Source organism: Diceros bicornis, chromosome 16 (genome assembly GCF_020826845.1).
Source record: "Diceros bicornis minor isolate mBicDic1 chromosome 16, mDicBic1.mat.cur, whole genome shotgun sequence".
Taxonomy (NCBI): Eukaryota; Metazoa; Chordata; class Mammalia; order Perissodactyla; family Rhinocerotidae; genus Diceros; species Diceros bicornis.
The window spans coordinates 26,607,967-26,680,055 of record NC_080755.1 but is presented as its reverse complement, the minus strand read 5'-3'; the positions used below and the strand labels follow the sequence as shown (position 1 = coordinate 26,680,055).

At 38.8% G+C, this 72,089-nt stretch overlaps 1 protein-coding gene across 4 annotated transcripts; it reads right to left on the bottom strand.

The window, feature by feature from the left end:
- Positions 1–46,369: 46,369 nt before the first annotated feature.
- Positions 46,370–71,756, bottom strand: RNF138 (ring finger protein 138). Of its 4 annotated transcripts, XM_058556951.1 has the most exons (8): positions 71,669–71,756; positions 70,969–71,159; positions 66,265–66,430; positions 64,691–64,806; positions 53,341–53,397; positions 52,132–52,240; positions 50,248–50,355; positions 46,370–48,613 (listed from the first exon to the last, which is right to left on the bottom strand). In XM_058556951.1, the coding sequence occupies exons 2-8, from the start codon at positions 71,076–71,078 to the stop codon at positions 48,545–48,547; spliced, it is 735 nt and encodes a 244-aa protein (XP_058412934.1). In that variant the 5' UTR covers positions 71,079–71,159; positions 71,669–71,756; the 3' UTR covers positions 46,370–48,544. The 4 variants fall into 4 exon arrangements, with proteins under 4 accessions (XP_058412934.1, XP_058412936.1, XP_058412935.1 ...); XM_058556953.1 differs by lacking the exon at positions 50,248–50,355; XM_058556952.1 differs by lacking the exon at positions 53,341–53,397.
- Between the last annotated feature and the right edge of the window lie 333 nt (positions 71,757–72,089).

Sequence of the window (72,089 nt, the reverse complement as noted above, 5' to 3'; positions counted from 1 at the left end):
GTAAACATTTGTTGAAAGAAATGAGAATGAACTATTGAAAATCAGTATCTGTCTATGAATTGCTTTTATAGCCTACCTCATCTCCATGAGGCTCATAAGTCCAAAAACCATTAAAATCACATATTTTAATGTGATTTTTAAAATGAAAATCCTGCATATTTTTGTCCAGAAAGAACTCATATTTCTCACTGGGAAGTAATGGAAGTCTTTGTTGTGATATATTATTATGGGTTTCCTGTGTACACATCACTGCTTCGTGATTTGGTTGGGCCAAATTAGACTTGTGTACAAAGTGACAAAGGGGGACTTCCAGAGGGTGCGATTATGTGTGCCCAGTACTAACATGGTTTTAAAAACTACTCATCAATAGAATTGTATTCAGTGTAGCCTCATTCCACTCATTTTTGACAAAATTTCTGCCAATTACCTAATAACCATAGTTTTGTCTGTCAGTTGTTCTTTAAGTAAATATGGTGTTCCATGGAAAAAGCAGCTAGCTCCGCTCACATCTCAAATAATCATACAAGTGCTTGTCCTCAAAAGCGTGTAAGTTGAGAGTCTCAGTGGATATTTGGGTCAGCTAAGGTGACAATGTTATAGTGCCCTCATATACAGTCACAGAAGTTCAATTAATCTGATTTAACAACTAGCAGGTGGCACCTTCTATGTGTCCGATACCATGCAGCATCTAGCTTGTTTTCCACTGCATTGGCTTTTTGTTTTGTTTCATTTGTTTTACAGTGTGTGCCAGACGAGAAAAGGCACCCAGACGTGCTAAAATGATAGATATTTTCTAAGGAATGTGTAAATGACTCTACCTGCAGTGCAAAACAGAAAGAGCAAAAGGTAAATAGGGTCACACACATAGCACATGACTAGACTGGGGCCTTGGGGGATGAACTTGACTCTGTTACCTTGTGTTGCTAAAGTGGGCAAGGGTCGATGGCATTGCTGAAGTATTCGCTGTATCTAAGGATCAGGAAGAAAATTTCCTGGAGAGAAGCAAAGAAAACTTGAGGGAAAGATAGTCTTCTTTCTTCCTTCTTTTTTCTGGGCTCCAGCTTCTAACAGTAACATTCAGCCTGTGCCAGTTTAACCACAAAAGTTATTGAGGAAGAAAAGATCGAATGTATGATTCATTCTACTGCAGTCCACTGTGCATAGAAAAGGTCGCCTGAGCATTCCGCTGTATGGGTTTGGCTCCTCGTCCTTCCGGTCACGTGCACATTCCTCCACAGCAGCCCCCAAACTTTTTTGTCTTGAGACCCCTTTTCATTCTGAAAAATGATTGAGGACCTCCCCCAAAGAAATTTTACTATTTTGAGTTCTCTCTCAATATTGACCTTATTAGAAATTAAAACTGAGAAAAATTTAAAATATTTATTAATTCAATAGAAAAGAACAATTTAAACCTATTATATGTTAACATGAATAATATGTTTTAAAGAAAAATAAGTACATATTCAAAAACAAATATTAATGAAAAGAGTTGCATTTTACATTGTGACAAATCTTGTCTGGCTTAAGAGAAGACAGTTGGATTCTTAGATCTGCTCCTGCATTCAATCCATTGCAATATGTTGTCATGATTAAAGAATATGAAGAAAATTCAGCCTCAAACAGAAATGTAGTTGAGAAAAGGAAGAGTGTTTTACTAGCCTGTAAGGACTGTAAGTAGGCTGTTTTATCCATTAGGCACCATAGAAACAGGGCCTAGGGCCAATGAGCTTGAACAATGCTGTCTACAAAAATGCTTGAGACAGACCTAGGGGAAAAAAATTTTCTCTAAACTAAAAATAAAGCTACAGATGTGAAATGAATAAATGTCTAATTAAATGTTGTACCAAATCTCATTTGTCAAACTCATCTGTCACTATACTGAATATTAATAAATATTTTTGCATTTGAAAAAAATTTACAGATTGGATTTTCTCGTTTTGCAAGAAATCTCAAGTAAACATGATTATGAAGAAAGGCAATAAAAGAATCTAAAGTTACAACCAAATATTTTCAAAAGCAGAATCCTAAAAATACACCCAATATTTTATGGGGGAAGAAAACTCTATTTATGTAATGTGGAATGTCAGTACATTTTAGTATGCTTGAAAGGGTGTGGGACGGAGCTCCAAATAAGAGGGCAGACCCAGACCTTCAAAGGTCTCAAAACCTTGCTGGCCTGAAGTTGTCGCTTGTCCTCTTGGCTCCCATGAGGAGCACAGCCTCAGAGTTTAGGCTCTGGGAAGATTCCCAACCTTGGCATCCCTCTCCCCCTCCCTCTCATGTGCTCCTCCATTCTCCCTCAGCCCTCACCCCTCTGTTCTGGGCACTGCACCTTCTAGAAAGGTAAAGGAGTCCCAGTCTTAACGTTCCTTCAGGGTTTTGCAAACTCAGCCATTTCAGGCTGACTGGGATGTTAGAGGGCTTTCTTCTGTCCAGATCTCTGAACCTCTAACAGAGGGCGTCTGATCCTCCACGAGTCAGGATTCTCCCATCCCATTTCTCTTGGCCTGTCCTCTCTCCACCAGAAGTGCTGTGTGTCTGGTTTCCTGAAAAACCTCTGGACAAGCCCACCTTTGTCACTTCTCATACGAGGCAAAAAACTGTCCTAGCTGTTCTTCCTCCATCTGGATCTCACTGAACATTCACCTGGGTATGGTCGGAGGGGATAATCTCTAGAGCTAAAAGGAGAAAGATAAAGGTTTCAGACAGGTCTGCTTGTCTGTGCCCAGCACATATGTAAGAAATACACAAGAAACTGCCATTAAAAGTCAACTCTGGGGGCCGGCCCTGTGGCTTAGCGGTTAAGTGCTCACGCTCCGCTACTGGTGGCCTGGGTTCAGATCCTGGGCGCGCACCGACCCACCGCTTGTCGGGCCATGCTGAGGCCGTGTCCCACATACAGCAACTAGCAGGATGTGCAACTATAACATACAACTATCTACTGGGGCTTTGGGGGAAAAAAGGAGGAGGATTGGCAATAGATGTTGGCTCAGGGCTGGTCTTCCTCAGCAAAAAGAGGAGGATTAGCATGGATGTTAGCTCAGGGCTGATCTTCCTCACACACACAAAAAAGTCAACTCTGAAGAAAGGAATCAAAGCACAGGAGCAAGAAAAGGACTTTTTTGTTTGTTTAATTGTGGACTTTTTGTTAGTTAGACTAAGTATTTGCTTGGAGACCTAAAAGAGAAGAAAAAACATTTGAAAAGTATTGAAATTTGATATATTTATTTGAAAGCACCAAAGAAGTCAAGTAAAACTCAGAACTTCAGTGTTCTTTCTTATACTTACACTAAATTGTAAGATTAGTGTAAACAAAAAATCATCCTGAGGGGGCTGGCCTGTGGCCTAGTGGTTAAGTTCAGTGGGCTCCACTTTGGCTGCCCAGGTTTGGTTCCCTGGTGTGGACCTACACCACTCGTTGGCGGCCATGCTATAGCAGCAACCCACATACAAAATAGAGGAAGATGGGCACAGAAGTTAGCTCAGGGCAAATCTTCATCAATCAATAAGAGGAAGATTGGCAGCAGATGTTATTTCAGGGCCAATCTTTCTCAGCCAAAAGAAAAAAAGGCCTGAACCTGGACTTGGAAAGAACCTCCTCCTGGGAAGACATGAGCATTCCTGATAATATGCATAAGCCATTTTCTGATGACCTTTAGTGGGACTAAGATTTTTTCGGAGAATCTAATTCTCTACCCACCTATTTGAATATCAGTTGCCTTTTTACCAAACTTTTTTAATGTATGTATTTGATCTTACAATTATAAAAAATGTTCTCTTTTTCTATAAAATACTCCTACTGAGAATAAATCTTTAAATTAGCCTCTATAAGGCCTTTTTCCTTGCATGTGAGGATGTCATAAAACTTTGATATCTGCTCATGACCAAATTGTCTGAAAAGTTTTCTTTAACATTCCTATTGTTTTTATGTGAAGGTAAGGGGTTGGCCATCATGATCTTGCCAGGTTTAAGATCTCTAAGCCTGCTGGCGGGCCGGCCCGGTGGCACAGCAGTTAGGTGTGCGTGCTCCGCTGTGGTGGCCTGCGGTTCCCAGGTTTGGATCCTGGGCACGCACCGACGTACCGCTTGTCAAGTCATGCTGTGGCAGCGTCCCATATAAAGTAGAGGAAAATGGGCATGGATGTTAGCCCAGGGCCAATCTTCCTCAGCAAAACAAGGAGGATTGGCACCCGATGTTAGCTCAGTGCTGATCTTCCTCACCAAAAAAATAAATTAAAAAAACAAAAGAAAAAAAATGTAAAAAAAAAAAAAGACCTCTAAGCCTGCTGGCTTCTGAACAGTTGAATTACTTTCTAAGCATATATTACTTATAAGGTTAATTCCTTGAAAGACTGTAGGCAAAGGAATTCTGCTTTAATCACATTTCCCACGTATTCTGTTAAGGCACAGTACTGCTAAAGTATAATTATCAAAGAAGTAAAATTATGACTCTCATGCAAATATAAAATGTACACATGTCAAAGATTTTATTCAGTTAATTAATAAAGAACCAGTAAGACGCAAAAACCAGTTTAAAAAAGAATTGGATGAACAGTCATATATATAGGCAATCAGGAGTGCCAAAATAAATGTGCTAACACTTGCAAAACTGATTAATATTACATTAGAAAAATGAGGTTATCTTTCTATAGGGCAGAAGTCAATTGTGTCTCTACTGCACAATAGCATTTGCATTTCTATTTACAAAAATCATTTGCATGACTACCAGTTTTCTGCAACTTCAGTTTTGCCCTAGTCAACTGGAGACAACCAAAGGTTTACATCCCTATAAAGTGAGATAGTGTTCTTTTGACCGTGCTCAGCACTCCATCGAAAGATAACCCAATAATCTCTTCAGCCAATTTCCAAGTCTTGGACAATTTTTCCTGACAACAAACCATTTTATCAACAACGGTACCATATCAAAAACCAAAGAATAGAACAAATTAGTGGTGAGTGGGGACTATGAAAATTATAGTTGAACAATTGCTGGCTCACTGCTTTCTTCTTTTCGACTTAATAATAACACTAAAATAATACTTTCTAAAATTATTTATAATTATAGCACATTTTCAATCTAAATCTCATTTTTTTGAAAAAGGAGAAAACTTGAAAAAGTGATTCCAGAGCTCACCTGGAAAAATAAACATCTGAAAAATAGTCAAGAAATTTTTTGAAAAGAATTAGGAGAAGGAGATGAGTGTCAGTAGCTTTGTAGAAAGAAAGTGGAGAGACTTGCCTTCCCTAGTATTAGATATTAAAAGTCACTTGAAATCTATAATAATAAAAACAGGAATAGATAGATTAATAAAACAATATAAAGACCCAAACCAGATCCAAGTATAAGAATCTGCTATATGCTAGAGGTGACGTTTAAAACCAGTAGACAAGTGATGGGTTATCAATAGATGATACTGATACAACTAGATACATAGTTAGTTGTTTAAAAATTTTTAGAAGATATCAGCTGGAATTAGCTGGATGGGAGTCAGGAATGGAGTTCAGATATTTTAGACAGAAGACAAAGGAATTACAGTAAAGAAAGAACATGGTGCAAGCAAGGATAAAACAGTGGGTCCAGATGGAAAGCCTAGTGCCCAAGAGAGAATGGTGAGCTGAGCAGAGAAGACTGGTCAGGAACCAGCCACATCAGGCCTAGGGTGCCATGCCAAACAGGCTTGAACTTGATCCTAAAGAGAATAGGAAGGCTTGAAAGTTTTTAAGCAGGAAATTGTCATGATCACATTTTCATTTTAGATAGATTACTTTGTTGTCTGTTTTGACAGATTCAGAGGATAGATTTGAAAGGTTAAAAGAGACCATTTCAGATACAGTTGCATAAGGAGAGTGTTCCACAAACATTTAGGAATGGGAGCCAGATTATAAAAGTTTAAGGGAGGAATAGATGGAAAAGAGATGGAAATTGTCAGCACAGTCCTCACATTTGAGAATTTGGGTGCTGAGAGAAAGAAAGGTAGGATGGTGGGGCCGGCCTGGTGGTGTAGCCAATAAGTGCGCACGCTCCACTGCAGCCTGGGAATCGCAGGTTTGGATCCCAGGCGCGCACCAACGCACCGCTTGTCAAGCCAGCTGTGGTGGTGTCCCATATAAAGCAGAGGAAGATGGGCACGGATGTTAGCCCAGGGCCAATCTTCCTCAGCAAAAAGAGGAGGATTGGCATCTGATGTTAGCTCAGGGCTAATTTTCCTCACACATACTCACACAGACACACACACAAGCAAAGAAAGGTAGGATGGCAACTTAAGGGAGCAGCAGGTTCTAACAAAGGTTGTACAGAAAGAGAAAGACTGGGGCATGTTGGCAGCAAAGCTGGAGCCAGGGGAGGTGGGGGAGAGGAGAGCTGGGGCGGGCGCCTGGGAAGAGTGGGAAGGGAAGGGTCAGAGGAGCCGTGGAAGTGCCATCTATCCATCTATATAGAAAAGGAGGAGGTGCCATGTACCTCATAGAACAGGTGGATGCTATGTACCACGCAGCCCTAGCATCAGCTTTCCTGTTCTCATCTTTATCAGTTTCTGGAAACTCTTTCTCAAAGGAAAATATGCCTGGTAAAAAGGACAAATCCACTTACCACTCTAAAATGCTCATAACCATACAATGAACAGATTTCCTGTCCTTATTTTATGCTGGTATTGTTCTCAGTGCTGGGGATAAAGCACTGAACTAAGCAGATGAAGTCCTGCCCTCACGGAGCTTACATTCTCATAGGAGAGGAGACAGTTGTCAGATACGTTACCACAGAACACCATGTGAGAAATGATACGCGTCCTGAAGAAATATATATAACTCAAGGCTAGGAGGTCAGGAGTGATGGAGGGGCCACTATTTACATGAGGTAGTCAAGGGAGGACTCTCTCATCAGATGACGTTTTTGAGACCAGAAGGACAGAATTTAGTGAATGGTGGGTACGAAGGCAAAGTGTCAGGATTAGTGATCCTGTAAAATAACACCTTTTAGGAAAATGAACAAATTAGCCTGGTCTAGTTATCAGTTATCAGTTATACAGACAGTGTGTTTCCCAACTAAAAATTTGGGCTGCAAATCAATTTTCTATTACTTCCAAATGTGACTTGACTCATTATAAAATACCACTTAATATTTATTTCTGACCCCAAAAACAAGCCTGAGTTTGGGAGAACTGAAGGATAAAATTAGTACTATAATAATCCAATTTCTGTTAAGTTTCCATGGAAAATGCTAAGAGAAAATGACTAAGAAAAGCCTGAGAAAAATAGATGGGATGTCTATAATTTTTAAAATCTTCTTGTATTTTAATTATTCATCAAATGGGCTGTGCGCCTACAAGTGCTAAGCACTGGTCTGGGAACTAAAGGTCCAGATTTTGAACAATAGCCTTGACTTTTAAAATTCCACTGCCAAAAGGAATGGGTGACTGGAAACAAATTAATTACATGGCATGGCTACAACAGAACATGGCCAAAGTGCTTGGGGAATATAACATCCAAAGAAAGGAGATACCAGGGGTCTTCTCAGAGAAAATCCCCTATAACTTTCCTAATTGCCCTATTCAGATGATACTTTTCAATCACTTTCTTACTAGTCCATTATGCTGCCTTTGGCACTACTGAATATTTCCTCATTTTCTAAACTCTCTATGTTCCTGGATAGCCTGGTACTCATTTCTCTCCTTTCTTTTACAACCTCTCTGAATTCCAGCACATTAGCAACTATGCCTTATTCTTTTGTTTTTGCTGAGGAAGAGTCACCCTGAGCTAACATCTGTGCCAATCTTCCTCTATTTTGTACGTGGGTTGCCGCCACAGCATGGCTGCCAACAAGTGGTGTAGGTGTGCACCAGGGAACTGAACCTGGGCTGCTGTGGCAGAGTGGGCTGAACTGAACCACTAGGCCATGGGGCTGGCCCCCAAGTTATTCTTTTTTTTTTTTTTTTTTTTTATTTATTTTTCCCCCAAAGCCCCAGTAGATAGTTGTATGTCATAGCTGCACATCCTTCTAGTTGCTGTATGTGGGACGCGGCCTCAGCATGGCCGGAGAAGTGGTGCATCGGTGCGCGCCCAGGATCCGAACCCGGGCCACCAGCAGCAGAGCGCGCGCACTTAACTGCTAAGCCACGGGGTCGGCCCCCCACGTTATTCTTTTTATCTGCCCCAGCAGCTAGCAAAATATCTGGCAGATGACAGGTACTCAACAAATACTTGTTGGACTGAACCAAATTAGGTGACACCTTGACAAAATTCTTACTCAGGTTCTTCCCCTGCCACACCCAGGGTTCTATTCTCACCCCATTCCTCCTCCCACACTACATTCCTTCCTTTATTCATTCATCCATTCGATAAATGTATATGGAAGAGCTGTTAAGTGCTGGGACCTGTTCTGAGAGGCAGGGATATAGCAGTGAACAAAACAAGTAAAACTCCCTGCCTTGATAGAATTTTCATTCTAAGGTAGGAGACAGATAACTAAAATACACAGTATGGTAGAAGGTGCTAGGAGCTATGGGAAAAATTAAAGAGATCTGAAGTGCAGTCAGAGAAGCAAGACCACTAGGAGATACTCCCAGTGGTGTGTGGGAGCTGGTTAGTACTGGCCTGAGAGATCTAATTGTTAGCATCTCTTCCCCACTCCCCATTTAGTGATGTCACATCAGTAGTTTAAAATGGCCATGGTGGGAATATTTATACCAGGGAAATTGGCAAATGCTACAAATCAGGGCTTTTTTTTTTTTTTTCCTGGAAAGGTAGTTGTTCAACATTTCACAGCCTAACACTCACACACAGGGATTTATTATGAGGATTTGACTTTAGGTAATTGGGGGAGCTGGTTAAACAGTCTATAGGGCACTATTGCTTCTGTGTCTGGTGCTGGTGACTGAAGTCAACAGGGCAGGTAGCCAGAAGGGAAGACAGATGTGAAATAAGGGAAGCAAGATAGAACCTATGCAGCTGAGCTGGAAACCAATAGGATGGACTGGAACTCTCATTGATATCTCATCATCTCTAAGCCTCCAACTTCAGTGATGTGGAGGGTGGGGTGGGGACGTCCTACAGGAGAAGTTGGCACTCTTCCTCATGGAGCTAAACACATCCCTGACCTAAGAGTCTCAGAAACGAAAGGATGATCCAGCTAGAGCTAGAGGAGTTGTGGGTCCAGCCACTGCCCCATGACAACCAGGTGAGCCAACAGGTGAGCCAGGCAGTAAGCGACACCATACTTGGCTGCAGCAGCAGCACCTTGCATGCTGTACCAGTCCTCTAAGTGTAAAAACAATATGGCTGTTCCTTCACTTCTGCCTTCCAAATCTCGTGCAAAATGTTTCTTTGGCCCACATGACCTGGGAACTCTGTAAGGAAGAGAACCTGGGAAACATAGTTCCAGCTCAGCTAAGCTGACAATACAAATCCACCATGATTAGGAAAGGGAATAAGGAGTGTTGGTAGTGATTTCCAATACGGTTTTCAGAGAAGGACTTACTAAGAAGGTGACATTTGAATAATAATCTGAAGGAAATGCGGGAGTAAAACTTTGGTGATTTTTATGGGAAGAGAGTTCCAAGCTGAGGAGGTAGCAAATGAAAGACCCCGAGTTGAAGGCACACCTGATATGTTAAAAGAACAGCAGGGATGACACCGTGGCTGGAGTGAGTAAGTGAAGGAGAGAGTATCAAGAGGGGGTCAAAGAGGTAATGGCCAGATTGTGTGTGTGTGTGTGTGTGTGTGTGTGTGGTGGGGGGAGAGCTTGTAGGACTTTAACAAGTAGAAGACCTTGGCTTCTACTCTATGTGGGAAAAGCATCCACTGGATGATTTTGAGCAGGGAAATAACAAGGTGAAACCATCTTAGCAGGCTCATTCTGGCTGCTATATTGAGAATAGACTGAAAGGTCATCAAATGCAGATTACAAAGTTATTGCAAAAATCCACAGAGAAGCTGATGACAGCTTAGACAAGGAGAATAGCAATGGGAATGGTACAAAGAGTTTGGATCCTGGACATGTTTTGAAGGTAGAGTCAACAGAATTTGGACTGGATAAGAGGTTTGGGAGAAAAGGAGGATTCAAGGATGAATACAGGTTTGTGAGCTGAGCGACTAGAATGATAGAGTTGCTATTAACTAAAATTGGAAAAACTGAAGGACAACCAAGCTTGGATGGGGAGGGGAAGATGAGGAGTTCAGTTTGGACAAATCAAGTTTTCCTTTCAACATCAAATTGAAGATTTGAAGTTAGATCTATGAATAGGAAGTTTAGGGGATAGGTGTAGGTTAAAGGTACAAATTTGGGATTAACAGTATACAGAAAGTTAACACCATGAGATTGGATGAGACCACCAAGGTGTAAAAGAGAAAAGAGAAGAGCTTCAAGGACTGCACCTTGAGACCTTACCCAGTAAAACCTCAGGGATACAAGGAGGAATAAGCAAAAGAAACTAGGGAGTGATCAGAGAGGTAAGGGAAGAACTAAGAGAGCTGGTAGCCTCCAAAGCAAGTGACAAAAAGAAGGATGCAGAGTGATGTCAGCATCATGGTGGAGTGAGCTTTCCCCCCTAGACTCTCCACCTCTAAGACACAACAAAAAGGACATTCATATACCAACAGAGGACATTCACACAACAGAAAAGATGTCTAGAAACCCACACAGCCTTACATCTGAAGGTGGAGGTGCTGGAACCCCCAGAGGAAGTGGAAGGAGGTGAGGAGAACTCCTCTCCTTCCCCAACAACAGTGATCCTGGGACCGGGACTGTGCAGCTTTCAGAGAGAGAGGGGGGAGGGGTGGTCCTCCGCAGAAAAACTGTCACTCTCCAAGCTCTCTCACAGCTGGTGCGAAATTCCCATATGGAGGGGACTGAATTGTTTGTTGCTGGGTTGTCTTCATCAAGCTAGCACTCCAGAAGAGCAGATAGTGAGGGAAGAGTGAGAAGCCCCCAGGATGGGATGGGTGAAAGAAAGAGCCCTTCCCCCCTGCCTGGCACACAAGCACAGCTGGTCAGCCAGCGCACCCACAGACCATGGCGAGCTCAGAATACACAGCTCTTGACCCCCACCGAGTGGTGGCAGGTGGAAGCTGTGACCAGATATTTTCAGCATGAGGAAAAACAAGCCCACACCCTCAAGAGGTATGCAAAAATATCTTAGTCTCCAGACCAGAAGGAAAATGACAAGCACCTAGAAGTCAATCTTGAAGGCACAGAAATTTATAACCTAAGCGACAGAGAATTCAAAATAGCTATCATAAAAAAGCTCAAAGAATTACAAGAAAATACAGATAGACAATTCGATGAAATCAGGAACTTCTTCACAAAAGAGATTAAAACTCTAAAGAAAAACCGATCAGAAATGTTGGAGAGGGCCGGCCCTGTGGCCTAGCGATTAAGTGTGTGCTCCGCTACTGGCGGCCCGGGTTCGGATCCCGGGCACGCACCAATGCACTGCTTCTCTGGCCATGCTGAGGCCTCATCCCACATACAGCAACTAGAAGGTTGTGCAACTATGACATACAACTATCTACTGGGGCTTTGGGGAAAAAATAAAAGGAGGAGGATTGGCAATAGATGTTAGCTCAGAGACAGTCTTCCTCAGCAAAAAGAGGAGGATTAGCACGATGTTAGCTCAGGGCTGATCTTCCTCACAAAAAGAAAAAAAAAAAAGAAATGTTGGAGAAGAAAAACACAATGGAGAAGATAAAGAAAAATCTGGAATCTTTAAATAACAGAGCTGACAATGTGGAGGAAAGAATTAGCAATATTGAGGTTAGGAATGCAGAAATGCTCCAGATGGAGGAGGAGAGAGAAGTAAGACTAAAAAGAAATGAAGAAATCCTCTGAGAAATATCCAACTCAATTAGGAAATGCAACATAAAGATTATAGATATTCCAGAGGGAGAAGAGCGGGAAAAAGGAACAGAGAGCTTGTTCAAAGAAATAATAGCTGAGAACTTGCTAAACCTAGGGAAGGAGCTCGAAATACAAGTGAATAAAGTAAATAGATCTCCTAAATATATCAACACGAAAAGACTCTCTCCAAGGCATATAGTAGTAAAGCTGGCAAAAATCAATGACAAAGAAAAAGTATTAAGGGCAATGAGACAAAAAAAATAAATAAATAACTTACCAAGGAATTTCTATCAGGCTTTCAGCCAATTTCTCGGCAGAAACTTTACAGGCTAGGAGAGAGTGTAAAGATATATTCAAAATTCTGAAAGACAAAAATTTTCAGCCAAGAATACTCTATCCAGCACAAATATGTTTCAGATATGATGGAGAAATAATAACTATCCCAGATAAACAAAAGCTAAGGGAGTTCATTACCACAAGACCCCACGAAAAGAAATGCTCAAGAAGGCCCTCATGCCTGAAAAAAAAGGAGAAAGGGGATACAAAGCTTTGAGCAAGGAGAAAAATAGGTAGACAAAGTCAGAAAAATTGCATCTCTCTATCAGAATAGGTTAGCAAACACTTAATTATAACATCAAAGTTTAAGGGAAGGAAAACACCAAAAATAAATGTAGCCTCATCACTTTAAACATAAACTCGCAAGACAATATGGAATAAAAATTGTGACGATAATAACTTAGAAGAGAAAGAGGAAACGGATGGAATCGACTTAGTCTAAGGAAATAAGAGGCCATCAGAAAATGGACTATTGGGGCTGGCCCCGTGGCTTAGTGGTTGAGTGCACGCGCTCCACTGCTGGCGGCCCGGGTTCGGATCCCGGGCACACACCGATGCACCACTTGTCCGGCCATGCTGGGGCGGCGTCCCACATACGGCAACTGGAAGGATGTGCAACTATGACACACAACTATCTACTGGGGCCTTGGGGAGAAAAAGGGAAAAAATGGAGGAGGATTGGCAATAGATGTTAGCTCAGGGCCAGTCTTCCTCAGCAAAAAAGAGGAGGATTGGCATGGATGTTAGCGCAGGGCTGATCTTCCTCACAAAAAAAAAAGAAGAAAAGAAAATGGACTATTTCATCTATGAGATTTTTTATACAAACCTCATAGCAACCACTAAACAAATAATCAGAACAGAGACACATACAATAAATAAAGAGAAAACTAAGGAAATCATCATACAGAACTACCAAACTGAATTGGCAGTCTGAAACACATGGGACGAGAAACAAAGGAAATGCAAAAGAACCAGAAAATGAGCAATAAAATAGCAACATTAAGCCCTCATATATCAACAATCACTCTAAATGTAAATAGATTGAATTCTCCAATCAAAAGACACAGAGTGGTGGGGTAGATTAAAAAACAAGATCCAACAATATGCTGCCTCCAGGAAACACATCTCAGCTCTAAAGACAAGCACAGGCTCAGAGTAAAGGATGGAAGACAGTACTCCAAGCAAATGGCAAACAAAAGAAAGCAGGTGTTGCCACCCTTATATCAGACAAAGTAGACTTCAAGATAAAACAGGTAATGAGAGACAAAGAGGGGCAATATAGAATGATAAAAGGGACACTCCACCAAAAAGACATATCATTTATAAGTATATATGCACCCAACAAAGGAACATCAAAGTACATAAAGCAACTATTAATAAACCTAAAAGGAGATATTAACAACAACACAATAATAGTAGGGGATCTTAACACCGAACATACATCGATGGATAGATCATCGAGACAGAAAGTCAATAAGGAAATAGTGGACTTGAAAAACTAAACAAGATGGACTTGATAGATATACATATAGAGCACTCCATCCAAACACAGCAGATTACACATGCTTCTCAAGCACACCTGGAACATTCTCAAGGATAGACCATATGTTGGGAAACAAGGCAAACCTCTATAAATTTAAGAAGATTGAAATCATAACAAGCATCTTTTCTAACCATAATGCTATGAAAATAGAAATAAACTACAAGAAAAAAACTGGGAAAGTGACAAAGATGTGGAGGCTAAACAACATGCTACTGAACAACCAATGGATCATTGAAGAAATTAAAGGAGAATTCAAAAATATCTGGAGACAAATGAAAATGAAAATACACCATACCAACTCATATGGGATGCAGCAAAAGTGGTCCTGAGAGGGAAGCTCATAGCAATACAGGCCCACCTTAGCAAACAAGAAAAGTCCCAAATAAGCAATCTTAAACTGCACCTAACAGAATTAGAAAAAGAAGAACAAACAAAGCCCAAAGTCAGCAGAAGGAGGGAAATAATAAAAATTAGAGCAGAAATAAATGAAATTGAAACCAAAAAAAACAGTAGAAAGAATCAATGAAACAAAAAGCTGGTTCTTTGAGAAGATAAACAAAATTTACAAACCCTTAGCCAGACTCATCAAGAAAAAAAGAGAGAAGGCTCAAATAAATAAAATTAGAAATGAAAGAGGAGAAATCACAATGGATACCACAGAAATACAAAGGATTATAAGAGAATACTGTGAAAAACTATATTCCAACAAATTGGACAATCTAGAAGAAATGGATAAATTCTTAGACTCATACAACCTCCCAAAACTGAATCAAGAAGAAATAGAGAATCTGAATAGACCAATCACAAGTAAAGAGATTGAAACAGTATTCAAAAACCTCCCCAAAAATGAAAGAACAGGACCAGATGGCTTCTCTGGAGAATTCTACCAAACATTCAAAGAAGATTTAATACCTATCCTTCTCAAACTAGTCCAAAAAATAGAGGAAGATGAAACAGTTCCCAACACATTCTATGATCCCACACACACCCTAATACCTAAGCCAGACAAGGACAATACAAAGAAGGAAAATTACAGGCCAATATCGCTGATGAACATAGATGCAAAAAACCTCAACAAAATATTGGCAAACCGAATACAGCAATACATTAAAAAGACCATACACCATGATCAAGTGGGATTTATACCAGGGATACAGGGATGGTTCAACATCCGCAAATCAATCAATGTGATACACCACATTAACAAAATGAGGAATAAAAAACACATGATCATCTCAATAGAGGCAGAGAAGGCATTTGACAAGATCAAACATCAATTTACGATAAAAACTCTCAACAGAATGGGTATAGAAGGAAAGTACCTCAACATAATAAGGGCCAGGGCCGGCCCCGTGGCTTAGCGGTTATGTGCGTGAGCTCCGCTGCTGGCAGCTGGGGTTCGGATCCTGGGCGTGCACAGATGCACTGCTTCTCGGGCCATGCTGAGGCCACATCCCACATACAGCAACTAGAAGGATGTGCAGCTATGACCTACAACTAGCTACTGGGGCTTTGGGGGGAAAAATTAATTAATTAAAAAAAAAAAAACATAATAAAGGCCATATATGACAAACCCACAGCCAACATCATACTCAATGGGGAAAAACTGAAAGCCATTCCTCTGAGAACAGGAACAAGACTAGGATGCCCACTCTTGCCACTCTTATTCAACACAGTGCTGGAGATTTTGCCCACAGCAATTAGGCAAGAAAAAGGAAAAAAAGGAATCCAAATAGGCAATGAAGAAGTGAAACTCTCACTGTTTGCAGATGACATGATTTTATATATAGAAAGCCCTAAAGAATCCATTGGAGAACTATTAGAAATAATCAACAACTACAGCAAAGTAGCAGGGTACAAAATCAACTTACAAAAATCAGTTGCATTTCTATACTCTAATAACAAACTGACAGAAAGAGAACTCAAGAAGACAATCCCATCTACAATCGCAACAAAAAGAATAAAATATCTAGGAATATATTTAACCAAGGAGGTGAAAGACCTATACAATGAGAACTATAAGACATTATTGAAAGAAATCGATAATGACATAAAGAAATGGAAAGATATCCCATGTACACTGATTGGAAGAATAAACGTAGTTAAAATGTCCATATTACCTAAAGCAATTTACAGATTTAATGCAATCCCAATCAGAATCCCAGTGACATTCTTCCCGGAAATAGAACAAGGAATACTAAAATTCATATGGGGCAACAAAAGACCCCAAATAGCTAAAGCAATCCTAAGAAAAAAGAACAAAGCTGGAGGCATCACAATCCCTTACTTCAAAATATTTTACAAGCTATAATAATTAAAACAGCATGGTACTGGTACAAAAACAGACACACAGATCAATGGAACAGAACTGAAAGCTCAGAAATAAAACCACACATCTACGGACAGCTAATCTTCAACAAAGAAGATAAGAACATACAATGGAGAGAGGAAAGTCTCTTCAATAAACGGTGCTGGGAAAACTGGACAGCCACATGCAAAAGAATGAAAGTAGACCATTACCTTTTGCCATACACAAAAATTAACTCAAAATGGATTAAAGACTTGAAGGTAAGACTTGAAACTATAAAACTCTCGGAAAAAAATATAGGCAGTACACTCTTTGACATCGGTCATAAAGGGATCTTTTAGAATTCCATATCAACTTGGACAAGGGAAACAAAAGAAAAAATAAACAAGTGGAACTTCATCACACTAAAGAGATTTTGCAAGGTAAAAAAAAAACCAGGATCAAAATGAAAAGACAACTCACCAGCTAGGAGAAAATATTCACAAATCATATACCCAACAAGGGGTTAATCTCCATAACGTATAAAGAACTCACACAATTGAACCACAAAAAAACAAACAACCCCAATCAAAAAATGGGCAAAGGATATGAACAGACATTTTTCCAAGGAAGATATACAGATGGCCAATAGCCACATGAAAAGATGTTCAACATCACCAATCATCAGGGAGATGCAAAACTACATTGAGATATCAATTTACACCCCATTAGAATGGCTATAATCGCCAAGACAAAAAATAACAAATGTTGGAGAGGTTGTGGAGAAACGGGAACCCTAATTCACTGCTGGTGGGAATGCAAACTAGTGTAGCCTCTATGGAAAATAGTATGGAGCTTCCTCAAAAAAATTAAAAATAGAAATACCTTATGATCCAGCTATCCCACTACTGGGTATTTATTCAAAGAACCTGAAATCAACAATCCAAAGAGGCTTATGCACCCCTATGTTCATTGCAGCATTGTTCACTCTAGCCAAGAAGTGGAAGCAACCCAAGTGTCCCTCAACTGATGCTTGGATAAAGAAGATGTGGCACATACATACAACGGAATACTGCTCAGCCATATAAAAAAGACAAAATCGTTCCATTTGCAACAATATGGATGGACCTGGAGGGTGTTATGTTAAGCGAAATAAGCCAGGCAGAGAAAGACAAACACCGCATGATTTCACTCAGATGTGGAAGACAAACTTAACACATGGACAGAGAGAACAGTGTAGTGGTTACCAGGGGGAAGGGGGTTGAGAGGTGGGCACAATGGGTGAAGGGAGGCATTTATATGGTGACTGACAAACAATAATGTACAACTAAAATTCCATAATGTTATAAACTATTATGACATCAATAAAAAAAGGAAAAAAAACCCCAGATACCAGAGTTCAAAATAATTGGAAGTAAAACTATCTCAACCAGTTTTTAACTAATCAACAGTTCATGCTACATACATATTTGATAAAAATGGTTTTATTTCAACCAGTCAGTGATTTCTGATTATTCCTTCTCTATAGTTACGAAGAAAGGATGACTCAATTGACAGGAACTCTGATCTTCCAAACACTGGTGGTGAAGAGCAGAATTTTGGTTTGTTTCTTTTCAAAGTTTAGGAAAAGGTGAAATTAATAGGTCCCTCTTTCTTTAAAAAAAATCAACAAAAATGTAAGTTTCATAGACATATGCATATATACAAAAAGTCACTGATATGAGCATATTTGTAAGAATGCGTTATAAATTTTAGAGAGAAAGGTATCACAGACTGCCAAGAATTAAGGAGAAAAGATAACAGAACTCTGATGTTTAAAAGTGACAGGATCAAACTAAGACTAGATATAGAGAAGAAATATTTAAGAAAAGTCTTTGGAGGACACCAAGACATCTAGCTGAATTAACTTAAGGAATCGCAAAAGGATGATGACAGGATTCTGAAAAATTTTAAAACTAGATAAATGAAAAAATTCTGATGAATGAGTCTTTGTTAATTACAAATTTCATAGGTATTTTTATAAAATGGAATGGGAACGCTTTCTGTTGAAATAAAATTGAATATGCTACAAAAAAAACCAAGAGGGACGGGGTGACCAATTGAGTCAGACACTGCAGGTGGGTCAAACAAGATGAGACCTGAGAGCAGATCCTTGGATTTAGCAAAATGGAGGTCTTTGGCCATCTTGTTAAGAACAATTGTGGCAGACTCAAAGCAATAAAAACCATACCAGGGGCCTGCCAGGTGGCACAAGCAGTTAAGTGCATGCGCTCCGCTGCGGCAGCCCGGGGCGGGGTTCACCGGTTCGGATCCTGGGCACGCACTGACGTACCACTTGTTAAGCCATACTGTGGCGGCATCCCATATAAAGTGGAGGAAGATGGGCACGGATGTTAGCCCAGGGCCAGTTTTCCTCAGCAAAAAGAGGAGGATTGGCAGATGTTAGCTCAGGGCTGATCTTCCTCACCAAAAAAAAAAATAAATAAAAAAGACCAAAAAAAGCCATACTGGAGTGAGTCAAATAAGAATGAAATAGAGACGAGTATGGACAACTCTTTTGAGATGTAAAAGGAAGAACAAAAATGGGACAGGAGCTAGAAGGCAGAATGGGGTTAAGAGACAGTTTGGGTTTTGGTTTTGGTTTTGTTTGAACCAGGTGAAATCATAGTATGTTTGTAGGTAGATAAGAATAATCCAGTAGAGAGGGAAAATTTTGTGATGGTCAGAGAGAGGGGACAATTGCTGAAACAATGTCCTGTAGGAGGTGAGCGAGGTGAGATCTAGCACGTATGTGGTAAGACTGCACTCTGAGAAAAGTGACTTTCATCCATAGTAGGCCAAGTACTTGAGGTGAGTAGACCGAGTACATGAGGCAGGTAGGTAGATGTGGGTGAGGAGGTTCTGAAAGTTCTCTTACGATTATTTCTAATGTCTCATTTCTACATAAATCCGGTAAAAGTATCAACTGAATAGATTTGTTGGGAGAATCGAATAAGTTAATATATATAAACACATAGGAGGTGTGTAATAAATGTTAACAACTATTAAATTTTATTACATGTTATTCTGGGTAACCTAATCTGTCCTCATGGGTTTAATGACCTCGTATCCTTAAGCTTCAGATTCAAAATCCAACTCCTGCTGGACATCTCTCAAAATCAACAAGTCTACAACCCCAAAAAGAAACCCTGTACATTTTAGCTGTCACCCTCCGTTTCTGCACAATCTCCTCAACCTTTGGCAACCCTAATCTCCTTTCTGTCTCAATGGGTTTGCCTACTGTGGACTTTCCATATAAATGGAATCATACAATATGCGGTCTTTTATGTCTGGCTTCCTGCAGTTAGCATAATATTTTCAAGATCCATCCATGTTGTAGCATGGATCAAACTTTATTTCTTTTTACTGCCGAATAATATTTCATTGTATGAATATACCACATTTTATTTATCCATTCTTCAGTTGATGGACATTTGGGTTGTTTCCCAACCTTTGGCTATTATAAATAATGCTGCTCTGAACATTCTTATACAAGTTTTTTTTTGTTTTTGGGGGTTTTTTTTTTTGGCTGGGAAAGATTCGCCCTGAGCTAACATCTATTGCCAATCCTCTTCTTTTTTTTTCCTCCCCAAAGGTTCAGTACATCATTGTATAATCTAGCTGTAAGTCCTTCTAGTTATTCTATGTGACCCACTGCCACAGCATGGCTACTGACAGACCAGTGGTGTGGTTCTGCGCCCAGGAACTGAAATGGGGCTGCTGAAGTGGAATGTGCAGAACTTTAACCACTAGGCCATCAGGGCTGACTCTCTTGTACAAGTTTTTATTTGGATGTATTTTTTATTTCTCCTGGAAATACACCTAGGAGTGGAATTGCTGGGTCATATAGTAACTCCATGTTTAACCTTTTGATGAACTACCAGACTACAGCAGGTATATTTTTCCATTGCAGAAGTGAAACCATGGATACCATCTTTCTTTATAAAAGGTTTGTGATGCACTAGCTGGAGATCTTGAATGAGAGAACTTTTCATTCAGGTTAGCTGGCCCTTTGATGCCCCACTGTGCAGAGCAAATCACTGCCCTGCTGGCCATAAAGAGCCCCTTTCAAAACCAAGACTCTGCCCTTAGCACTCTAGGTGGGGTTTGGAATGTGACTTCTAAATAAAGTCATAGTCATTTTTTCCTCTTCACTCATCATCCACACTCCCCAGTAACATCTTAATTAAAAAATAGTGTATTTAAAATAACGTGATTCTCAAATTTATTTTGTCATCCAATTATAATTGTGTGATAAATCTATTGGCTGCAAGATGTTTGAACATTTATATATGCATGGTAGTTACAGATGGTATTTTATGGTGTTTGGATGATTTTTTAAAAACAAAATAAAACACCATCTAAATCTTTCATCATACCCAAACCAATACACACTGCATAATCTTTCAAAAGTTCAGTTTCCACCAGGTCATTACCCTCTTCAAAGACCTTCAGTGTCTCTGAGGTAAAGAACAGACTCTTTGAGCTTGGCTCCATCTGTGGCTCAGTCTTATCTCTTGCCACACCCTCTGTGAATTTCTGCTCTGTCTGCTCTGCTCTCTGCACCGTCTCCCGGACGCACCCTCCTGAGTCTGCTTCCTGGCCCTCTGCTCTGAGAATGCTTCCCCCTTCTGTTACTATCTAGGTATGACTCACCTTCCGAAGTCCAGGTCGATGTCAGTCTCCTCTATGAAAGCTTCCTTGACATCAACAAAGTGATCGCCCCCTCCGCTGAGATTCTGCAGTATTTATTTTTGCCATACATCATTGAATATATTTTTATAGACGTATCATATTTTCCCACTAAGTTATAAGTTCCTTGACAGCAGAATGACACAGTGCCCTTTGCCCTGGATCCATAGTTTTTAGTGTAGTGTGGGTCTGAGGAAAGGTGATTTTGCCAAAATGTAATTTTGATTTGTTAAATGCTTAACGAAAGCTGTGTTTTAAGTAGTATATAAATGGTTTACCATAAATAACATTTCCTTTTAATTACTTCAGTAATTCCCTACATTCGTGTTGTTCAGCGACTAGCTTTTGGACTTCTTTTTGGGCAAATTGGATTTGTAATCAATCTTGATTAAGTGCCTACTCTGGGCAAGGTACTGGAAATATGAGAGTTCAAACACCAAATTTGCCCTGATGAACTTTGTCTTCTAGCAATCACCTTCACGATACTCTTATTTTTTCTAAAGTTTCACAATCATGTTACATGTAATTTTGGACCCTGAGTTTCATGGACCCCAGGACGTACGTAGCGTGTTTGCTCTGACAAGAGGAAGAGAAGTGGGCATTCTCTTTCTCACTATGTTGAATACTGTATGACCCTCTACGACCATCTACACTATGTTGAACAGTGTATGACCCTCTACAACCATCTACACTATGCTGAATTTTTGCTCTGCTGCGGAACCTGCCCTTTCCTTTTCCTGGACACTCTTTCTCTGTTTCTCTTCAGTTCAGCTCAGCAAACATATATTGAACCCCTACTATATTTGAGGCATGATGGAAAGCAGTAGTAGCCTGACTTATTAGTATATGTTATATGTTTTTATAGTATATAAAATGGGTGTTATATATAACATATAAATCTATGTGTGTATATTTTTATAAGCAGGGTAGAGTAGCATTTAATAAGGGTTGTTACGGAAGTAAATATGTCAGGGGAAAACCAAATAAAAGTAAAATTACCCTGAGGAAGTGCTTAGTCAATAAAAGCATACCATAAGAGGTACAAAGGAAGTGAGGACCACCTGAGGAAACAGCCAACGCATGCTTGAAATATCTCAGACTCACGGTGGGGCTTCCGGAGAGGGACACAAATAAAGCGTGCACTTGATGAGACTGCTATGTGTGAGCGTGTAGGTGTGTGCCTGTCTTTTTTTTCTAGGGGAAACAAAATTATAAAGACGTGTGCAGTAAGTACTACAAATCATGGTCTCTCTTCCTTCCTCATTCGAATTGCCCCAATATACCAGCTCTCTGTTCTCCACTCTCGCCCTGTTCCAAGTGCTTGGGTCTTTGAATGTTCTATCCATAGTGTCATAGTTCGACGCTGCCCCCTTGTGGCTATTACATGCATGTGTTTTAACCCGCCTTGTTAATGTGCCGCTTGTCTAGCTACATTTGTAATTTGATGCCATTTCTAATACTTTCTGCATTTTCATCCCAACCACTAACTCCACCCGGCATTTAGGAAGAATGCGTTACTTATGTGACAGACAAAGAGTAGAAATAGGTGCTTCCTTCCTCCAGAACTGTTGGTTTTCCCGTCATAGACTCATGAAAATGGATTACAATACTTCACATCCTTCAGGATAACAAGTGTCCCAAGAGCTTAAAATGGTGGCAGGGTTGCACATTACTTTGGAGTCTAGACATGATTATAGTATTCTCCCAAATTGCCGTGTAATCTTTATTTTAAAACCCCAGTATCCCACAAGCAATAACGAATTTCTTTCACCAGCATTTACTGAGCACCTGTTAGCCGCTGCCTTGAGGAGCCCCCAGCCCTGTGAGCCACCGTGCGGGACCGCAGGACAACTGCTGTAGTGCAGTCTGCTTACACTGGGGATCTTCAGACATTGGGGGCCTGGGAAAGAGCACTCGAGTCTCTCTGAGGGGTCAGTGATGGCTTCACAGAAGAGTCTAGGCTGAGGCTTAAGGTGAAAGGTTACGGGGCCAAGGTTGGGGGGAGGTTAGACATTCCAGGCAGAGGGCAGAGCAGCACTGTTTCGGTGAGGAAGCTCACACAACACTACTCTGGGACTTTATTCTCAGGGTTTCGCCAGCCCAGGCAGCACTCCAGGATCTTGCTTTTAACGACTTGTTTAAACATTCTTAGGAGAACCTTTTTTTTTTCCCAAACAAAATCTTACACTGAACCATAGGGTATTCCTGAGTTACAGTGTGACCAACCACTGCATTACCTGATGTTTGTTCTCTCTTTCCTTCATATAATTTTCCCTTTTCAAAATTACTTATTCTAAAGCAACACGAGGTCTTTTCACAGTCCACTCGTCCCTAGAAACTGGACTGGAAATTGGCTGAGACTGATGTCTCTAAGAAATCGCATAAAACTACATTTTTGATACCTAGCAGGGGAGGGACAAAGAGAGGAGAAGCAAAGTCCTGCTCTCTCATCTCCCTATAGTAGATGCCCACAAATCAGCTCGGAAATGGACAACCCACAGCACCAAACCGTTAGGAGCCTTAGAGAGTATGAGGAGGCCGCACATTGAGATAAGCGTTGGCTGCATAGACAATAAATAATATCCCATGAAAATAAGAAATATGGTTCAAATGTATATAAATGTTGAATGAGTAATAAATTATAAATACATTTAGAGTTGTTACTGGATTAATAGCACTGTATATTTCCTCAGTCATAAAAATCAGCTGCTCATCATGCGGGGAGGTCTGAGAAACTTTTTGAAATTCGAAGGAAGTTTGCAATGCTGGAAAAGACTGGAAGAACCGGTTTAGTTCTTTTTCCCTGTTTTTGTCTAGTTGCTGCCTACTTCTCCTTCAGATCTGGTTTCAACTGGGATCTTTTCTGTGACCTCTGACATAATCATATCCTGCTGTTTCATGCTCTCATAGCTTCCCGTGCCTCTCCTCTGTAGAACTTATTACAGTTGCAATTTTAGATTTGTGTGTGTGTGTGTGAATATTTAATGTTGTCTCTCACCCATTACTATAAAATGTCATATGGGCAGGGACTGTGTCTTTCTGCTCAATACTATCTGTTTGAGGTGTAGCACAGTTCCTGGCATACACTAATCACTCATTAAATATAAATCATTCATTAAATGAATAAGTACAATAAACTAAAAGTCCCTGAGCCTCAGTCCTGAGAGATAAATACAGGGAAGATATGTCAAAGTAGATCAACTAAGGCCCTGGTGGCTAATAGATAATTCCAGAGACCTGGAATTCTAAAGGAGGTCTCCTTGGAGGGGAGACCCAGACATGTAGAAGAAGGGGAAGACAGAGCTCATAATTGTCTTCTGTTAGACCATCAAAGGGCAATTTCACCTTTTGTGGACAGCCGGTGTTGGAAAAAACATCAGATTAAGAACTAGGGACTAGGTTCTAGTCCTGGATCTACCTCCTTTCAAACTGGTGTAGAACCTTGGACCAGTTACCTAACCTCACCCACCTCCACTCAGATTCCTCATCTGTAAAATGGAAATATTTTCTCCATCTACATCATCATTGTGAGAATCAAGCAAAACAATGGATCCAAAAGTACATTAAAATTATAGAGTATTTAGTAAATATAAGGGTGGTATTTTTTTAGCTACTTGTCTTTCATGATACTCCTCTTCAGCCTCTCCTAATTTGTATTTCATTCCTTATTTTTCCTTTTTAAACCTTCAGATTTTTCCTCAAGTTTCTTTATGAAATGCTTTCTATAGTTTTTCTGGATAATTTTCCTGTAATTGTTATTGATTATGCATCTTAATAACTATCTAAAATGAACTCAATTTCTTAAAGGCCCCACAGAGACTATCCATCTCAATGTCTTAGTGGCTCAGCGAAAGGAGAGCCAATGTTCTTTCTCCTTACTGTCACAAAACAATTCAACAAATACTTATTGATTGCCTACTGTGTGTTAGGTGTTGAGCAATACCAAATTGGCATAATCACAAACCTCAAACATTGTGTAGTCTGGTCTGGTGCAGTGGTTCTTAAGCCTGGCTGCACATTAGATTCATGAGAGCCTCACCCCAAACCAAAGAAATCAAAATCTTGGAGACAGAACATGGGCATGGTTGTTTTCCCAAAATTTCCCAGGTGATTCCATTGAGCAGCAGTGTTGAAAACCATGATCTAGTTGGAAAAGAGACTTATACAAGTTTATTGTAATGCTGTGATAGAGAAGTAAACAAATTGCTATTAAAGTAATAAATTCTACTTGGAGATGTAGGGAAGGAAGACAATTCCTGTACCCTCCAGGTCCTTCTGGCTGGTCTAAGAATTAAATTGACATCTATTAAAAAACAGAATAACAGGAGAAAATCAAAGTTGAATAACATGTATACATGGGAGAAACCCAGGAAAGCTGAGTAACTTGCCAGAATGGCCAAAACCACCACCTTTAAATACCATCTTCAGCTAAAGACAAAGGAGGATGTTGGGGGTGGGGGGAGTCAATTATGAGAGATTGCCAGAAAAAGCACAGTAAACAAGAGTAAGGTTATAATGCAGATTTAAGTCCTCTTTTGCATTGATAAGAGTTTCTGGGGGGCCGGCCCCGTGGCTCAGTGGTTAAGTGCGCATGGTCCTCTACTGGCGGCCCGGGTTCAGATCCTGGGTGCGCACTGACGCACAGCTTGTCAGGCCATGTTGAGGCACCGTCCCACATACAGCAACTAGAAGGATGTGCAACTATGACACACAACTATCTACTGGGGCTTTGGGTAGAAAAAGGGGGAAAAAAAAGGAGGAGGATTGGCACTAGATGTTAGCTCAGGACCAGTCTTCCTCAGCAAAAAGAGGAGGATTGGCATGGATGTTAGCTCAGGGCTGATCTTCTTCACAAAAAAAAAAAAAAAAGAGTTTCTAGAGGTAAGGTCATCCTCCTCTTCCTGGTACAGAGAGGGAGATACCTTTACAAATACAGATTTCCCTTACAAATGTAAATGTCTTATAGAGGGTAACTTCTACTTGGTTTTCAGAGCTTTTCTCATGTCTGCAGTTTTATTTTGTTTTTTTTAAATAACCAGCCCGAAGTAATCCTCATGCCAAAGAGACACATCTTGAGGTGGCAAATTCTGCTCCGCTGCAAAGAGAAAGCAGAATATAAGCTCCATGAGGGCGAGAGATCTTTGTTTTGTTCATTGATGTATCTCAAGCACTAGAACATGTCCAACATAGCCATTCAATTCATATTGTTGAGCTGTAGTTTTAAGAGCAAATAAGTAGGATTTCAGCAAGATAAGGTATGGGAAAGGAATTCAAAGCAGAAGCACTAAAAAGAAACGACATGAGAATAAGCACAGAGTATGTGGGAAGAATTTCAAATAGTTGAATAAAACTAGATTGCAGATTGTGTGATGGAGGCTAGTGGAACACTGCATTGATTTCTATGCTAACAAATTTGTTCTATCATGTGGAGAAATTGGTCAATATCAAAGAACAAAACAGTATACAATTTATAGTTTTCAAAAATAACACTAAAGTTCTAAGGTTATCAAATATGTCTCTTTATGGACCTGCAGTCCTATAAACAAGATGACTGTCTGCCTCCATTTTTATAGTGGAAGAAAGTTGATGAGGTTAATTTTCCTATGTTCAAAATTCGCTTAGTTTGACGAAAGAAGCTAAACTGGCAGGTGCCTGGCTTTCATTACAGAAGCTCAAGACACAAGCAGGAATTTAGAGATTCAATATTAAAAGAGGGTGAAAATATATAAATAACATTGCTTAAGAATAAATATCTCCTAAAATAAAGCAGATTATCAAATTATTAAGGTACAACTGAAAAGAACTCTGAATTGAACATCTTAATAGATTGGAAAAAAATTCTTTAGAAGAAAATTTCTCGGGGCCGGCCCAATGGCCTAGTGATTAAGTTTGGCATACTCCGCTTCGGCGGCCTGGGTTTGGTTCTTGGGCGTGGACCTACACCACTTGCCTGCGCCCATGCTGTGGTGGCAACCCACATGCAAAATATAGGAAGATTGGCACAGATGTTAGCTTAGGACAAATCTTCCTCAACAAAAAATTATTAATTAATTAATTAAAATAAAAAATAAATAAAAGAAAATTTCTCTTTGGAGGAAGCCTTGTGAGTTAGAGGGAAAACATCAGATTTCAACAAGTTCAGATAAGGAATGATTCCTGGGCCAGAGACTTTAAAAAGAAAGAAGTTACTAGAAAGGGTAGTCTAACAATGTTATCATAAACTGATACCAATGAGGAAGGATAAGGGGAAATATTTAAAGAAATCAAAGTAACTGCACATTTGAATAAGATCTAATTTTTTTAGTGGGATCAGTCTTATAAATGGGATGTACATACAAGGATATATAGCAGTCACGGCCTAAAACTCTTAAGAATCATTTCCAAGGGGCCGGCCTGATGGCATAGTCGTTAAGTTCACACACTCCGCTTCAGCGACCTGGGATTTGCAGGTTTGCATCCTGGGCGCGGACCTATGCACTGCTCATCAAGTCATGCTGCAACAGCAACCCACGTGCAAAAAATAGAGGAAGATGGGCACAGGTGTTAGCTCAGGGCCAATCTTCCTCACAAAAAAAAAAGAAAAAAAGAAAAAAGAATCATTTCCAGAAGGTTAGTGTCCAGGATATTGTTGGGGAAGAGGGAGAATCCCCTTCTGCCCTTTCCCTTAAGGTTCTTATGGCTGGCCAAATAATTAAAAGACAGGTTAGCAGAAGAAAATAAAACAAAACAAAGTTTAATAACATGTATACACTACACGGGAGAAACTCAGAAAGAGAACTGAGGGGGCCGGCCCCATGGCGTAGTGGTTAAGTGTGCACGCTCCACAGCTGGCCGCCCAGGTTCGGATCCCGGGCACATACTGATGCACCACTTGTCAGTCCTTGCTATGGTGGCATCCCATATAAAGTGGAGGAAGATGGGCATGGATGTTAGCCCAGGGCCAGTCTTCCTCAGCAAAAAGAGGAGGATTGGCATGGATGTTAGCTCAGGGCTGTTCTTTTTCACACACACAAAAAAAGAGAACTGAGCAACTCATCATTCTGATTAACCTGCTGCCTTAAGTATTTTCAGCTAAAGGCAAGGAGGGTGTTGAGGGGTTAGTGGTTTGGGATTTCAGAGGGGAGGAAGACAATTCACACAGAGAGTGAAATGCAAATGTTTTTCAGATAATTCTTTACAGGGCCACCTATAGAGAATGTGGCTGGAGAGACAGAAGTCACGGTAATCAAAATTGTGCAGATTTAAGTCCTCTCCTTCCGTACTGATAAGAGTTTCCAGAGATAAGGCCATCCCCCCTCTTCCCAGTACAGAGAGGGAGATACCTTTACAAATGTAAATGTTTGGTAAACAGAACTTTGATAAGAATGGGCTTAGCGAGGACCCTGCCAGTCTGTCCATACCTAGAGTTAAATTTCCTTAGGCAGTTAGTGGGGGAGGTCAAATGTCCGTCAGAGAAAATAATCAAGGTAAAGAGATATATTTTGAGGTGGCCAAATTCTGATCTCCCACAATTTCAAAGACTCTTGAAAAATTCTGAAGATTTTACTTTTCAAATTTTTAGAGATTTATTTGGAAGAGGAAAAAGACAGATACAGGTTTTCTGTTTGGGGTAGAAGGTATAATGTCATTAATTTATTCCAGTGCTTCTTAAACTTTGGGATGCTTGAGAATCACCTCAAGGCCTTATTAAAACACAGAATAATGACCCCAACCCCAGAGTTTTTGTATCAGAAGTCTGCGGCAGGGCTTAAGAATTTGTTTTTCTAACAGATTCCCAAGTAATGCTGATGCTGCTAGTCTGGGCAGGATCTGAGAGACACTCTGAGATTTAGTGCATGTCTTGGTTTGGGTTCCACAAGAAATAGACCCCGAGACAAGGATTCAAGTGTAAATAGTTTATTTGGGAGATACAGAAAACACCTGTAGGGGACGGAGGAAATGTGTGCTCTGGAGCATATAGCAAGTCCTGACCAGTACAGGGCCGTCCGGACTGCCCTGAGCAAAAAACGTGAGAAGTGACCTTTCAGACCAATAGATCATACGTAGCTGGATGGGGAAGCGCATAAGGGTGAGGTGTTCTATGTCGAGGAAACAGCACGTGTGAAGACTCTCTGGTGGGAACGTGTATAGCAACTTTGGAGGAACAGAATCTGTGGCTGTAATGCCCTAGTCTCTAGTAAGGACAGTGATGACAGATGAGGCTGGGAAGGTTAAGCAAGAAGCAAATCTTTATGTAGGTTTGTAGGCCAAGTTAAGAACTTTTGTTTCATTTCTTTTTCTCTTGAGAACAATGGAAATCACTGGATGATTTTAACCAGAAAATGATGAGAAATTCGAGGACATATACTAAGGAAAGCAAAAGTAGACTCAGGAACACTGATACCAGTCCACAAGTAGGGACGATATGTTTGGGTAGTGGAATGACAGTGAACAGGAAGAAAAGCAAAGAGACTTAAGAGTTTTTTAGGAGATAAATAGGACATGATAATGAATTGGATATGTGGTGTAAGGAAGAGAAGTGTCAAGGAAGACTCTCAGGCTTTTTTGGCTTAAACACGTGCTGGAAGGTACTATGATTACCGAGCTGTGGAGCACGGAGAACTAGGTGTGTGGAGAAGATATGTGTGGTCTTAGCTTTCATGAGTTTGAGATGCCTGTGAGACAATCAGAGGTAATGAGCTAATAATTGGGTATACAGGTCTGGTGCTCAGTGGAGAAGTGCAGATGAAAATTTGAGATTGGTTAACATAAAGATGGTACTTAAAACCTGTATGAATATGATCACTGATGTACAATGAAGGACGAGAATCTTTGATTAGGGATAAAGTATACAGTGAGAAAAGAGAAGGGCTAGAACCGAGCCCTGATGAATTCTAACATTTAAATGCCTGGTCAAAGAAGGCAAACCAGCAATGAAGAAGGAGGAGATGACTCTAAGGAGAACCAGGAGAGCTGAGTGTCATATATGCCAACAGAAAACAGTATTTCATCACAATAAAATAAAATAGGTGCTAACTAGCTATGAGACCTCTGTCTAGGACATAAGGGACTTTTCAGCATTAAGGTTCTCGGGATACAAACCCTGATTTCCATCTTTTCTACTAAGGAAAATAATATTTAACTAGAAAGAGTGGCATAAGCATAATTAATAGAGAAGTGAAGCTCAAGATACATAAACAAAAGTAAATAGCTGCTTCAGATGAACTCGCTTCTGTAGGTCCAGATAAATTGCATCCCAGTATGATAAGGATGACAGTGGCAACCCCAGGACAATGATGATAATGACAGCTGTTTGCAGGGAGCCTCCCACATTAAAGCTTCATGTTCAATCTGTGGGTAGCATGAAAAGAACGAAAGAATGAAAGACAGGTGCCTGTCTTCCAAAGATCTTCTTCTGCTAAGGCTTCCCTGGACCAGACCCACACCACAGCATACTCAGACTTCCTTCCTTCTTTTCCTGCTCCGTGTCTGCCTGTGTTCACCAACTTCATCCCCCAGCTGATTCATTGTAGTTTCTCTCTTCCCTCTTCCCTCAGTGCTTTTGAACTGGTGACACATTAACTAACCTCTGGCTTCACCTTGAGGTTTTGTTTTTTGGACCTAGGCTCACAGAGAACTCAGATGTACAGCCCAAAGGGATCCAGCCCCACCACATTCTCAAGGTGGGTAGAATACCAATCTGTGATGATTATGACAATGATCACTTTTAAATTTGTGATGTTATCAAAGAACTACTGCAAATAATCCTTGAGCAATGATAAAGGCGACACGAGAGACAAGTAAACCAGGAAGTCCCATGTTTAGAAAAATGAAGACACAGGCTACAGTGACTTCACGTGTACATCTCCATCACTGGATTAAGTGACGTGATATCTCAAACCTGATTCAAAACTGTTATAAAATAAAGATGTCCTTTCCTGCATTATAATTTTCACAAATGTCAGATTAACTTGCCTCCTTATCATCATCTTAGGCCACATCACATAATAAGCAGCAGGGTTATTTATCAGGAATATGAAAGTAACAAACCTGCATAGATTCTTTACTTCTATTTAGACATGTTTGTACTGAAAAGTCTCATACTCATGATATCACAGGCCCTCAGTAAGCACCAGCCACTCAGTACTTAAGAAACCCTACCTAGATCAAACTGCTCCCGATTTTTGTGCAAAAAGTACTTCTTCAGAACCAGAATGTCTTCCCCAATGTTCACAGCCTAAATAACAAATGGAAGAAACAAAAACTTCCAGCTCCGTTGAAATAATACATCTATCGCCAGTGAAGACCATACAACATCCCACATACAGTCTCCCTTAAGCATCCCTAGTAGAACTAATTTTCCAAAGAGGAGAACACATACTCGGGAAATTATCCGTGAGAATTATGTTGCTTGACAAAATTCCAGAATAGCTGGCTTGTAAGCAATTGGAAAAAAAATAGTAATTAAAGGACCCACTGTATATTCACTAAGTCAAATCGAACTAAATACATTTCCTATTTTAACACATTTAATGGACCAGTAGATTAGGAATTGCTAGTCTTGTGAATAATATGCAAGGGCAAGATAAGAACATTTCGGCGTAGTCATAAGTGGTTTAATAATCGCGCTCAAATTTTATTGATTAATGGATGGAGCCTGACTAAAGCAGTCTTTAATGGTTTGCTCCTGGGCTGGCCTTGGTTCTGTGCAATAAGGTCAAGGCTTTACTTATCAAATCTGCAAATAAACCTTGGTATGCTAGCTAATACATTGAATGCCAAAACCAAAATTCCAAAAATGTAAGTAGCAACAACGGGAAAAACTAAAAAAGATAAAATTCAATAGTCATAAATGTAAGGTGCTAAATTATGAAAAAACATTTTAGAGGTTATAATTGACATAAATTGCTTTCAGCGCTCATGTACTCTTGAGCAATTCTGACTAAAATGTGGTTTCTAATACAATGTACATAATAGTACCAATTATTCTGCATTGATCAGAAAAAAATAGAGAGTACTATATTGTAATCAAGAAGCCAACAGTTCAGAGCATTAACGAAATTGAACTGGGACCAGTTAATGAAAACCAGAAAGATAAGTGACTCTAAAACCAGGCCATGAGGAATGACTGAAGATAATGAGGAAGTTTAACCTGAAATAAAGTAAAAATTTTCCTGATATTGTGAGAGTTTCTTATTTTATGCATTCAAAAGCAGAAGCATCTACAGATTCAGTGCAATCCCTGTCAAACTTCCAATGGCATTTTTCACAGAAATAGAACAAACAATCCTAAAATTTGTATGGAACCACCAAAGACTCTGAATAGCCAAAGCAATCTTGAGAAAGAAGAACAAAGCTGGAGGCATTGGGCTCCCTGATTTCAAACTATATTACAAAGCTACAGTGATAACGGTATGGTACTGGAGTAAAAATAGACACATAGACCAATAAAACAGAAGAGAGAGCCCAGAAATAAACCCACGCATATATGGTCAATTAATTTACGACAAAGGAGCCAAGAATATGCAATGGGGAAAGGACAGTCTCTTCAATAAACGATATTGCGAAAACTGGACAGCAATATGCAAAAGAATGAAAGTGGACCACTGTCTTATACTATACCCTCAAATTAACTCAGAATGGATTAAAGACTTGAATATAAGACCTGAAACTATAAAACGTCTAGAAGAAAACATGGGCAGTAAGCTCCTTGACATCAGTCTTGGTGATGATTTTTGGATTTGACAACAAAAGCAAAAATAAACAAATGGGATTATATCAAACTAAAAAGCTTTTGCACAGCAAAGGAAATCATCAACAAAATAAAAAGGCAACCTACTGAATGGAAGAAAATATTTGCAAATCATATATCTGATAAGGGGCTAATATTCAAAATATGTAAAGAACTCATACAACTCAATAGCAAAAAAATAAACAATCCAATTAAAAAATGGGTAGAGGGCTGGCCCTGTGGCTTAGCGGTTAAGTGCACGCGCTCTGCTACTGGCGGCCCGGGTTCGGATCCCGGGCGCGCACCAACGCACCGCTTCTCCGGCCATGCTGGGGCCGCGTCCCACATACAGCAACCAGAAGGATGTGCAACTGTGACATACAACTATCTACTGGGACTTTAGGGAAAAAAAAGGAGGAGGATTGGCAATAGATGTTAGCTCAGAGCTGGTCTTCCTCAGCATAAAGAGGAGGATTAGCACGAATGTTAGCTCAGGGCTGATCTTCCTCACAAAAATAGAATAAAATAAAATAAAATAAAATAAAAAATGGGTAGAGGATATGAATAGACATTTTTCCAAAGAAGACATACAAATGGGCAACAGGTAAATGAAAAGATGCCCATCACTAATCACCAGAGAAATGCAAATCAAAACCACAATGAGATATCACCTCACACCTGTTAGAATGGATATTATCAAAAAGACAGGTGTTGGCAAGGACACGGAGAAAAGGGAGCACTTGTGCACTGTTGGTGGGAATGTAAATCGGTGCAGCCACTATGGAAACAGTATGGAGATTCCTCAAAAAGCTAAAAGTAGAACTACCATATGATCCAGCAATTCCACTTCTGGGTATTTACCCAAAGGAAACAAAAACACTTAACTTGAAAAGATATCTGCACCCCACGTTCATTGCAGCATTATTTACAATGGCCAAGACATGGAAGCAACCTAAGTGTCCAATGGATGAATGGACAAAGAAGATGTGATGTATATGTATACACAATGGAATATTATTCAGCCATAAAGAAGAATGAAACCTTGTCATTTGTGACAACATGGATGGACCTCGAGGGCATTATGCTAAGTGAAATAAGTCAAAGACAAATACTGTATGATCTCACTTATATGTGGAATCTAAAAAATACAAAAACAAAAACCAAACTCATAGATATAGAACAGATTGGTGGTTGCCAGAGGCAGGGGGGTAGAGGGTGGGCAAAATGGGTGAAGGTGGTCAAAAGGTACCAACTTCCAGTTACAAAATAAATAAGTCAGGGGCCGGCCCGGTGGTGCAAGCAGTTGGGTGTGCGCTCCGCTGCAGTGGCCCAGGGTTCGCCGGTCGGATTCCGGGTGTGCACCTACACACTGCTTGGCAAGCCAAGCTGTGGCGGTGTCCCATATGAAGTGGAGGAAGATGGGCATGGATGTTAGCCCAGGGCCAGTCTTCCTCAGCAAAAAGAGGAGGATTGGCAGATGTTAGCTCAGGGCTGATCTTCCTCACACACACACACAAAAATAAATAAATAAATAAATAAGTCATGGGGATATAATATACAGCATAGTGACTAGAGTTTAATAACACTGTATTGTATATTTGAAAGTTGCTAAGAGAGTAGATCTTAAAAGCTCTCATCACAATAAAAAAATTGCAACTATTTGTGGTGATGGGTGATAACTGGACTTACTGTGGTGATCATTTCACAATATATACAAATATCGAATCATTATGTTTCACACCTGAAACTAATATGATGTTATATGTCAATTATATCTCAATTAAAAAAACACAAAAGCAGAGGCCGGCCCCGTGGTGCAGGCGGTTAAGTGCACGCACTCTGCTTTGGTGGCCCTGGGTTCACGGGCTTGGATCCCGGGCACGCACTGATGCACCGCTTGTCATGCCATGCTGTGGTGGCGTCCCATATAAAGTAGAGGAAGATGGGCACAGATGTTAGCTCAGGGCCACTCTTCCTCGGCAAAAAAAGAAGAGGATCGGCATCAGATATTAGCTCAGGGCTGATCTCCCTCACAAAAAAAAAAAAAAAAAAAAAAAAACAGAGGCCATAATTTTATGTTATTTATTTTTGATCAGATGAGAGTATGGAATTATGAAGCTGTTTTATGGAGATCATCTTGATTGGATGTCACATGCCACAGCCTGAAAACATTCTTGAAAGCTCACTAGCTCAGAAAGTGCTCCCTTCAGCTCCATGGCACTAGGCTCACAGACTTAATCACTATTTTCTTTTTGCTAAGCCATCATCTCTGCTCAGCTTAATCTTCCCCATAAACTGCTGGACTTCTGCAGCTTGTCAACTGAAGACAAGGTTTAAATTTCAAAAGGCAGGACACAATTTATGCATTTTTTCCCTAATAAAAATACTGTTTTTTAAAAAGACCACATATTTTTCAGTTTATTTTGAAAAAAATTCAAACTTACAGAAAATTTGCAAGACTATTACAAGTTCTCATATACCCTTCATCCATTGTCTCTAGGTGTTAATATTTATTTATCTGAGTGTGTATCTTTCCTTTTAGCTTAATCATTTGAGAGCAAATTGCAGATATTGTGGCCTAATGTTTCTGACGTATCTCCTAAGAACAAACACATTCTCTTACATATCCACTATACATATTAGTGGAGGGACAGACACTTAGATCAATGGAACAGAACAGAGAACCCTAAAGAGACCCACACAAGTACACCCAAATGATTTTTTACAAAGATGCAAATACACATTCAATGTAGGATGGAGAATCTTTTCAACAAATGGTGCTGCAGCAATTGGACATCCATAGGCAAAAAAAAAGAACCTCAATCTAAACCTCACACCTTACACAAAAATTAATGGATTATAGATTTAAATTTAAAATATAAAATTATAAAACTTTTGTAAGAAAACATAGGGAAAAGTCTGCAGGACATAGGGCTAGGTGAAGAAGAGTTTTTACACAAGACACCAAAAGTATAATCTGTAAAAGAAAGATATCAATAAATTTGTCTTTATCAAAACTAAAACCTTTTTCTCTGTGAAAGACCCCTTTAAGAAGAAGAAAAGAAAAGCTAGAGACTGGGAGAAAATATCTGCAAATCATATATCTGACAAAGAACTTGGATCTAGACTATATAAAGAATTCTCTAAACTCAACAGTAGAGAAACAAATAAGCCCATTAAAAAATAGACAAAAGATCTGAACAGACATTTCACCAAAGAGAATATACAGATGTCAAAAAATTACATTTAAAGATAGATGTTCAACATCATTAGACATTCGGGAAGTGTGAATTAAAACCACAATGAGATATCATATACCTATTTGAATGGCTAAAATTAAAAATATTCATAATACAAATGCTAGCAAGGATGTGGAGAAATTGGATCTCTCATACATTGCTGGTAAAATAGTACAACTAATCTAGAAAAGTTTGGCAGTTTCTTATAAAACTTTGCATACATACCCACAATACAACTAACAAATTCAGGAAATTTTACCTTGCTATAATATTACTATCTAATATATAGTCAGCATTCAAATTTCACCAGTTGTCCCAATTAATGTCCTTTATTAGGCAATTTCCCCCCTTGTGGATCCACACAGTCTTAACCACTTAGAAACAAGTGGTTTTTATCGTGTACACAGGGTACATCTTAAGCTGTATTTTGTTTCGTTTTTAGATACTTTTGTAACTATAACACAAAGATGAATAATAGTTGAGGTATTTACAAAAGCTGAAAGAAGTAGTGAGACTAGCCTTTTCAACTTTTGAAGAGAAAAGAAGTAAAGTAGATAAAAATAGGTGAAACTGGGTGCTTGCTACATATCAGGCATTAATCTTCACAATGACTCTGTGAGCTGGCGCATTGCTACATTCACTTATAGAGAAGGAAACTGAGGTTGTATTACACAGAATAAATGACTTACCCAAAGTGACAGGTAGAAAATGGTGGAACCTGGTTTCAAACCTGAGGTTGAATGATTTAGAGCTTAAGCTTTATCACTCTGCCATTCAAATATTCCATGAACTTAAATTTACATTACCTTTGGAGAACTCCACATTGCTTCAATCAGAGCTTGCTTATTATTTACTTAGACACAATTCTAACAAGCTTGGTTGTTTGGTTTCCAGATTGGTTGCAAGGTGGAAAAGAAAGGCAAGGTTAAATATAGAATCATCACAGACATATATATATATATATATGCTTTTTTTTTGTGAGGAAGATCAGCCCTGAGCTAACACCCGTGCTAATCCTCCTCTTCTTGCTGAGGAAGACCAGCTCTGAGCTAACATCCATTGCCAATCCTCCTCCCTTTTTTTTTTCCCCAAAGCCCCAGTAAACAGTTGTATGTCATAGTTGCACATCCTTCCAGTTGCTGCATGTGGGAAGCGGCCTCAGCACGGCCTGAGAAGCGGTGTGTCGTTGCGCGCCTGGGATCCGAACCCAGGTTGCCAGTAGCTGAGCGCGCCCACTTAACCGCTAAGCCACGAGGCCGGCCCTAGACATATGTTTTAAGAAATTGAAAGCAATCTAAATGTGCAAAACAGAAGACTAATAGTACATCCATACATTGGAATGTATGGAACTATTAAAAATATCACAGAATCTTTTTTTGACATTGGAAAATGTTTGAGACCGGGCTAAACAAAAATTCAGGCTATAAAACACATATTTTGGTGAAAATTACATAAAGTTATACATAAAAATATATAAAAACGTTCTGATATATACCAAAATGTTAATAAAAATTATATTAGATGGTAGAGGTTTATGGGTGTGTTCTGTTTTAGATGTTTTTTCATTGTTTTTCTAATTTCTCTGTTGGGCAGTTATAACTTGTATAACTGAGAACACTCCTCCCTCCTATTTTTTAAGCTCTTAGTTTAGAGACAATGCTGTGAATCTCAGTACCCCATCTATGCCTGGAATTTTGTATAGCTCAAATTTGGAAAGCACATGAACTAAAGAGGCAATTAGCAAAACAATATAGAGAATTCGTCAATTTCGAAGGGAAATTCTTGGTTCATTGAGTAAAATAGAATTGTCATAGGATCAGGAGTAAAACACCGTGTTCACGTTCTGCTTCTGCTGCTCACTACTATTGTGATCACGAGCAAGTCATCCCAATTCTCTTTGAGCTTCTATAAACTGAAACATCATGAACTACATGGGTCAATGACTGTAACACTGCCTTCAAATGTCTTCTTCCCAGTTTGACTATATTCCTTCCTGGGCACCCAGCTGCTCTCAGAGAGACATAGGAAATATATAATTAAATATTTGTCAAAAGATGAATTGACCTAGGCTTCTAGGTCATTTCATTCACTATTGGGCTGGCTTCCCCCATCTGAAAGACCTAAAGGGATCATGAGAAAGGTTTTCTGACATGCACTTCAGGGTCTAAAAGTAGATCCTTTATTTTTATTTATTTATTTTTTTTGTGAGGAAGATCAGCTCTGAGCTAACAGTCATGCAGATCCTCCTCTTTTTGCTGAGGAAGACTGGCCCTGGGCTAACATCTGTGCCCATCTTTCTCCACTTTATATGGGGCTCCGCCACAGCCTGGCTTGACAAGCAGTGCGTCGGTGCGCACCTGGGATCCGAACCCAGGCCGCCAGCAGCAGAGCACGCACACTTAACCACTACACCACCGGGCCGGCCCCAAGGTAGATACTTTAGAGAAAGATGATAGATCCCTGTGAAGTTCATTGGGTTATAAGCCAAGGTAAGGTCATTCATCAAAGAGGAGACAAAACTAGAAGAGAGAATCATTGAGCACAAAAAAGTTAATCAAGTTTTCCTTTAAACTAAGTTGTCATTCGTTTATTTGGGGGAGGGGATGAATATCTTGTCCTTTGGAGTGAACACTAAAAAAGGTAAATGAATGAGTAAATGATTAGTCAGAAGTAGATCTGAATGGACTATAGATCTATAATAAATCACACACAAATTAATGCAAGATATATATATATATATCTCCTTTAAATATAGGCACAAATGGAAAGTGATTTATTGATATTGAAAATAAAATAAGAAAAAAAGTGAGGAACCAAGTAAGAAAATAGGATTGAAAAAATGCAAAATTCAAAACTGTAATGATGCAGATGCACACCACAAGATTGTTAGGGGGTAGGTTTGCTCAGATGCCCGTCTCACCACCATCATAAGTGAAGTCAGCAACTTGGAAATCTTCAGGAAGTCTTTATTTTACCTAAGAAGAGACTTACTGGAGTAACCTATTTCAAAAATCATTTGAATACTGATTAACACAACGTTCAAACTTTTAAAAAGTATCACGTTTTCAAGGCAAAACATTATCCTAACACACAAAAGCAAAAAATGTATTTCTTGGGAATTTAAATCTGCCTAATCTGAGATAAAATACTTGTTTTTCTGCAGAATCCCTAAAGCATCTTCTTGAAGTACCAAAAATTTTAGAGCCAGCCCCGGTGACCTACTAGTTAAGTTCGGCATGCTCCACTTCAGCAGCCCAGGTTTGGTTCCCGGGGGGCAGACCGACACCACTTGTCTGTTGGTGGCTGTGCTGTGGTGGTGGTTCGCATGCAAAGAGAGGAGAATTGGCAGCGGATGTTAGCTCAGGGCGAATCTTCCTCAGCAAAAAATAAAAAAATAAAAAAAATAAAAATCACCAGCTGGCACACAAAAATGAAGTTTCCCACAACAAACTGTAGCTAGCTAGTTAGAGGATGAATGGATGGATGTACAGATGGATAACCAAGAGAAAACGCTTCTCCTTTAAGTATAAAGTTTTTAAAAGAAACTGCATACAGTGTTGCTTAAGGATGCTACCTTAGTAGGATGTTTGTTAGAAGTTCTTTTTTTTTTAAGGAATAATTTTACATTAGGAAACAGTACAATATCTTGCTTAGATTCTAGGTGGAGCAACAGGCAACCAGAAGTGAGAAGTGTGTCAGTTCTCCAAGAGTATTTTCTATGAATATTTTTGTTAATATAGCCTAACTGTGTAAATGTTTAGAAAATTACTCTTTTCTTAAGGGTCATATGCTATAGCAGAATTTATTTTTTTTTACACCACATTACATTCACTATAGGCTCACTAAATATGTGATATGAGTGCTTTTTAAAAGGAGTTTCTACATTTAAGAATGTACCCTATTTTTTGCAGAAACTGACAAGAGGATTCCAAAATTTTATGGAAATGCAAAAGACCTATAACGACCAAAACAATTTTGACAAAGAAGAACAAAGTTGGAAGACTTTTACTTCTGAATTCCAATACTTACTCTAAAGTTACAATTATCAAGACAGCGTAGTATTGGCATAAGGACAGACATAGATCAATGGAACAGAATTGAGAGTACTAAAATAAATCCTTTTGCTTATGGTGAGTGGATTTATCAAAGGTGCCAAGGCATTCTTTTGGGGGAAAGGATAGCCAGGTGCTATCTACATGCAAGCAAGCACCCTACCTCACACCATACACAAAATTTATCTAAAGTGGGTCATAGACTTAAACAGAAGAGCAAAAGCAATAAAACTTTTAAAGAAAATATAGGAGAAAATCAGAGACCTTGGGTTAGGCAAAGTTTTCTTAGATAAGATACCAAAATCACCATCCATAAAAGAAAAACAACAATCAAATGGACCTTATCAAAATTCAAAACTTTCGTACTTAGAAAGACACTTTTAAGAAAATGAAAGAAATGTGCTAAAACAATTTTAACTTATAAAATATAGTCTATATCAAAAGTGCGGTCCATGAACTCTGAGAAGGGGGGACGGTCTCTGAACACCTTCTTCAAGGGTCTCTGAGGTCAAAAACATTTTCATAAAAATACCAAGACATTTACTTGTCTTACTGTGTTGACATTTGCACTGCTGGTGCCTTAGCATGAATCCAGGCAGTGGCACCAAACATAACTAGTGTTTACATTCTTTACCACCATTCACTAAGGGCAGGGGGAGAAAACAGCTTTATTTAAGAATATCTTTGATCAAACACTGAAATCTTTAATTGTATTATACTTTAACCCTTAAGTGCAAGTCCTTTTTATATTCTCTAAAAGGAAATAGGAAATACGCACAAAGCACTTTCCTGCATAATGAGGTGCAATGATTGTCTCAAGGAAATGTACAATTGTTTTGTTTTGCACTCAACCAGCTTCTTTGTTCATGGCACCTCCATTTTTTGCCTGAAAGAGCAACTGACAAACAAACCATGTGTTTTCAGACTTGGGTATTTGGAGAAAATGAGCCTGTCACTTCAAGGAAACAACCAACTATTTGTTGCCAATGACAAAATTTGAGGTTTAAGCAAAAATTGGAATTTTGGAAAAGCTGCTATCTTCTCAGCTTCCCAATTTTTAAAGACTGGTGAGATCAATGGTGATATTAACAAACATGATTATTTGATGTAATATAAAAAGTGTCAACATGTGGCAAATCAACATAATTCATACCACCATCTTCCACCTAACCATTACACAAGGTTACAAAATCATGCGTGGGTAAAAGATCCATTCAAAGTGGAAGATAGACAAATAGATTTTACTCTTACCAGCATACAAAAAGTCTGATATGGTTTCAGATTGCAACTAACCTTTAAGAAATTACCATTTGTTGAGTTTTGTTGTAGTATCAAAGAATATCCACAGTTATCTTTTAAAAAGGTTATTAAAATACTCCCTTTTCCAACTACAGTCATGTGCCACATAACAACGTTTCGGTCCGTGATGGACCACAGATATGACAGTGGTCCCATAAAATTAGTACCATACAGCCTAGCTGTGTAGTAAACTATATACCATCTAGCTTTGTGTAAGTACACTTTATGATGTTCACACAATGAAACTGCCTAACAATGCATTTCTCAGACTATATCTCCATCGTTAAGCAACACATGGCTGTACATTATCTGTGCGAGACTGGATTGCCTTCATATCTTTCAGCTAAAACAATCTATCACAATAGATTGAATGCAGATGCAGGTATAAGAATCTAGCTGTCTTCCATTAAGCCAGATACTAAAGAGATTGGTAAAAATGCCAAACGATGCCACTATTCTCACTGAAACATTTTTGAAGTTACTTTCCATTGAAAATATCGTTAATGCAATGAGTTTTTTATTTTAAATGAATAAATGTTTTAATTTTCTCAGTTTCAAATATGGTTAAGTATAGCAGCCGACCCAGCAGCACAGCGGTTAAGTGCGCGCACTCCGCTTCGGTGGCCCGGGGTTCACAAGTTTGGATCCCGGGTGCGCCCCGAAGCACCGCTTGTCAAGCCATGCTGTGGCCGCATCCCATATAAAGTAGAGGAAGATGAGCATGGATGTTAGCCCAGGACCAATCTTCCTCAGCAAAAAGAGGATTGGCATCGGATGTTAGCTCAGGGCTGGTCTTCCTCACATACACGCAAAAAATACAGGTAACTATAAAATCCACAAAAACAAAACCTCTTAGGGGCTCTCAATAATTTGAGTGTAAGGGGGTCCCAACACCAAGAAGTTTGAGAAATGTTGGTCTAAGTGAATCTAAAATTACTTTATAAACATAAAAAATGCTTTTGAGTTGTAATATATCAATTATATCTGGAAACAAAAACAAAGTTGGTTTATTCTAAGCAAACACTTGAACTTTTCAAAAAGTTTTAAAGAAAAACTATTTAAAACGCTTTAAGACTACTGAATAACCTGGTTAACCATATATAAGCTATTCAAGTGATTTGCTAATATTGCAAAATAAGTTTTCTTCTAGGCAGTGGTTTCTTCATGTTAAGTATTGGCTAAGAACCAAGTCTGTTAAAAATAAAAGTGGGTCATAATGTACCACATGATGATTATAGTTAACACTGCTGTATGAAAGGTAAGAGAGTAAATCCTGAGTTCTTGTCACAAGAAAAAAAAACTTTTCTTTTTTTTCTATCTATATGAGATGATGGATGTTAACTAAACTTATTGCAGTAATCATTTCATTGTATATGTCAGTCAGCCATTATCCTATACATCTTAAACTTACGCAGTGCTGTATGTCAAATATATCTCAATAAAACTGGGAAAAAAAAGTGGGTTAGATAAATCTGTCATCATAAATCCTGGGCACACATTTGATTAAGAAATATGATCATGATCAGGGCCGGCCCCAGGGCATAGCGGTTAAGTGCACGCACCCCACTGCTGGCGGCCCCGGGCAGATCCTGGGTGCGTGCCTACACACTGCTTGTTAACGCTATGCTGTGGCAGTGACCCATATAAAGTAGAGGGAGATAGGCACAGATGTTAGCCCAGGGCCAGTCTTCCTCAGCAGAAAGAGGAGGATTGGCATGGATGTTAGCTCAGGGCTGATCTTCCTCACACATACACACAAAAAAAGAAAAACAACAACAAAGAAATATGATCATCAGCTGATTATTCTTTACAAGGATTATTCTAAAAGATATATTATTTTCATAGAATTTCTCATTGTCTGGAGTATTTGTACATCTTGGAGACAAAGACAATGTCTCAGATCTTCCCACCAAAGTTGAGGCTAGCAAAGAATAATAACCCTTTATGTTCTGTATTTTATTTTTTTTGTGTGAGGAAGGTCAGCCCTGAGCTAACATCCATGCCAATCCTCCTCTTTTTGCTGAGGAAGACTGGCCCTGAGCTAACATCCATGCCCATCTTCTTCCACTTTATGTGGGATGCTGCCACAGCACGGCCTGACAAGCGGTGCGTCAGTGTGCACCTGGGATCTGAACCCGGGCCACCAGCAGCAGAGCGTGCGCACTTAACCACTACACTATGGGGCTGGCCCCTAGGTTCTATATTTTAAAACGAAAGAAAAAAAATTATTCCAGGCTTTCCTGGCAGGATTTACAAAGAGACTGAAGAAATCTGCTGGATATAAACATAATTGGTAGACTTGTACTGAATACACAGTAATAGTAAAGATAACAGGCTCTGTTCCAAGTACTTTGTGTATTACCTCACTCAATCCTCACAACCCATAGAGGTGAGATGCCAAGTAGTTTGTCCAAAGCCACAAAAGTATCAACCTGCAGAATCAACAAAACCAGGCTAACCTAAGAAACTATGCTTGGTTGTTTTAAAAGCTGTCAGTATACCTTCTTCTGTATTTACGTAGCCCTTTTAGTTTCTATATGTAGCTTTAGATTCTATCCCAGAAAATATAGTCCTTGCATACTCATTAAAATGCTGTGCCGATAAAATGCCCTGAAAACAGAAAATCCTATACACAGCTTCTTAGAAAGGTCAGGTAAGAGCAGTGGAAGGCCATTTGATTGCACTCTTCACCTGTCTTTCTTCAGTTATTACAAGGGGAAGACCAGACGTTTTCAGTTTTTTCCTAGATTTGGCACCTACAGGTGCCAACATACATGAAAGAACCACTTACCTATAACATAACTTTCACACACAAATATTAAAAAGTAGCTTTAGAGTCAGCCCAGATGGCCTAGTGGTTAAAGTTAGGCACTCACCACTTTGGTGGCCCAGGTTCACTTCCCAGTCACGGAACCACACCACCCATCTGTCAGTTACCATGCTGTGGCAGCAGCTCACATAGAAAAACTAGAACGACTTAAACTAGGATATACAACCATGTACTGGGGCTTTGGGCAGGAAAAAAAAAAAAGAGGAAGATTGGCAATAGATGTTAACTCAGGGTGAATCTTTCCTTGAAAGAAAAAGGTGCAATTGCAAAAAACTTTTTTTTACAAAAAGTAGCTTTAGAAGCTCCTTTTTATCTTTTCTGTTTTGGACAAAAGACAATTTACTGTAGGTAGCAGTTGACTAAGTTGAAAACTGACATGATATGGAGATTCCTCAAAAAGTTGACAATAGAACTACCACACGATCCAGCTATTTCACTTCTGAGTATTTATCAGAAGAATATGAGGGGCCGGCCTGGTGGTGCAAGCGGTTAAGTGCACACGCTCCACTGTGGTGGCCCAGGGTTCGCCGGTTCGGATCCCGGGCGCACACCAACATGCACTGCTTGGCAAGCCATGCTGTAGCGGCATCCCGTATAAAGTGGAGGAAGATGGGCAAGGATGTTAGCCCAGGGCCAGTCTTCCTCAGCAAAAAAAAAAAAGAAGAGGATTGGCAGATGTTAGCACAGGGCTGATCTCCTCACCAAAAAAAAAAAAACAAAAAAAAACAAGAATATGAAAACACTAATTCAAAAAGATACATGCACCCCAATGTTCACAGCAGCATTATGTACAATAGGCAAGATATGGAAACAACCTAAGTCCATTGATAAATGAATGGATAAAGATGTGGTATATATACACAATGGAATACTACTCGGTCATAAAAAAGAATGAGATTTTGCCATTTGCAACAACATGAATGGACCGCGAGAGTATTAAGTGAAATAAATCAGGAGAAAGACAAAAACTGTATGATTTCACTCATACATGCAATCTAAGAACAAAACAAAACAAAAAAACAGACTGGTGGTTACCAGAGGGGAAGGGGGTTGGGGGATGAGCAAAATGGGTGATGGGGGTCAAGCGTATGGCAATGGATTGTAACTAGACTTTTGGTGGTGATCACTTTGTAATGAATACAGGCATCAAATTGTAATGTTGTACACCTGAAACTTACATGTTAAATACCAACTTAACTTCAATTTTAAAAAAATGACACAAAAATCTCAAAACAATGTTAAGCAAAAGTAGACAGATATAATTTTTACTGTGTGATTCGATTTGTATAAAGCATAAAAGCAGGCAAAATAGTCTGTGGTTAGAAGTCAGTGTTGGTGGAAAGTTGCGACTGGAAGCAGGAACAAGGGGACTTACGGGATTCTAGGAATGTTTTTTCCTAATCTGAGCTCTGATTACTCAGGCTATTGTTCACTTTGTGCATGTCCAGTATTATATACCATTATTTTGCCCATTTAGACAGATATGAAATTTACTCCTTGGTATCTCCTGTATTATTTCTTCCTCTCCATAAGCTCCATAGAATGGCTATAATTCATCTATCAGTCTCCTCCATATTCCCTCCCCTGGCCCTGCTCATGTTAAATTCTGCAACAGTATATCCTTCATCAAGTATACTCTCTTAAGAATTCACATTACATAGGTAATTGCATGGTATAATTTAATGCAAGTTTGTCGATCAAGTACATAATGGAATACAAACATTTACCTTCTTTTTTCGGGGGTGGGAGAGAGTACAACAAGTTACATCTCTCTTGGTCCCCGGACTGGACAGTTGCTGTTAGGGTAGGAGGGGGATGCAGGCTGTAATATCCATTTTCTTGAGGTTCTGTATCCTTTTAATCTCTTAATATAACTCATTTTCATTCTCCATCTTTTTTCAAAACTGTACTGCATAATTAAAAAGTTATATTGCATACTAAGAAATATCATGCAATGAGTATTCATATTTGTATTGAGTTTTACACTACATGTATTTACATGTTTTCTGGGTCACATCTTTTCTATAAAGGTTAAAATGTCACCACCTCCACAAATGGTTTACTCTCTGAGCAGCAGCCCTAAGGGATTTCTATAAAAGTCATGATTCATTGATGACCGTAACTAATACTTATTAAGCAGCCCAACTGGTATATGACATTGTACTTGGCAATATGGTCTTATAACCCTGATCTTACCTAAGAGTAACTTCTCTATATACAACTGTTTATTAACCAGTTAACTAGCTTTCAGCATGGTTGCTAACCGGCTTGAAAATCTTGCTGCATGAACACTGGACAAAATAGTTTTATAAGTTGATTAACATTTGAAATAAAGATAAAATAGGTTTATAAAGTTAAACCAAACATATAGCATCAGCATGTGGTAGCTTTCTCCTATCCACTTTTTTAAGTGCAAACAACGGTTGATATCCTACAAGTCTTCCAGGGTGAGTTATGAGAGTTAAATGTTATCATGTTTGCCTCTAGACAAAATTTTAAGTAGACACTCAAGTAGGAGAAAACCACTTTTAATTGAAAAATAAAGCAATACATCTCTAACAGGACTATGTTTAACAACATAAACTTTAATCTGTTGAGGGAAACAGCTTTCCTATAAGTGGTATTGTGAGATTTAGGTATCAGAGTATCAATACGGTTTCCCTCCCTTGACAGTTATAAGCATATTAAAAATAAGAATTTTTTCATTAATTTAAACTGTAAGTTTGTAAAGCCTATCCCTATTCCTAATCCACTGACAAAAGGAGGAGAGATTTTAAGCAAACATTTCCAAATAGTTCTCAGATAACAGCTAATAGTCAATATTTTCCTTATGAAAAAGTTTATATGAAAGACACACAAGATTATTAATGATATTTAACTAAGCCACAAAACTTCAAAACACAATTTCATGAAGATGATCTCTACTCCAATTTTCCTTTAAAGTTCTCAAATCTCAGAATGGTTTAACTTGACATACTGGAAGTAATAAACTTTGAAAGAAAGTACTAAAGTTATTGCTTTAAACCGGAAAAACCTACGGTCAAAAGTCTCTTTTTAAAAAGAGTTCATTAACAGCTATTCTTACAATTACACTCACGTAACTGCAGAGAAAATGTTCAAGCATGTAGTAAACATCACTCTTTTGAATGACAGAACAAAGGCATATGATCTTTAAGATGTATGGCTTTTTGGTGATTATTATTACTACCCATAAATAAAGTCATTACTGTTTGACTGAAAAAGGTTTATACAAAACTCCACTTTCAAAATTAACATTTTTATTAAATCAAGTTAAAAAAATGTTCACTGTAAAAAAGTCAACAAGGGTTTTAACAAAACCAAAATATACCTTTTTATACAATATATGTATATATTAGCAGCAAACTACTTCTGAAACTTTTCTTCTTTCAGTTATTTCTTTTAAAGAAAGTATAAACAATGTATTATTAGTACAGAATGTCAGCTAATCCACTCTTCATCTTTTATTCTGTGATTTGGGCCTTCCAGTACAAGTTATTTTATGATTCTCATTAATGGATACCAAAAACAAATCCAGTTTTGACTAAAAAGTAGTGAAACAGAGTGCTGGTGGAAGCCATCTCATTACTTCATAGTCACCCATTACCTTTGAGAATAACAAATGAGCACCATATAAACAGGTAATTGTGAGTGTGCGTAAACTCAATTTCTAAGGTGTAATAGTAGCCAACTAGACCACTTAGTATTCAATTGTTAACTTGCTAAAAATTTGGTGATATACAAAATTTTAATCAAATCAGATATCAGAAATTCTGTATATAACCTGACAAACTGTGTGCAAACATATGTGCCCGTGTATATACACATACAAAAGTGTATGTATATATACATATACTGAAAGTTTCTAATAAAAGTTTCATCCTAGCTAATCAGAAATACCGGCTATTGAAAATTCTGAGGCCAAAGAGCTGTAACTCAGCTTAGTATGCTTTAGGCTTACAAATTAGTCAGCCAAACGAACAAGATTTGAAATCACCACTGCCCACCAAAGAAATAAATTTTTTTTTTGATACTTCCTTCTAATAGCAAAAAGGAAATATCTTTACAATGAGCACTCACTTTTTAAAGAGTTAAAATTATTAAAGAAACCTCACTAGTCTTCAAAAATACTAAACGTTATATAAATACAATTTTCTTATAGTTGAATTCTTCAGCTAGAATCTGTATTAAAAGTTTCCTTTGGATTGTTTCATTTAGCACTTCAAGTCTCCATTCTGCAATTCTGATAATTGGCTCAGATTTGTTAGGTTTCTATCAATCACATCTTTCAGCATTTGCTACTGTGTGTTAGCTGTGTACAATAACGTCAATGGGAGGAACTGTATCAAATTTCAAAAGCAACATAAGGAAAAATTCAAGAATATGTAATATAAAAAAGATAAGTACAACAGGGATTCCCTTTTCACCAATACATTAATGAAATATAATCCTTTTAACACTTTTAAGGATAATGTCCTAACTTTCACTTTTTAACTTATCAAGAGAATGAAGTTTTTAGATGGCCCACCTTTATTTTTCAAAGAACTAAACAATAGACTGAATTACTTTTTATTAATATACACATCAAGTTGTTGAAATGATGACTTCATGTAGTTTTCCCCTTAAGATGGCACTTGCAGGTACAAAGATGCAGATATGTCTACGGCCTTCAGATGTTCACTTGAAAAGATTCTTCAACAGCAGTTTGATATTGGGTTTCCTCATCTAGCTGAAGATTCTAAAAACAATAACATTAACACGTCAATACGAAAAACATATTCCACTACTCAATAATTTGCCCATTATACATCTTGATACACAATACACATACTTGAAACAGTTTATGTTTGTTACAACATATACTATCCTTTAAAATATAAGATTTAAATACTTGCATCTTGGTAAAAATGTTGAGTTTAGTTGTAATTATTTAACTTATTAATTATGTAAGTATTTATGCACTTATATAATTATTTAAAAACAGAGAGGATCACCAGAGAACGAAATTTGAGAGTTATAGTCCCTTAGGATAAGTCATTAATTAAAAGTATAGTTAAGGGAACCCACCCTCATAAGTGGTATATTTTGTATTATCTCTAAAAAAGAATGTCAAATGTCTGAAGGTAAATTCGTTTTTTAAAAAATAAGCATTCATTAATTAAGACAGCTTCTTGATCATAACATGAAGCTAAAAACTATAGTTCAATCTTAGTTATACTACTACTCCTTAACTTAAAAAATTCTATTTGCTATCATTATGTCCTATAAGTTAGCTTTAAAATAGGTTTCTACTTGATAATCTCAAAAAATTAAAATTATACATTCTTCTGTGGCAAGGTAAAACAATCTGACAATTAGATCAAAAGTAGTTCATAAAATATATTTTTATTTTTCCAAATACAGTTCTCCAGACAGTTACCTTTCTTACAATGAGATTTTAAGAATAATCTACAGTTACTTCATAAAAATGCTAAAATTATGAGTACACCTGACTTTTACATACATTTTAATTATTTTAAAATAGTACGACTAAAAAATGCAAATTCCACAAAATAAAAAAACAATTTATCAAGAATGATGTAATTTCAACACTGAAGGGCAGAGAAAAACGTAAATTCTGTTCATGCCATTGTCAGAAGTACACAAGCCTGCGCTCACCTAAACTGGAAAACAAGTATCAGTCATCATTTGTGAGGATTAATCTTGAATTAGAGAAGGATTTAATTCATTGAAGTTGAATAAAATGCAATTTCACAATTAATAAAACAAAGGTCATCTAATTTAAAAAAAATTATCATGACACATTTGGGAAATAGAAATTAACCCAATGTTTTGCTTTGGGGATCCATTTTTACATTATGTAACTTCCCTCATGCACTCTGTTAAAGCAGTCAACTAAGGCCAGAATCTACCAATCAACCCGGCTTCACTTAACAATTAAGCTCCCTCATTTTTAAAAAGAATGTGTCTCACATGTAGATATAAGAAATCTATTATAATGGGTTAACAAGCAACTTATAGTACATGAGAAATACATCCTGCTTCATCTGTTGTACCAATTTTACTTCTTTAGCAGGTACAATTTTTCCTTAAAGCTAGACAGTTTTCATACAAAATCATCATTTTGTTAATCTGAGAATTTATTCTTCCTCTATTAATTATCTCTCTAGTACAGGAGGCGAACAGTAAATTCAACTTTTACCACTTCCACAAACCAAAGGTCACCTATATTATTATAAAAACAACAGAATTTACTCTATAACCACCCAGTATGATACAACAGCTTGCCTCAAAACTCAAGTCTAGATTGAAAAAGTTAATTTAACCTGAATATTTAAATGGTATTTTCTTAATCTTGAAGAATTCACTTACCACAAATTCTCCATAATCAAACTGATGTCTTTGATTTAGATGACTAACGAAATTTCTAGTAATCTGGCTAGGATCTCCCCAAGGAAGAGACACACAAATAGGACATGTCTATGAGAAACAGAATGTTTTAAATAAAAAATAACGAAAACAACCAAATGTTATAATTATTGAAGGTATTAAAAAAATAGGCTTATGTTACCAAAAACATCTACATGAAAAGCATTTCTAAGGGCCAAATTCCATGACTAGGTCATTTCCCGACCACATTAGCTTAGATAAATTACACTAATCTAACGTAACACAATAAAAAGAGAAATCTTCTAATTCTATTACTTAAATCTCCACTTTTACAACTGTTTCAAAAGAAACACTACATCCAGCCTTTAATAATACCAATTGTAATGAGTTATCATTAACCAGTATGTAACCTCATTTGAGCCACACAATAACTGTGATATAATTATTATTAGCTTAATTTCATTTATAAGTAAAATGAAAGTAAACTTTAAATTGTATCCTTAAGGTTTTAAATGAAGTACATCTTAAAAAGTGAATGGATGACATACTGAAATGAAATAAGAAGGAACTCTTGTAATCGGACTCTAGCCAAAATTTGTGCTATAATGAATATAATGCAGAAACAAAAATCTGCTAACACAAAATAAAACAAATGAAATCTCTTAAATATGAGATTTTTCCTAGAAATGTCTTTGGCACTATATTTGTTTATCTAACAGTAACTGACCCTCTCCTAATGAACAAAGTAAGTTTAAGGGCATACTCAATAGTTACTGAGGCATATTCTTTCACAAGTTTTTCTAATACATCCACTAAAACTGCTTAGAAATATCTACAATCCTTATTTTATTTATAACATTTTCCTTCTATTATTATTTCTAAAGAAAATATTTATGCATCAAAAAGTACAGCTGAGTGCTCAGCCCCATGGCGTAGCGGTTAAGTGCACGCACCCCGCTGTTGGCGACCAGGGTTTGGATCCCAGGTGCGCACCGATGGCTCCACTTGTCAGGCCATGTTGTGGCGGTGTCCCACATAAAGTGGAGGAAGATCGGCATGGATGTTAGCTCAGGGCCAGTCTTCCTCAGCAAAAAGAGGAGGATTGGCATGGATGTTAGTTTGGGGCTGATCTTCCTCACCAAAAAAAAAAAAAAAAAAAAGTACAGCTGAAAGGAAAGTCTCTCTTCCAGCCAGTTTCTTCTGTTCTATCCACAGGTGAACTCACTTACCTATGAAACTCATGTTCCAAATGAGGAGCTGTAGGACCATTAACACAATGTTGGAATCCTGCACTCTGCTCTACCTCCTTCATGCATCAAAAAAGATCTCACCACTTTCTTACACACCCTCAAAATGCCATCAAGAAGATATGAATGCATCAAAAAGAAAGTATGACTCTTTTCTTTCCTTGCTTTATGCATTCATATACTAGATTCTACAAAGATACAATTAAAAATACCTAACTTTATTCTTACTTATAGGTGTTTTCACCTGCAGCAGATCCACCTAACCAGATCTAGCTGCTTGCATCCTACAGATCAAGAAACTGCGAGACCCCAATAGAGTTAGATTCTGCCACTCCTTGGTAATGAGTCCCCAGTTCACATTTCATTACTTCACTCATCTCCAGTCTATTCTCCTATATTATGCTCACAATAAGCATCTCCCTTTTTAGAAGTGAGTTACCGGAATTTTAAATATCTCATTTTGCTTCATAGTCATCAATCTTTTGTTGACAAAAACCTACCTTATTGATAATGCCCCATCGAAACTTAAATCAACTACCTTCCCTTGTTGTACACATGAAGTGAAATAAATGGAACAGCATACTTTAAGCTGAAGACTGTCTTAAACATATCTACTTACCACAGGAACTATCTGAAATAGGTGATTACTGTTACAGTGATCCAGTAAACGCTGTCTGGTAAAATTTGATTCTTGACACAAGGGACACTTAAAGGTGGGATGCCCAGAACTATAAAACAATTTTAAATGAAATATAGTGAACTTGAAATCATAACATAAAAATGATGTTTTCCTATTTTTTTTTTATTTTTATTTTTTTTTTTTGCTGCAGAAGATTTGCCCTGAGCTAACATCTGCTGCCAATCTTCCTCTTTTTGCTTGAGGAAGATTTTCCCCAAGCTAGCATCTGTGCCAGTCTTCCTCTATTTTGTATGTGGGTTGCCACCACAACATGGCTACCACTGAGTGGTACAGGTCCATGCCCAGGAACCGAAGCCGGGGCACCAAAGCAGAGCGTGTGGAACTTAACCACTAGGCCACAGGGCTGGCCCCTCCTACTTTTTAACCAATTACTATAGTTTCTTTTTTTAAAAGTTATAATTATTAGTCTATTCCAAGATTCTCTCATTTTGAAAAAACTATGTTTTCAATAAACAATCTAGACCAATAAATGATCTTCAATAGATATTCTCAAATGATCTCAGTTTACAAACCCTTAGTGTCTCAGTAAATTTTTTCATGGTGTCTCTAGGCCTAAACAAAAACAAAAGCAACCCTGGCTGTTCCATCTATTAATATAATTGTTCATGTGCGGCCAAAAAGATGTCACTGTACGTTCCTTGAAAATTTTAAATATCCCATGGTGTCCCAGTTTGGAAACCCCATATCTAGGAACTGAAAATTTTAAAAAGACTTCCATCAATATCATATCTTTATTCTAGCCCAGTCTCTAAGAATCTAACATACAGAATTCATAAGAAAAGTAAAAAACAAAAGCATTGATCATCAGAAGGATCAACATTTCAAAACATTTTGAGGATCACGCATCACTGGGTTTTAATACCTCCGAATTTCAGCAAGGGACAGTTCAATATTGACAACTCTACCTACATTATGCATGGAAGAAACCTGACCACAGTGAAAGAGGAGAGCTAAACTCTTCTAATTTAATGTGATCTATAAAAGCAGCAACTGCATCATTTGTTTCTAAACTGCTAACTTCTAGCATTATGTCTGATGATTTACTGAATAAAAAATTTAATTAAAAAATCTATTATTATAAAGTGATAGATATTACCTACTTAAGTAGCAGAATTTTCAAAAGCTTACCTTGTATTGTCTTGATAAGTTTCGGTGTTATCAGATGTGGATGTTTCACTCCTATTACTTAAGAAGCATAGTGGGGAAAATGTTAATACCTCAAGTAACAAAGCACATTACAGATTCATTAACTTGAACTGCTAATGAAGACTAGTCTGAATTTATTTTAAAAGTCTCAACTTGAAATAGTTCTGAACTATGAAATAATTATGGTATTAATTACTTTTCAAATAAATTCTGATAAGAATTCTGCTTATCAGATCCTTATTCACATCCTTTAAAATTAATTTATGCAGGGGGCTGGCCCCGTGGTGTAGCAGTTAAGTGCATGCGCTCCGCTGCTGGTGGCCCGGGCTCGGATCCCGGGTGCGCACAGACACACCCCTTGTCCGGCCATGCTGTGGCGGCATTTCACATAAAGTGGAAGAAGACTGGCACAGATGTTAGCTCAGGGCCAGTCTTCCTCAGCAAAAAGAGGAGGATTGGCATGGATGTTAGCTCAGGGCTGATCTTCCTCATACACAAAAATTAATTTATGCAGTTACAAAAGTAGACAATATAGAATTTTGCAGAATTATCTTAAATCCATAGCATGACAATATTTCCCCAGGTCCTTTAGACTTTCAAATTAAGAGACTCCTCTACCTCTACCTAGACTACTAAGTTTTTGAATGCTGGGGGAGAATCAAGAATTAGTCAACTTTTTGACCTGTACCTAGGATATGGTTTAAGGTTGTGGCCTCCAAAGCAGAGTAGGTTTACGAAAATATTTGAATGTTTATTATGTTTTTTCCAGAAAGGAAGTAGGCTTTCCAACATTTAATATACAGAACAACCTGACATCCTTACTCAGACCCCATGCCAGCAGAGTCATATGTCATATGCAATATCAGAGGAATCCTAAGGGAAGAGTGGACATTCTACATGGAGATTGTCTCACTTACACATCACAAAATTTCATCAGTGTGGTCAATTTTATAAAAACAAGGCCTTTTAATAGTAGAAACATTAAAACAGAAATGCGATAGGTAGTGGACAAAAAAACTGTACCACACAGAAGTTTGCTCTTATATCTCAGTACCAGAGTTAAAAGAGTTGTTAAACTTAGAAAACGGGTTCTTCTTTTTTTTTACAAAAAGACAAGCAGTACTAATCATCTACCTAACAGATGTTCTTTTCTTTTTTGAATTTTCTTTTTTTGGTTTTTCATAATAAAGCTACATACAACACGGTGTATTTGGGGTAAAGACATCCTTCCAATGACAGTTCCCTTCTGTGAAGATAACAGTGTTATCTCACCACACGTATTCTATGCCCAGCAAGAAAGCAAGCTTCCCTGTTTCCATACCCAAATAGGAGACTATTAAACCACAATTTTGCACCTTTCTAGCAGATATTAATCTGTCTCTTCAGGTAAAGGTAGCATTTTAACAATGTGGAGACTAAAAACTGCTTTTTAAAATAAACTCAAACTATGGAGAGTGCATTTACTAAAGGGATGTTAGGATTTTGTTACGAAAAACAGTGTGTGTCACCTATTCTTAAAAATCTCCTGTCTATACATTTAAACTTAATAACAGGTTTTTCTAATCAGTTTTAAAATCTTCCAAATAAACATAATCATTGGGTTTTGAACATGCACCTTAAAAATATTATAACAACTTCTGAATGGTTTAATAAGAACAACTATAACATCATTAGGGAACATAAAAATTTCAACAAAAGCCCTTTCGATATTTAGTGAATGGGATTGAAAATTTTGGTAATTTCAACCTATGACATACTTCTGCCATTCGGATCTACATTTTTTTGTATGGTCGGTATCTTTTTCAGCCATGACAGTCAGCAAAACCAAGTATCAAAGTAAAGCGAACTTAGATCCAAATCTTTGAATCACTGAATCACAGTGTTCAACTAAGATTTTAAAAAATTTAAGAAAGAGGGGCCGGCCCGGTGGCGCAAGCGGTTAAGTGCGCGCGCTCCGCTGCGGCGGCCCGGGGTTCGCTGGTTCGGATCCAGGGCGCGCACCGACGCACTGCTTGGTAAGCCATGCTGTGGCGGCGTCCCATATAAAGTGGAGGAAGATAGGCACAGATGTTAGCCCAGGGCCGTCTTCCTCAGCAAAAAAAGAGGAGAATTGGCGGATGTTAGCTCAGGGCTGATCTCCTCACAAAAAAAAAAAAAAAAAAAAAAAAAAAAAAAAATTTAAGAAAGCATTGTCAACAATAATGTTTTCAGTAAAAGTATTAATAAAACTTAAAGAATAAAAATATTTTATACCACCAAATAAAGCAAAACTTTTTTTATTTTTTTGTGAGGAAGATCAGCCCTGAGCTAACATCTGTTGCCAATCCTCCTCTTTTTGCTGAGGAAGATTGGCCCTGAGCTAACATCCGTGCCCATCTTCCTCTACTTTATATGGGATGCCGTCACAGATGGCTTGACAAGCAGTGCATCGGTGTGCGCCCGGGCCACCGAAGCAGAGCACGCGCACTTAACCGCTTGCGCCACCAGGCCAGCCCCAGCAAAATTAATTTTTAAAGTAACTATTTCATCTTTATCTCACTTAAATTTTACATGTTTTATAAGGTACATAAAGCATCAGTACCGTAAAATATATGCACGGTTTTTAAGTACTGGGAGTACGTGCTCAATTTTTTTCACTGATAGGGTATGCAATCACAAAACTTCTGATTTAAAATTTTTTAATATCAAAGTTAATTCCCTTTTAAAATGCTTTCTCCCTTCCATCTCCCATTACAATTCTCTATTTTCCATTATTACTGTCATTATCATCATTCTTGTACTTCCTTTCATCCTGTATCATGCCTGGGCTACTACTGGTAGCCTACTCATTTGCTCCAGAAATGTATGCATGCATTCAACAACAGAAAATCCATTATTGACATCATATTATCAATTAAAAGAAAAAAAATATGATCATTTCATCAGATGCAGAAAAACCATTCAATAAAATTCAACCTCCATAATGAAAACAAAAACAAAAAACCTCTAATCACCCACAATGCTTTTAAAAATACAAACGCCCACACTTGAGATATCAGAATATCTAGGAATGGAACCAGACGTATGTATATTTTTAATTCCACAAAAGATTCTGATTTGAGGAGAAACATTTATTGGGGAAATCTTAAATTCAGAGTGATAGTATCATGGAACAGATAAAGAATATCTATGTTAAAAAACTCTAGGGGCCGGCCCGGTGGCGCAAGCGGTTAAGTGCGCGCGCTCCGCTGCGGCGGCCCGGGGTTCGCTGGTTCGGATCCCGGGCGCGCACCGACGCACTGCTTGGTAAGCCATGCTGTGGCGGCGTCCCATATAAAGTGGAGGAGGATGGGCACAGATGTTAGCCCAGGGCCGTCTTCCTCAGCAAAAAAAAAAGAGGAGGATTGGCGGGTGTTAGCTCAGGGCTGATCTCCTCACAAAAAAAAAAAAAAAAAAAAAAAAAACTCTAATAAACATCATGCATAATAGTAAAATTTTACACGCATTCCCACTAAAATCAAGAACAAGAAAAAGGTGACTGCTATTTAATATTGGATAGAGATCCTAGTTAATACAATAAATCAAGGATGATATGAAGCAATGAGAGACAAAATTGTATTGAAAAACAAAATAATTTTCTACATAATAAATCTAAAAGAATCTACAGGTAAATTATTTAGAAGTATTAGAACTAATAAATCAGCAAAGTTGCTAAATACAAGATTAATATAAAAATCTGTAATATTCCTACACACTGGTAATAACCACTTAGGTTATGCAACAGGAAAAAAGATCCATTTGTATAGCAACAAAAATGACAAAGTTTTACTAGGAAAAGATATAATAAAATATACTTACACGTACTCTAAATGGACTTCTTTTAGCTCATTTTTTAAAATGGGAGAGATACGCCATATTTCTAGGTGGGAAAAATTAGTATATAACACCTATTTTCTCCAAATTAACCTATGATTTCAATAAATTCAACCTCTATAATGCTTCTGATCAAAATCTCTACAGGGATTTTTGGGAAACTCAAAACTCTGATCCTAAAATTCACATCGAATAGCAAAGAGCCAATACAGAGAAAATTCTGTAAGTAAAACAAGGGAAGAAACTTTCCCTACCTGATAGTAAGACTTATTGTTAAACGCATGGTAACTAAGAGAGATGAGACTAGAGGAATAAACAAACAGACCAACAGAACAGAATACAGAGATGTGTAGGGCCAAAGTAGCATTATAAATCAGTGGGGAAAGAATGAACTCAATGAATGATACTGGGACAAATGGTTAATCACTTGGAGAAAAATTTTCCTACCTCAATTATACATCCAAAATAAATGTCAAAAGCACAGCTTTAAGATGTTAAAGAAGAAAATATCTTTAATAACCTTGATGTGGGAAAGGCTTTCTCAAGTATGACACAAAAAAGCAAAAACCATAAAGAAAATAAATATTACACATATATACATACATATAAAAATATAATACATAATATTTTTATATGTCAAAAGACACCATAACAAGACTAGCCAAAGTCTGAGAAAAGATATTTGCAATCAGGTAACAAAAGCAAAAATAGACAAGTGGGACTACATCAAACTAAAAAGCTTCTTCACAGCAAAGGACACAATCAACAGAGGGAAAAGGCAACACGGGAATAGAAAGTATCTGTAAACCACGTATCTGATAAAGGATTAATCTCAAAAAATATATAAGGAACTCCTACAACTCAATAGCAAAGAAACAAAAATAACCCAATTAAAAAATGGGCTAAAAACTTGAATAGACATTTCTCCAGAAATGACATACAAATGGTCAACAGGTATATGAAAAGATGCTCAACATCATTAATCATCAGGGAAATGCAAATCAAAACCACAATGAGAATCACCTCACACCTATTATGATAGCTATCATCAAAAGAACAAAAGACAAGGTTGGTGAGGATGTGGAGAAACTGGAACCCTTGTACACTGTTGGTGGGAATGCAAAATGGTGCAGCCGCTACAGAAAACAGTAGGGAGGTTCCTTGAAAAAAATAAAAATAGAACTACCATATGAGCCACCAATCCCACTTCTGGGATTTATCCAAAACAAATGAAATCAGGATCTTGAAGAAATATTAGCACTCCGATGTTCACTGCAGTGTTATTCACAATAGCCAAGATATGGAAACAATCTTGCGAATGGAAAAAGAAATAAAGATATGAATGGATAAAGAAAACGTGGTATATACATACAATGGAATATTATTCAGCCCTAAAAGAAAATGAAATCCTGCAAATGTGACGACATGAATGAACCTTGAGGACTTTTGCTAAGTTAAATAAACCAGTCACAGGACAAATACTGCATGATTCCACTTATATAAGGTATCTAAAATAGTCAAACTCATAGAAGCAAAGAATAGAATGGTGGCTGCCAGGGGCAAGGGGAAGGGGAAAACGGGGAGTTGTTAATCAACATGTATAAAATTTCAGTTATGCAAGACACATTCTAGAGATGTGCTGTACAACATTGTGCCTACAGATAACAATACTATATTGTACACTTAAAAATCTGTTAAGAGGGTAGTTATCTCATATTCAGTATCCTTACTGGAATTAAAAAAAAAAAAAGAAATAACACTATGTATGACTGTGCCATTTTATGCTAAATTAAATTGTGATATTCCCTAAAGCAAAGTTTTCAAAATACTAGAGTATCTCATTTTCAGTCTTTTTAAAATATGAAGAAAAATCTTAAGTTCTATGTTTATGTTTTTTACAAAACAGCAAAAAAAATTTTCTTTAATTCTGAGTAAAAAATATATATATATTTGCAATGCATATAATAAAGGACTATTATCCAGAATATATAGAATACCTATAAATAAGGAAAAGGACATTTTACCTAATATTTGTACCAGATTCCTTAATAAATAGTTATTTAGCCACTTAAAATGTTCAACACCTTCGAGAGAAATCTGTTAGGAACAATATAAGACTGCCTGCAACTTCCATTCTGTCAGTCTTTGTGAAGAGCTGTATTTGGACTAAACTGTACGAGCCTCCTGATATCCAGTTATTAATGTTTACAAAGAGTCAAGATTAGTAGAAAAAGCCTGCAAACAGACCAAATAATTTCCAAGGAAGACAAAATAGAAATGTGTTCTAGTATCTTAATGATTAAAAACATCCTCTTTCTTTCCTCCTCCTCACTTCTGGTGGCTAAAGAAAACAAAGATACAGTCTCACATGTTAAAAGCAGAATTTTATTGTTATGAACTAGAAATGGCCTTAGTAAAACAACTAGCACTGCTATATAATGAGAAACTACAACATACCAATGCAATAATTTTGTTAAACATCCTCCAACATTTATTGGTTTATGGTAAATAGTTCTACCCTGAATGATGTGACTAAAACTAGTGCTAGTTTATTTTGGATGACTCAACTGGAAGTTATACTGTTTACATAAATGGCAAAGGGGATTGTATCTGTTTTACCCATCCCTGTATATTCAATAACATATACAGTCTGCCCAGCAGTTCAGAAGGTACAATAAAGGTATGTTGAATTAATAAAATAATCTATAGATTTATTTTGAATTTTTTTTTTTACTACTGAGATAGGTGCATGCAAATACCACTTTAAGAATTCCATAGCCATAGAGTTCAGAGTTTAAATCACCCATTTGTACTTAGGGAATACTATGAACTGTATTCTAAGGAAACACAGGCTCTACTCCTAAGTAGTCCCTTGACTTTGCTACAGAGAGGTCTTCATTAAAATAACGAATTTTCATAAGATGCCACCAAACCCTGCTCAGCTGACTATTAACTATATGGACCTGCTCTTAATCAGCAATATTAAATATACCTGTTTTCCAGTTATTTGACAAAGAGTAGACCCTTAAATTCTCCAAACTGAAATGCTTATCAAAAACTTAGCTGCTAGCTGCAATTTACTTTGAAATGCATTAAAAGATAAGACGTATAGACGGATGGATAGATATACCTAGTTAATTGTTTACATTAAATTCTGTTTAAAAAAAAAAGAACATGCTTAGCTGCTAGAAATAACCTTCATGGAGAACTGCCTGAATGTATAGATCCTGTCCATTCTACCAGCACATCTAGATTAAGCCAGAATATCAGAGAAAAGCCCCTGGAAGAAAAGCATTAACTGCAATAAGGCATTATGATAGCCTATACTGAAGGTCTTGAAAGAACAGCCCTGTGTAACTTGTTTTGTATTTACCACAGGAAAGAGGATGTTTACTGTATAGTTTCTTCTTCTGAGGACCTATAGGCAAAATCACTTCAGTATCATTTCTTTTAGTATCAGGAACAGCTATGTTTCTCATTATTTTGTTTATAATATCACAGACACTGTTAATAACATAATGCATGTTTTCTGCTTTGTACTAGCTACTTGGAAGCTGTGAAACATAAGTGTATAGGACATTATAACATATTTGGTGACAACTGAAATCCTTATGTGCTGGGTATTTTTTGCCCCTCCAGATCTCTCCTCCATTTTTCACCATGCTTTGTGTACTGAGAGACTAACCTGCATCAACAGATTCCCTTCTCTGCTTCCCAGGTGGGTTCAGCCCAGCGGGAGATTTGGAGGGAGAAATAAGAGGAAAGTTAGGATACTTATTTCCCAGACTCCTCCTTCCCAGCAAAACTGCCTAGACTGGTTGCATCTCTCTCCAACTACCCTCTCCACACAGCTTTCTTTCTCCAAGTTCTGGTATCTACCTCCTCCCCTCCCCTGCTTTCCATAGACCCAGAGTACATATCTATTCCTTGTGATTTCCTATACCCTGCTCACATAGTGTACCCAATACCCTGCCCTTTGAAAATACTCCCTTTACTAAATTCTCCTCAAACTACCTAAGTTGAGCATACTATCTGTTTCCTCCCAAGACCCTGACTATACCCCGGCTTCATATGCTGTATTTCCTACCATTTTTTAATTTAAAAAAACCTTCTTTTTCGTCTTTCACCAATTTCCCTACTAAAAATTCATATACAAACACAATTTTTCCATTACAATTAGAATTTTGCTTAGGATATAAAAAATAAGACTAAGAAGCCTATTCTAGATTAAAAAAAGACACACAAGTAAACAAACAAATATTATAAATTAGAGGGTCTAGAGTTAGAGGGTCTAGTCAGAACACAAAGGAACAGTTCTACCAGAGAAAGAAATTCCAGAGGTCAGGAAAGATTTCACAGAGTAGATAATAGTTGGTCTAAATCTTCAAAGAGAAGAAAAAGGCCACTAGCTGGCAAAGTGTGGGTTGGAGTGGCAGGGGAAGGGAGTGCTGCTGGTAAAAGTTTGGAGTTGATGGGGTGATTGCTGATGATGACGATGACAATTAAAAACTAACATTTACCAAGCAAGGTACTATTCAATATGCTTCACCTGTATTAACCTATTTATTGACTCCCAACCCAATGAGGTACTAACAGTATCATCACCATCCCTTTTCTTTAAACAGATAAAATTGAAGTATAGTTTCTTGCCAAAGTCATGCAATTAGTATGTGACAGAGCCTGGGACCCAGGAAGCCTGGCTCCAAGCTTTCATTTTTAATCACTAAATTTTATTGCTTCTCAAGGATGGCAAGGATATAGTGCAAATAATTCAACATGGCAAAGGCATATGTGCAGTGATGAGTAGCCAAGAGAGAGAAAGGCTGAAAGGAAAGGCAAGTGCCAGGTGAGAAAGGGGGGCTTTAGAGTAAAAAATTTTGTCTTATAAGCCAGTTGTTAGATTTTAGATCATGGAACCCCTTGAGAATCTTGACATTCTCCCTCCAGAAAAACGCACATACACAAAAAAATTTGGCAGTTTAGGTAGTTTACAGAACCCTTACAGACTCCATGGAACCCAGGATGAGAAACACTGCTATGGAGCCATGCTAAGTGATTGACAAGGTACAAAGAGGAAGGTACAAGGATAGGGAGAAAGAGATCAGAAGCGCACTTCGGAAATATCACGTTGGCAACAGCATATAGTACAGATTAGAAGAGGACCACCAACTAAAAGACTATTGCAATAGTTCAAGTGAGAGATGATGAGGGTTTGAGCTATGGAAGTGACAACAGGGACATAAGAAAAGCACAGATGAGGAACACTGCTATTAGGAATCAATGGTACCTACGACCAACTGGATCTGAGGAGTAAGAAGGAAGAAAGCCGGTCTCCTGAGAAGAAAATTCGGTCATTTAACATGCAGTGATTGCACAAACCATATATACTAGGAATTTTGCTAAGAGCTGGAGATACGACGTCGAACAAGACAAACACCATCCTTGCACTTGAGAATAATCTATTGGGTTAATAACAAATTGAGTAATTTCAATACAGCAGAGGTACAATAATAAAGAAAGCATAAGAGATGAAAAAATTTACAAGGATTTTAAAAATCACAAAATAGGAGTGACTCATTTCATCCAATGATATTAAGTAAAATGAGAACCTAAAAGAATTTTGCAGACTAGACAATCAGAAAATTACTAAAGACCTTTACTAGAACAGTTTCAATTTAGGAGTAGAGAAGCCTGACCGCAGTATGAGTGCTTAAGATGGATTAAATTACTGAAAATTAGTAACATGTGAGATGAAATGCTACTACAATAAAATCTTAGAGACGCTGCTTAACATACTGTCTCCTGGGAGCCTTTTTATAATACTGCCAATACCGCCTTTCCTTACACAGCTATGTGTGTGCTTGCTATAGAGTTTTTAAAAATTAAACACTTCATTGTTTAGAGATACATCATGGGTGGTAATATTATAATGAAAGGCAAGAGAATGAATAACCCAAAAAAGAGGATAATGGTTACCTCTAGGAGTATGGGGTTCAAACAGGCACAGGGTGACAAGGAGATTCTACGGTCCAGAAAAGTGTCCTATTTTTTGACCTAGGTTAGTGGGTAAATGGGTATTTTCTTTATCACTTTTGTTTTTTTTGGAAGATTGGCCCTGCACTAATATCTGTTGCCTATCTTCCTCTTTTTCTTTTTTTTTTTCTTTTTGCTCCACAAAGCCCCAGTATATAGTTGTATATCATAGCTGTAGAGTTGTAGTTCCTCTATGTGGGACATCGCCTCAGCATGGCTTGATGAGCGGTGAGTAGGTCTGCACCCAGGATCCGAACTGGTGAACCCCGGGCTGCCGAAGCAGAACGCATGAACTAAACTGCTATGCCACTGGGTTGGCCCCATTACTATTTTTTAAACCACACATGTGCATGTTGGCCATTCTTCTGTGTAAAATACATTTCATAACAATGTTTAATATACATAAATCTGAGACAATAAACAAATCAAACCAAAACCTAGTTTTAAAAAAATCGAGACTAAAATAGAACTAAGAATATAATAAGGTATATTAAGTCTCACTTTTACATGACAAGTCTCACTTTTATATGACATTTTATTATCAGAATAAAAATTTCAAACAGCTCTATTTCTTAAATAGCAAAAAAAGATTTTAGTTTGCAAACACATTACTGAAAGGGATTTTCTCTAGCTTTCAAATAATTTCAATTGCAAAATAGTCTTCAACTCTCAAGTCTATTTTTTTTTTTTTTTGTGAGGAAGATCAGCCCTGAGCTAACATCTGCCAATCCTCCTCTTTTTTGCTGAAGAAGACTGGCCCTGGGCTAACATCCATGCCCATCTTCCTCCACTTTATATGGGATGCTGCCACAGCATGGCTTGCCAAGCGGTGCGTTGGTGCACGCCAGGGATCCGAACCGGCGAACCCCGGGCCGCTGCAGCGGAGTGCGCGCACTTAACCGCTTGCGCCACGGAGCTGGCCCCCTAGTTTATTTTTTATTCAAAGAAATGTAGATTTTCTTGGAATGATTTTTTTTTTTTTTGTGAGGAAGATCGGCCCTGAGCTAACATCTGCCAATCCTCCTCTTTTTGCTGAGGAAGACCGGCCCTGGGCTAACATCCATGCCCATCTTCCTCCACTTTACGTGGGAGGCCGGCCACAGCATGGCCTGACAAGCAGTGCGTCGGTGCGAGCCCGGGATCTGAACCGGCGAACCCTGGGCCTCCGCAGCGGAGCGCGCGCACTTAAGGGCTTGCTCCACCGGACCGGCCCCTAGAATGATTTTTTAAATAACATAGCTTAAGTATATCAAGAAGTTGATCTCCCAGATGCAATCTTACATGAGTCAAAGAAACTTCTGAAGACAAACGATATAGTTTTGATACTTAGCAATTTACTTTAAAACACACACACAAACAAAAAACAAAAAAATCTTATTATATAGTTCCCAAAACAATTTCCATTTCAACTATAAAAATTCTCTTTTTGAGAATAAATATTGCTTACCTGTTCCCTACTGAATCCTGAGAGATCTGAAAGTTTGGAATGATAGAAGAAACACCATATTCATCTTGATACTTCTTACAAGATTTGTAATGATGTCTCATACGATAGAATTTAATCTGTAAATTATTAATTAAAATGTAATGTGACTTTTAATTTAAAATAGAACTCATAAGATTGAGACATTGTTAACAAGAGGAAAAACCGATAAAAACAGATAACTATTCCATTTAAAGAAGCGTTTTTTTTTAAAGTAAATGATTTAATTCTTAAGTAGGAGCTGAGAATAAGTAGTAAGTTTCTATCCATTAGATGTAGATGTAAACCCACTGCAAAAAATATTAACAAATAATTTCACACTTGAAACAATACTACTACTAATCAACAAACAATAAAATTAAAAGTACTAAGAGGTTGCCTCATGGTATTGGGCATTTCTTTACTACAACCTTGGCAGAGTTAGAAAGCACTTAAAAATAAGATCCAGGTTAACACTTGGAACATTTTTCAGTTTCTCACTGAAGAGCAGAGCCAGAATCTCTCAGGTGTATTTTCCAGCTTCACTTCATTGCCCTGTCAGTTAGTACCTCCCTCACAGAGATAGAAAAGCAGATCTGACTTGTGTGAATGCATGAAATAGCAACTGGTTTTGCTCACTAACTTTATTAGCTATTTGAAAAAGTGGCTGCAATAAATCCATAAACACATAGATATACTCAAAGCCTAAACACTCCTCACTATTTCACTCCCTCTCCAAATGACAGAATAAAATCCATATTGGAGAGTTAATGCCAGTTATTTGCCAATAACTGATTCTCTCAACTGTTCCTTAAAAATTAAGCAAAATCAGGGCTGGCCCCGTGGCGTACCGGTTAAGGTTAAGTGCGCGCTCTCCGCTGCTGGCGGCCTCGGTCGGGATCCTGGGCACGCACCGACGCACTGCTTGTCAGGCCATGCTGTGGCAGCATCCCACATAAAGTGGAGGAAGATGGGCACGGATCTTAGCCCAGGGCCAGTCTTCCTCAGCAAAAAGAGGAGGATTGGCATGGATGTTAGCTCAGGGCTGATCTTCCTCACCAAAAAAAAAAAAAAATTAAGCAAAGTCTTCTGCCAAATAGTTTCTGATTTCTTAGATAAACACAAATACATCAAGTGGGCAACTAGAGAGCTGCTTGACTACATATCCATTTGGTCCATTTCTATGTGCAAAACTGCAATAATGATGTTATCATCAGAAAAACTATTTAAGGGTTCAATTTGCACAAGAACGGAGTTTAAATGAGTTAATGCCAGTTTGCTCATTTAGTTCATTAAGTAGGTAATCAATGAGAGATTATTTTGAGAAAAATACCATGCTAAAAATTATGGCAAATTCAGAGATTGTATCTTTCAGTCTGTTCTCAATAAATTTATCATCTAGTAAGATCTAGAACCATAGCTTTTTTGGCCTTTTCTACACAATTCCCAACCTAAATAACTTCCTTCTCTTCAAAACAGCACCCTCCAAGAAAAATCAGACAGGAATTGCAGAACAGAAACCTGACTTTCAAAGAAGAGCTATGTCACATTTACTCTACCTGTTTTGCACAGCATCTGCAGCTACCAGAAAACTTCCTCATGATATTTTCAAGGTCTAAGGCCCGTTCAGGACACGCTCTCTCTCTTCTAGTCACACTTCCACGACAGAGGGGACAATGTATTCCGCTTTCTCTCATTGCAGTCAGGAAACATTTTCTACAGAAACTAAACCAAACATTTGTGACATGTTAACTACACAAAAAAGTACTCTTTTCATTTCTATGATTAAACACAAACAAGCAGTTATGGATATGTATACATACTAAATGAGTTAGGCTATTCATAATTTTAAAATTAGAATTTTAAAAACTTTTTATGTATTTCTCAGAGTGTAAGACTAATAACTGGACTAGATGAGAATATAACAGAAACTACACTCAAGTATGCTTTATGACTTTTTAATATATATATGAAAAATAAATATTAATATTATATAACATTACTAGAGGAAGTATGGTACAAAGGAACGACTGGATTTTATCCTGTGTCATTTAGTAGCTGTGTGATCTTAGGCAACACTCTTAACCATACTGGATCTCCATTTCCTCCCCTTATAAAATGAGAGAATGGACCACATCAGCTTTTGTCTCAAACTGATATACTTCAAGATATTGTTTCAAAAGATATGATTGGTCTACTACAGAACAGTGCACAAATTGATTTGGGAAATTCTAGGACAAACAACGTTAATAAAATTTCTCTGCTAAGGAAACTTTGCCCAAACTTATATGGTCAGGAAACATGAAAATTTCCCACCACAGTGTGCAATGGAACATAATTTGAGAAATATCAAGAACACTTCCAGCTCTAAACATCTATAAGCAACACTCTAATTGGAATCAAACTCACTAAAATCTTTATTTTTTCTCCCCCAATCCAAGTAAATACCAAACTTGATCATTTTGCTTTTAGAAAAACCAGATAAATCATAGCCATCTATATCTGGGATCTAAAGTAAGTACACATTTAACCCAATGCCTTATAAATGCAAATATACCAATCTTCCTCATCTATACTAACAAAAGTTGAGAGGTAAAAGTGTAATAACAGACCACAGAATCTGAGTTTCCTAACTTTGTAGCATCAAACAAGTCTCTTTTTTCTCTACAGTTTCCTCACCCATAAATAATAAATAAAAGTATCTACACTTGATAGGGTTGTTGAGAGGATTAAAATAGGTAATGCAATAAAATGCCTGTCATAGTATTTTTGACAGTCAGGAAAGTGTTTGATAAATAGTAGCTAAAATATCACTAAAGTAGCATTAAAAGTGATTACCAATTAAGACCATAAATTAAAACATTAAAAATATTCATCATAACGCAGGAGTCAAAAAAATACAAAGTAAATAAGACCAAGATACCATTTTTCAGTTGTCAAACTAAAACTTAGTTTTAAAAATAATAATAATAACCAGTGTTAAAGGAGATATAAGGAAACAAGTGTTCTACGTTTCTGGATAGCAATTTGTCAATATTTATCAAAATCTTTAAACAGAGGGGGGTCCCAAAAGTCTGACACTTAGCTATTGGACATACAATTATCAAATCTTACACGATCTTAAAATGTCAGGAATCTCTTCTCTCCATTTCCACTATCATTACTTTGGTTTAGGTTCTAATAATTTCTCTCTCTGACACAGCAATGAAGGACCTCTTCACTAGTCTCGTCACTACTAAGCTAGACCCTGCTACTAAAGTAAACTTTCTAAAACTGAAATGAGACCATGGTGCTCCCTTGCCAAAAATTACTGAATAGGTCTCTATGGCTTTCGGGAAAAAGTTCAAATTGGCTTACACAGTAAGTTCCTACCAATATCTCTAAGCCGAATCTCCACTACACTCATCCTTTGGCTCCAGCCAAACTTTGTAGTCTGGATACAGTCATCCACCGTAACCCCTCCTTGCCTCTGCATATGCCGTAAACCTAATCAGGGTATTCCCCAAAAGCCTGAATACCAAATCTGACCTAAAGTATTACTTCATCCAGGAAATCTCGTATATACTCATAGGCTGACTTAGATACATGCTCTCAACGCTCACATAAACTTTTCCTCCTAAATCTCTTCCACATCAATCATATTCATGTATGGGTCTTCTCCATTAGACTATTAACAGTCTCCAGGCAAAGAGCACTTTGTAATCTCTGTACCTGACGTACAGAAAGCATTTAACAATTGCTGTTTGAAGGAATGAACGGGGATTAAACGGGAATTTTTACTTTGCGAAGTTATTCTAATGACTATGAACTTGCTCCTCTAACTAGAATAGTCAATGGGTAAATCCTTTGCTATCAGTGAAATGGCAATGAAAACTTTTCATATTCTAACAGACCCACAGTGACACAAAGCCTTTATCACCTCATCTCTCACTACCTGTGAATCAAAAACTGATTTTGTAACTAAATATAAATTTGTTTAAAGGCACAGGTTTGTCCGTTGTGAAAAAAGAGCAAAGGACGTTGTAAACTGGATTATTTAAAATACAATTTTATTTCCCCACCAAATTCCTTCAGGTCAATCAAGACCCTGTTCCACCATTACCACCCCTTCCAAATAAAACTTTTTCCCCTCTGCCTTCTTGAATTCATTCTTCAGCCAGAACCTTAGAGCAATTGTGTGTGTGACAAGAGGAGAGGGTGATAAAGGAGAGGATGGAGGAGAGTGATAGAGCAGTCAGTTCCTATTCCTCTTATCAACAAAATCTACTTTATGTTTCATTTCCACATCTAGTCTGGTCACATCCAAGCCCAACGAGCTGATTTGAAAAAGATCCTTTACGGGCCAGCCCTGTGGCGTAGCGGTTAAGTGCACGCGCTCCGCTCCTGGCAGCGCGGGGTTCGGATCCCGGGCGTGCACCGACACACCGCTTGTCTGGCCATGGTGAGGAGGCGTCCCACATACAGCAACTAGAGGGATGTGCACCTATGACATACAACTATCTACTGGGGCTTTGAGGAGGACAAAAAAAGAAAAAGAGCCTTTACAATCATCTCCACTCTCTTTTCCATAGCCTTGAGGTCAAGCCAAATTACAGCCTGATTTAAAATGTCCCACAAGGGAAGTGCACTAGAGCAAACTGCTCAATTACCAATCCTATGAGGTCAATAACCCAAAGGGTAATTGAAATGATTCTGTCCAGAAAAGACTTACTTCCTCTCACTTCGCCCTCTTTCCCTCCCTTTCTTCCACCCACTGCCAGCACAAGCAGAGGAAAAGCATCAAGTTATGATAACGAATACCAACAGATTTAAGGCCAAAAAGTATACACTGTGCCTCAGACATCTCAAAATGTTTCTCTAACAATCTGCATTTGTTGCACCAAATAATAAAAGAATTTCAGACTGTCATTCATCTCCCATAAACAGCAAAAACATAACCGGCATAATTTCAATCATGAAAAGTCACGTACCCTTGGCTCACACAACCACCACAAAACAGGAATAACATGGACAGTGCAGTGAAGATTGAGAATCCGAGTGAGAGGAGTGGGGATCAAGAAACAACTGTAATGAAATTTCGGATTGAGAACCCAAAGTTCAACCCATTCTTTACAAAATTATAGACCCTAACTCTCAAAAAAAAAAAAAAAAGGTGAAGGAAAAGGAAATACAGTAATTAGGAACTTGTTCGATTCTTCTCAGCGATTTGCAAGCACACAGAACTTTCAACCCCAAGTGTATTTTTTCAAATAAAGATTTCCAGGCCTCACCTGACAGAAATTCTTTTGTAAGTTTGGAATGGAGCCTGGGAATTGATATGTTTACTTATAAAGTTCCCCAGGGACTCTGATCAGCAGCCAGGTTCCCAGAAGTGCTATATACCTTTACAAGAAGGGCTCCTTCTAACCTCCACTGACACTAGCAGTCTATACAATTATCGAAGTTCCTTTTATAAATACGCCAAATCAAACAGCCCCATGCCACCTCACCTAATCCCTTTGTGCTCCTGTCACCCCAGGGTTACTTCCTTGATTTCAGTTCATTCTTCACAGCAGTTTTCCTTTCTTATCTCCACCCTTGTAGTAACCAAGTAATAAGCAGAAGAGTAAAACAAAGGGCAACTATCACTTCAATACCCGGAAATCCTGTCAGCTCTAACATATGAGAGTAGCAAATCCCTTCTAGATCATTCTGATATGAACCCAATTTTAAAAGAAGCAAAACACTTTCAAGGGTGGTCTGTGAAACTGGGCTGAAAGGTAAGCTAGAGGAGAGCTCCTGGACCTGGAAAGGACGAACCAAGGTTCTGAAAGGAAGAAAAGGGAACACTTGAAAGCAGGGCAGGTCACGGAGCGGGCCCGCGCGGGCACCTTCGGCCGGTTCTGACACTCGACACCCCAGCTCTCACCCACGTTGCTAGGAAACAAAAAGGCTCCACGTTCCATGCAACTCCTCTCGGGCCTGGAGGAGAGGGGCCTCTGGGGCGTGAAGATGCCACGGGGACCGGCCTGGCCACTGCCCCAGGTGGCGAAAGCGAGGGACACCCGGGGACCAGGAGCCGGGCTGAGGGGCCGGGCGCAGGAAGCGGGCCCCGAGCTGGGAGGAGGGCGCCGGGGCTCTGACGGGCCGGGAACGGGCCCTCCGCGCCGCGCGGCGCCGCGACAGGCTCGGCTCCCGCCAGGCCGCAGCCGAGGAGGGTCCGCGGGCGGACGCGCGGCCTGAATGACCACCCGGTTCCGAGGGGGGAGGGGGCGTCTACTCACACGTGCTGACAGGCCGCGGTCCGCACGGGCGTTTTGAGCACCTCCTGACAGACGGGGCAGTAGAAATCATCTTCGGTGTAGGACGTGGCCGCGGAGAGCTCCTCTGCCATGGCGGGGGTGGAGGATCAAGGCGATGGCGACGCCGGCGGCGGCAGGGGCCGAGGAGGCGGTAGCGGCCCGGGGCCGACTCCCTGCGCGAACCCGGAGGGGGAAGAGAATCGCGTCAGGAAGCAGCTCGCGCCAGGAAGGGGGCGGCACCCTGGCGGGGAAGGGGCGGGGCCGAACGCGAGACGCTACGGCCGCACGCGCCGCCCCGGGAGAGTCGGCCCTTCGGGGCGCTGTTCCCGCAGGGGCCGGACGGCAAGGCGGTCGCAGGCAGCGCTCCAGGAAACGAGCGATTGCCTTCACTTTCGCTTCTGCTCCGGCTCGGAGCACGCGGAGAGCCTCCTCTCTCGCCCAGAAAGGGTGCCCGCAGACGGCGGCCTCCCGCCTGAGGCCACACGCTTACCTGGCGCCCAGACGCGGCTCCGCCCCCAGCCGCCTTCTTCGCCTCGGGCCTCCCTTTTCCCACCCTCCCGCAGAGCTCCCAGTCCTCCCCGCTGTCTCGCTCCCCGCCGCAGCCCACCCTTTCCCGCGGCTCCCTGCCTCTCCCCACGCCGCCCGCGCCGCGCCCCTCCACTCGGCTTGTGTAGACGCTCACTGAGGAGCCCCGGAGCGGCGCAGCTGATGGAGATGCTTCCCTAGCGCGTGTTGGTAGAGTGGTGGCCCTGCGCCGTCCTCGGGCTTCCTGTCCGGCTGCTGCTCCCTTCGCATCCGAGGCCGGGAGGGCAGTGGCCGGCGGACCGCGCTTTGCTCATCGGCCCGAAGCGGGGCCGGGCCCGAGGCTCACGGTGCACCAGGATCCCACCGCCCCCTCCAGCAGCTGTCCCCTGGCATTGCGCTGCCAGCTGCCTGCAGCCCGCCCGGCAGGTCACCGAACACTGGAGGGCTGTGAGCGCGGGGCCGGGGAGTGGGGAGAGGGCGGGGCGGGGAGGGCGGCCTCCATAGCAACCGGCGCGTGGAGCCTTCAGCGGCTTGTGACGTAAACAGGTGGATGCCCACCTGTACCACCAACCTCTCTG

What these genes read in the sequence shown, in the direction of transcription:
- RNF138 (XM_058556951.1), bottom strand. Translation starts at nt 71,078, where the DNA reads ATGGCAGAGGAGCTCTCCGCGGCCACGTCCTACACCGAAGATGATTTC. An exon ending in ACCGCGGCCTGTCAGCACGT is followed by an intron (nt 66,431 to 70,968) that starts GTGAGTAGACGC and finishes TGTTTGGTTTAG; the next exon opens with TTTCTGTAGAAAATGTTTCC. An exon ending in GCAGATGCTGTGCAAAACAG is followed by an intron (nt 64,807 to 66,264) that starts GTAGAGTAAATG and finishes AATAATTTACAG; the next exon opens with ATTAAATTCTATCGTATGAG.